Source organism: Herpailurus yagouaroundi, unplaced genomic scaffold (assembly GCF_014898765.1).
Source record: "Herpailurus yagouaroundi ecotype Mexico unplaced genomic scaffold, PumYag 139, whole genome shotgun sequence".
NCBI classification, from domain to species: domain Eukaryota; kingdom Metazoa; phylum Chordata; class Mammalia; order Carnivora; family Felidae; genus Herpailurus; species Herpailurus yagouaroundi.
Window position 1 is genome coordinate 37,216,080 of NW_024412394.1, and position 72,089 is coordinate 37,288,168.

Genomic DNA, 72,089 nt, shown 5'->3' on the forward strand with positions numbered 1-72,089 from the left:
GAGAGAGAGCACAAGCCAGGGAGAGGCAGAGGGAGAGAGAATCCCAAGAGGTTCCACAGTGTCAGCATGGAACTGGACGTGGAGCTCAAACTCACAAATGTGAGGTCGTGGACTGAGTTGAAATCAAGAGTTGCGCTTAACTGACTGAGCCACCCAGGCACCCCTCAGCAGACATTTTTTATTTAAGTCGAATTTTACAAACAGCAGGGTTGACTGGTAAAATAATAAAAGGATTCTTGATAGGTAATAGTTTTTCTTTTAATAGCTTTTAATAGCTGTTAATGGGTGAATTTTCCAGTGGGATGGAGATTGCTCCTTAGAAGAAGGCACTTCCTTGGAAGGTAGGGAAATCAACCACTTGCTCATGGGACGAGGGGCCCAGGTGGATAGAAAGGAGAAGGATAATAAAAAGCAGGACCTAGCTGGCAGACTATTTTCATATTTATATGTAAGGCCAGCTCTGTCTGCTTACAAGGCAAACAGCAAATAATACCCAATTAAGTTTTTTTTTCTTTATGGGGAAGGACTCTGACATAGAGTGTGATTGTGACAAGGCCATTCAACAGAGCAAGTGTTTGTTGTGCAAAATCTGTTTTGATTAGACTAGCGAGGCTGTTTCTATGGGCCATCTGCTGGGACATATAGTTTTGTTAGTCAGAAGCCTTATTTAACTTGCATCTTTGAAAAAGGGGGTTGCTAGGTAAATTAATGGATTAAACAAGGGAAATGTTATGCTGATTGAGAGTGAAGGCCTTCGGCTGAAACATTTGCATTCAGACAATGGATGCACTAATTATAAATAAGTTATCAGTTAAAGTGCTTTCACAGCTCCCCTTCCCATGACAGTGGTTTCATTGCTTTGTCCTGGAATGTTTTGAAATGCAGTTTCTTTAAGAAAAGTTTTCTTCCTCAAAATTTCCAGTAAGTTAAATGACCTTTTTTTTTCTTCCAATTATAATGAACCACAGAGGTTTTACTGTATTCAAAACCTTGAATCCAAATAATAGCAGTTTCAGGGAATCATTATGGTATTTAAAGAGGAGGGAGAAGGCAGGCTAAGGCAGGAGTATGATAGGTGAAAATAGGATTAAGTAGGCAGAGAGGGAAAGATTAGGGCCTGAGGTCCCTGGGTGGGAAAAACACCTATTTTGGAACAATGCCGGGAGTATCTGACCACAGCAAGCCTCCTCAGATGTAAGATTCCTTTTAAGAATATAAGACACCACCTACTTCCCCTCAGGTTTCCTCTCTGGAATTTGACAAAAGACCTAAGTATGGCTATAGGCCACCCCTCACATAATGGGAACAAGCCAGTCAGGAATGGACAGTCCAGCAGCTAGAACTGTCAAGCCAATAAAGGTAGAACCTGAGAAGGAACAAAGGGGGAAGGGGGAGGGCTGACCAGAACCTTATAAAACAAGGACCCTTGCCTATAGTCCTCCGGCATTCACTTTTCAATGTCCCTTCTCTGTAAAGAGAAGTTTCCTTCTATTCTTACTTTCTAATCTTCTACTCTAATAAACGTTTGCCTGCTGCTCATTTGTGTACACCTCTTCATTCTTCAGAGCGGCCAGACAATGAACCCTGAGTATTGTGATAAGAAATCCTGCAACAGGAAGGTATGAAAAACATTGCAAAGGGAGCTCAAAGTGGGGAAGATAGAATGGTGGAGACGAGGGAAAGGAAAATTAGAAAAAAATATGAGAGTGTAATAGAGATTCAAGGAAGAAAGAACTGTGAGATATGAAGAAGAAGGGAGAGGAAGCAAGGGTAGACCTAGAAAAAGGGTTTGTTGAAAATGATTGGCTCTTCATATTTTTTAGCCATATGGAAATTAAGTTGAAATAGAAGTAGCAGTGACCTCGGAAGAAATATCTTTCAAACGAGGATCTCTATTACTATGGTAGGGAGCATCAGAATGGTATTGGAAGACAGATAACTGCATAAGAATCCCTTTGCTCTGTCCTTCCCAGCTAACTGACCATATCTACTAATTGACCATGTCTACTCAGACTGAAGGCCTCAGCACAAATCTGTTAATCAGGCTTCCTGGAGGCAGTGATGTGGGAAACAAAGGCACAAGGAAATGGCAGATAAAATTAAATTTCCTTATACCCTACAGCCCATTGGCAAATACTTGAGGCAGGCAGAGTAAAAGGTTTCTCCAGGAACTCCCTACTGTCTTAATGCTAATGGTTTGCTAGAGGGAAAAACACCCTTGGCTTGACACTAGCTGGGCCTCCAGTATCCTGGGAGTCTTATTTAACACACGAAAATCTCATTGGAAACTTCCCCTGGACTTTACCTCCCCCAACTCCCAAGCATATAACCAGTCTCTCCACAGAGTCCAGGAAAGCTCTTCCTGCCCACATGTCCTGTCCCTGTGCTTTAATAAAATCACCTTTTTGCACCAAACACATCTTCAAGAAATCTTTCTTTGTCCTCGGCTCTGGACCCCATGAATCTCCCACCAGCACCCATAAACCTCATAGGCAAGGTGACTGGTCCTGGCTGATTTAGAACGTGAAGGAAATGATATGACCTTGGGTAAAGATTACACCTTTGGGATCTGTCTCTCCTTACACCATTCCTTCATTCACTCTGCTGCTTTTCTTTCTGTCTCTGACTTTCTCTGTCTCTCTCTCTGTCTCTTACACACACACACACACACACACACACACACACACACACGACCCAGAGAGTAGAAAATTGCCTTAAGAGAGGGATGTGCTTAATGGGAGTATGACATTTTCAGAGTTCTACAGTTGACACATTATGAAAAAATATCTAAGACTCAAACAGGGACATTGCATATTCTTTTGTCTCTTCCATATCTTTGCACTTCTTGCTGGTTGTAACATAAATACCAGACATCATCTTCCTCTTAAGGAACTGTGGTTTGAGAGTCCATAGCAGAATTGATGCTACTTTTTTTCATTTTCTAACCTGGGTCTGTTTGGGGCAATGCCTGCCATTAAATTGAGGACCAGTCCAAAGGTGACTTCTCTTAGGGTGTTGAGATTGATTTCCTGGTTCTAAGTTTTCCAGGGAAATTTCCACTCTTGAAGAGGTCATTTGGAAGCAAGAAATTAATGAAAACCTCTCTTATATTTCCTTGGCAACTCTGAGAGTCCAGACTTTTTGGTGGATTGGGGCTACGTTAGTGGCTCCTTTAAAATCTCCTGTACATTCTGCACTTATCAAGTAGTACCTGGACTCTGGGACCCATTATGCTAATGGATGCTTATTTTCTCGCCTCACTTCCCTGTCAAAGATTTTCCCTGAAGCTGGTTTCATTATAATTTTAAAAATACCATCTGTCTGTCTAAGAGTCTTTCCCCTCTTTTGGACAGATTTGTATCTGATTTCTTTCACACAGTTCTATTGAACTTCTCCAGGTGCAGAGAATAGCCACTATACAGCTTCTGTCCAAAGTCATCTTTTTTCATACTATTGCTGTGCAACTGTTGGGGGAGTTTGTCACTATTAACCTTGGGCTTTGGTAGCAGCGATTAAGCTCCTTTATTGGTTTATCCAGCATGACACCAGCATAATTTACATCACATCCTTGTCTATGCACAGTTCATTGCTTTCACCCCTATATCTGTAAGCATAGGTTATGAGGTTTTTTTCCTCACAGTACCTTGGAGAGATGTCCTTGTGTCCTTTGTATTTTGCACCTGCATGTTTTTCTGCCTGTGGTATTCTTCTTTACTCATGCATTACATGCACTTCAGTGACCTGTGTACTATTGTGTTGGTTCTAGCCAATAGCTCACAAAGGCCCAGATGTATTGTTTAATTGCCTTTTCAGCTATTAACATTTTTGGTAGTGACATCTTGGAAATGAAACATAAGAAAAATGTGGCCGTTTTCTGGGTGACCACTTTTATGTTGGTTTTCTTTGGTTATTTCCTAGGAAGATTTCCTCTTGCCTATAGTCTTTGAAAAATACACCTTACTTCCTTCTAATGATTTCAGTTATTCCCATATCCTTCATTCTCTAATCTTTCCCAAAGTTTTTAATGTGCATATAAAGTGTGTTTTTATGGGGTGTTTTGTTTTATTTTTAAAGATAAAAATCTCATGTATTAGCTTTTGTTTTATCCTCTTACTTTGCCCTTTCATTATTCTGCCTTTAGGACTTAGAATATTTATATCCCAATGACTAGACAAACCCATTTCTTTTCATGCTTTAAACAAGGCGAAGTTAATGCTACTAATATTCACGGGTGGACAACTGTCCAGAGGTCATAACATAGAGTGTGAATCACTGTCATTTACTTACCAAATTATTTTAGAGTACTTTTTATATCCTTACATTTGTTGTAGAGAATAAAAGTCACAAAGTTCCTAAATAAGGCTTCTCTGATTATATGCCTGCGTTGCAGGAAAGAGAGGGCTCACTAACCAGTGGCTGGGGCCCATCATATCCAGTTCCTTAACATGAAAAGATTACAGACTTTTCTTTGGTACATTTGGTAGCCAGTACCACCTCCAAGATTTGCTTTATGGTTAGCAGGAGAGAGGTTGTCTTCATGACCCTTGGGTAGGGAAGATGGTATAACAAGATGCTCATCAAAGATGGACAAAGTGGATCTTGTAGTTCTACCTTGTTTCAAAGTCTCTTTGAAAGCATTTGATGACAACATTGGAAAAAGTTTATAGTATTTGTCTGGTAAAATATTTAGGATCTGTAGAAAGGGTAGTGCATGTGTCAAGGGGAGTAAGACATGAAATCTCCTTGGTTGAGATCTTTTGTTTTAGAAGATATGATAAGAGGTTCTGTTTCTAGCGGGGTCAGGAGCAGGGATTGATTTCTCATCACGTGGTAGTAGAAGCTGATGTATGATGGTGAGCACAACTTATGCTCAGGAGCTTTACGTCATGGACAAAATGTAAAATTATAAAATAAAAGTAAATTGCTGTTGCACCTTTGAAAAGTGATAATACTAATCTTGGACAGCTTTTAAATTGCTTGCTGTCAAATCTAGTGGCCTGTACTTGGTTATCTTTATCTTATTGAATGTAGTAGAAACATCTGCTATCATAGAATGTTTTAGTTTTCCCCTCTCTTGTTTCTCTTGTTTTTCTCATCCTTCTTTTTATACTTGTTTCAATAATTTCCATGGGTGCTGAATGCAAACATTGCCCAGGGCTTTACACTAGCGCCTCTTTCCTCTTTCTATTTTATTCTGGATTCCCCCATTGATTATCACATTTCTGGAGACTATTATTTTTTTTCTTTAAACACATCTTATTTTCTTTCTTTAATTTCAGTGCTTACTGCCGTTGTTGTAGATGATGGCAGCATTGTCCCCGTTGGCCTGTTTTACTTCATGTTTTCCCACACCCGACCAAAAGGCAATAATTTGTCAAACAAGTCTTCATAGAAAACCACCCTTGTTACTTTACTGTCTTGCTCAAGATTATGGCTAGGTTGTCTGTTACCCAGCTATTGAAGTCCTGCTTTCAGGTTCCCCCTGAAGCTGCCTCTTTTGTTCAGTCCCTGTGCAACCACATTCTTGCTGCTGTCCCATTTACACCCTGCACTGTACTTGATCTTAGTACATACTATACCAACTCTGTCTCTCTTGCTTGGAAAAACCTTCTTCATTCTCCACATACACATCGTCTGTATATAAATTCCATACTCACCCATGTAAACAAAGAGGATGTCAAGTCCTAACTCTTCCTTGACATCCTCCTGATTACTCTAGACCTGCTTTTATGGAAACTCTGAGAGTTTCCTTACCAAGAGATTAAAAGCATAAGGTAAGAACAGATTAAAGGATTTATAGTAGAGAAAAATTTTGCCCTGTTTGTGAGACAGATCAGATGGTTGGTTTTTCTCTTTATTTTGAATCTCTTAGGATAATTCAGTGGCTGATGTTGATTTATTTGTATCTTCTATGTGATTTTATTTGAGTTTTGGATTTGGAAGTTTCCTGCCAATTCTGCTGAATTGTGACTCCAGTGACTATGTGGACTATGTGATCATGATCCACTCAGGCAGTACTAGCTACTTAATTTGTGGGGCCCAGTGCAAAATAAAAATGCAGTGCCCGTTGTTCAAAAATTATTAAGAATTTGAAGACAGTGATAGAGCATTAAACCGATTATAAGGCCCTGTGACTACAAGGCCACACACCCATGGAGTTGTCTCTCTCTCCTTAATATATTTGACTAGTATATTCCTTATCAGTAGAATTTATCTTCTCATGGTTAGAGGCTCCAAACCAATGCATTTATTAAATATATTTAATATATTGCCCATAACTTTGAGATACTGAACTGCCTTGTGATATGAAAAGTTTAAATCCCATAGGTGGTTGTGAGAGATCATGAAGTCTTAGAAGGCAGAGGTCAAATTGACTACACCTTTAAAATTCCAGGAGCAAATTCAACATTTCACATAAGGCAAAATAAATCTTCTTGGAGGGGCAATAACCTTGTGCATCTTTCTGGACTTCACACCAGTGTGCTAGGAACTTTGAAAGGAAATTAGCTGTAGATATTGAGTAGCTATTAAAGCCTTTTGACTGAAAGAAGCCATCCCAACTGAGGAATAAGTTCTGGGGAGTCTAGAGTGACAATCAGATATATACTCCAGATGCTGTCCAGTGGGCGGAGCAGTGGCAGTATTTGGACATTATGTTGGGGACGGGGGGGGGGGGGCAAGGAGGAACACCCAAGGCCCAAGCTGGGTAAGCATCTGGGGTGACTGCTGAGAAGTGAAGGGATTCAGGAATGGAGACTGGTAACTCACGTGAGCTATCAGCTCAAGGATTGAATGCTCTTGGAAGAACAAGATGGTTGGTTCTATAACAAGATCACACTGCCATTAGTTTTATTTATGAATGGGGAATGAGAAGTGCAAGTAAAAAGGGCTTAAATAGGATGAGCCCACTTGCCTCAAGGAATATATATTGGAGGGTGTTTTCATTCCTGTGAACCCATCCTAGAATGCCTTGCTGTCACTGGAGACTGATAATCTTGTTTTAACCTTTACAGGTATACTATAAGAAGTGTTTCTCCTACACCAAGGTTCAATAGAGTCACAAAAGCAGCTCAAGTCTCACCAGATTACTGGAAGTCCAGTTCTCCATTAGTACTTTCTATTCCCAAGACGGATCATGAAAGGATACACCCACACTCTCTGGAGGTGATGTGTCTCCTTTGTTTTGCCTGCACCTCTGCTGCTTGGGCCTGGGTGCTGCTGTTGATATTTCCCCTGTGTTCATTACTACAGCTTATGCTGCTTCCACTACATTTCTAATCTTATGGCTGCCACCATTGCCATCCACGTGGTCATCACCACTAAGTCTATGCCTAGGTTCTGGGTCTTTCACCAGCTTGCCTCTGTACTGTGGCAGTTGTGCTTGACATGCTACAGATTGTTTTGTGCTCTCACCTGGGCCTGGGCCGTGGGGATGATGGCTCACTCTGTCCTAACATAGCCAGGACTATTGTTTGCTCTGTTTCACCCTCTCGGGCAGTTGGAGTTTTTAGAATCTGCGAAGCACTAGGTGTGTTCTACCCTGACTTGAAAAATCCATATTATTAAGATTCCTGGTACCTCACTGGCCAGGGAGTGAGGAGGATCCTCTTCTGCCTCCCCATCTCTGGCCCTGCAGCTGGAAGTTCTCCCTGAGCCTCAATGCTCAGCCTGTTATTCCTCAGGGGCTACCTGTCCCAGAATCCCAACATAAAAGTGAGGATGATCACGTAGATAGCAATGGTGGTGGCAATAAAAGTGGAAATTGCAGTGGCTTCTTAGACAGATATAGATACCCCTGTCTTTTGGCTTTTTTTTTTCCCCCACAGGAAATTTAGGAGAGCCACTGGCCAAATTAACTCTGCAGGTGATCTGCAAGACCAACCTCAAAGATGGTTCTGAATGAATTGGAACAATGCTGTTATCTTATTTCCAAGACAATTCAGAACCTCTGTGGGCAATTTGTGCTCCAAAATCCATGGTTGCTGACTGTGGCCAATTACACTGAGTGCCCTGTATCACAGACAAAGAAGGAAATAATTATGGAACTTTACCTAGGGAGGGATCTATAATTCAGTTTCCTAGGACTGGTGCTGGAGAATATCCAGGTAGTTCTGAACGTTCCTTCAACACTTTTTTAAGAAGGTCATAATCATTGGAACCTTTTATTATGTTGACCTACTTCCAGGATAAACTTGAGCAAATTGATTTTCTTCTCTTCAGAGCATAGATTCAAAAATTTCCTCATGTTTTTACATAGTCAGCTCTCTTGCAATTATATAACATTCATACCCATTTATTTTATTATTGTTTTATCTTTCCTGGTACAATAAAAGTTTAATGAAGGCATGGAGTATATTGGTCTTTTTCACCATTGCATCCTTGGTATTTACTAGAGTCTCTGGTAAGCAGGTGCTCAATAATATTTGTTGAATGAATAAATGAATGAGTGATGGTAACCCAGCAGTGCCTTGGTTTCAGACATTCAGATATGTCCATAGGACTGTAGGGACAGGCCTACCTTATTTGCTATAGGGAAAGAAAAACCTCTTTGGAGGGAATTCAGTTGAAAGAAAGGGATCATCAAGACATAAACTATGCTCTGGGTGCCTGGGTGGCTCAGTCGGTTGAGTGTCTGACTTCAGCCCAGGTCATGATCTCTCAGTTCATGAGTTGCAGCCCCGCATTGGGCTCTGTGCTGACAGCTCAAAGCCTGGAGCCTGCTTCGGATTCTGTGTCTCTCTCTTTTAATGCCTCTCCCCCACTCAAGCTGTCTCTCTGTCTCTCTCTCTCTCTTAAAGATAAACATTAAAAAAAATTTTTAACAAAAGACATAAACTATGCTCAAAGGACAGTGGAGTAGTGTCATAACGGAGGAGAGATTTTGGTAATGGCAAATGTTGTCATTCAGGTTGTACCCTGATGTGGCTTCCCGGGCTGAGCTTTAGGGTAAGAGAGCTCCAATTAAATGGAGTGAAAACTAAAGGAACTGTAAATCAGACATCAGTTGCATTGACGCCAGTAGTTTTTACAGTGCCAGCAGAGAGCATTAGAGTCTTGGCTCGGCTGGCAGATGGCACTCCTGTGACACTGCCTGGTTGGCAGGTTCACACTGTCAGCACCTGGGGTGGACAGCATCTGTTTGGGTGTCAAGGGCACTGACAGTTGTGTCACTGCCTTGGTGAGCAGAGCAGCAGTGGTGCCTCCAATAAAATGATTCTGGGACTGGCGGGATGTCTTAGGAGAAGAGAACATGGAGGATGCATGGCCAACTGAGAGGCCCCATTCTCTGCCACGAAATACCTATTTGATACTGCTAGGGTTGCCCAGAAATGTTGGTGGAGAATTTGAGAGGGAGTGAGTACTTGCAGGTGGGCTTTAGGGGAGAGGGGAGGAATTGGAATTTTGGGTGGCTATCTCCCTCCAGGTTATCTCCCTGCCTGTTGCTCTCCCACCCTCCCGTTTTCCCCTGGATTGAAGTGTCCTGGAAAACTTGAATTAACAAAGAGAATCTGACTGGTTATGGCTGGAGTTATCTCCACCTGGAGTTTCAGCACAGGGGGTTTTGTACCCTAGTTGTGGCATCCGTATGCCTTGAGATCCGGGAACCTAATTCACGTCATTTCAGAAAAATGAAGCTTTTATTGAAAAAAGAAACCCTTAGCTTATCACAACTAGTAAAAGAAGTCCTGTGGCAAACCTCCCTTGTTTACCTGGAGAAAAATTGCACAGCATTTTGGGTTAGGCTTGAGATACCATAGAGCAAAGTATATATATGATGTTGGGGCTCCACATTTTAGCAGGAAATCATTTCTACTAATAACCAGCCTTAACTTCTCTTCTGCTTGAATTCATTTGTGCTGTTCATTGGGGTTCTGACATGTTGAGACCCCATTCCCCCTACAACTGAAAATCTCATTTAGTTGACTTCCCTCAAACCTGCCACACTAACCATTTTTTTTAATACCTGAATGTGTTCCCTATGTAAGTTTTCATTTAATATTCCCAGAGCCCAGTGGTTAGCCCCATGCACATCCAATTTCATTCTCATCAACTCTAGTGTGCTCTCAGCCTGCAGAGCTGGCTGACTTCTCCTGGAAACCCTTTTTCTTGGGCATGCTAACTGAAAAAAATCTATAAATTTGCCCACCCCAAGAAATTGGTCAGGTGTGCTGTATTCACCAGGCTTGTCAAACGCTGTCAGAGTTAGCAAATCAGAAACTGTAGACACATTTGACTTTTAAGTTATAAAAGGCAAACAGCTGCATACTCTCTGATCCTGTCATCTCTGAATATTTCCAGAAACAACAACAAAAAAGAATTTTATCTTGAAATTTGGCAGGGCAAAGAAGTAAACAGACTGGCTCTCACCCGAAATCCTTCCCTGCCTCTCTTCCCAGGGGAGTTAACATGCTCTGCCTACAAGTGACCTAAATTTTAAAGAATAAGGTGCCTTCTGTTCAAGGTGTTAGTTTTCTCCATAATTTTTTTTTCCATCAGAAACTGAAGCCAATGACTCAAGGGGATCAGTATTATTAATTATTTGTTATACTGGATCACTGGTTGAAAGTGATTGTTTCTTCTTTAATCCCAATATATTCCCCCTGCCTCAGTATTACCCTCTTTGCATCTGCAGCATGCAGAATTAGAATGGTGTGATAGGGAGGTTCAGGAAGCTCAGAGAGAGAGAAAGAAAACCTTTTGTTCTTGTTAGCCATCATTTTACACTCCAAGGAATAGTCTACAATTTGCTATGGCTGCTTTTTGTGTGATATGTCTTCATTTTTTACCTGCCTCCAAATTATGCACGCCCTCACATCAGAAAGGGGTGTGTGTGTGTGTGTGTGTGTGTGTGTGTGTGTGTGTGTGTGTGAGATCATCAGATTTGGCTCTTGCAATTTTATAATGTGGTTCCTGGTAGAAATTATAGGAATTTCTAATGAAGTTGCTGGCAAGGTAACAGTGTATGTTAGGTAACTAGAAAGGTTGTTCTTCATTGTTAAAGCAGAATCACATGTGTGCTGAGGTGAGGCTGAACCAAAATGTTAAAGTGACTCTGTCACTCTGATTAGACTATCAAGGATGAGCCAAAGTAAAAAGTATAAAATGAACTGAATTTGATAAAGTGTAGAGTTGTCTGTATCAGCTGAAGGCTCTGTGTCCCTGTCATCTAGGGGGAAATGTGTAACAACTCTTCCAGCAGCTTATGCTTTCTAGATGGCAGGGTTATGGTAAATAGCCCAGGGTTGGACTTGCGAGGAGGGATGGGAAGCCTGTGGGTCAGACAGTTCCCAAGGCTGGACTCTGATTTTTCCTCCAATGATATATTCCTCTAGCCATGTGTATGGGTAAGTAATGCTAGCTTCTTAACAAGAAATTTCCAAATATGTAAGCTCAGACATGTTAGATGTTTACGTCTCGCTCCAAAGTGGCTGACCCTGACTGGTAGGTTGTGCTCGCCTTAGCTGTGACTCAGGATGCAGGCACTTTCTAGACATGGGACCCAGGTAATTATAGCTTATGAAGCTCCACAGATGATTCTGGTTTTCAGCCCCAGATAGCTAACAAAACCAGCAACACAGCCAGAGAAGAGCATTTTATCGGACAGCTCTTGAAACTGTTTTCTTACTATGAGTTTGAATTTTTGCAATATCAGTTATTCGAATTCACTTCTCCAATACAATCTCCACAGGGAGAATACAAAGTATAGTCTCAGTCTCTCTTCAAAAATACTGATCACCCACCTCCAACATTACATGTACATCTGCATTCTGGACAGCTTCTCAGTTCTTTGCAGCATTTTTTTCCCGAGGATGGCATTGGTTTTTGTAATTTGTCTTCTTGTCAGAGAAACAGGCAGGATTTAGGCTTTAGTGTTCTGTAATTGATCATTGCTTTAGTGCTCTGCTTTAACTGAATAGCAGTAATTATATTTTATAACTTTTATTGACTTATTGATCTTTGATTACATATACAAACATTATTTATGGATTGAATTATATGATCTCTGTACATATCAAAGATTTTCCAGATTTTACAGAGAGTTTTGATTGTGAAAATAATTCTGGAGTCAAATCAGGCAGGAATAATCTTATGCTAGAGAAAATTCTTATTTTAAATGTAGCAGAACAGGGTTGTATCTTACTTCATCTTTTTAAGCTTGTTCCTGAATAGTTTTAAAATATTTTTTAAAATTTATTTATTTTGAGACAGAGAATGTGGAAGTGGGGTAGGGGCAAAGTGAGACGGGAGAGAGAACCCTAAGCAGGCTCGGCACTGTCAATGCAGAGCCCGATAGGGCTCAAACCCACAAACCTTGAGATCATGACCTGAGTCAAAACCAAGAGTCTGACACTCAACCGACTGAGCCACCCAGGCAACCCCCTGAATAATTTTAGATGAAATAGACATGTGACTTCCTGCAGATAGGATTCCAGGTTTTTCCTGTGCTCATGACAGGGACTACCTTTCACAGTGGGGTGGCATTGTGAAGAATTAACTCAGCTTTATCAGGAAGAACATCTGAATATTAATTAGTTCAGAGCCTCAAATCAATATTTTAGATAAATGCTGGAACATAAAAGTGGATTATATAATATATTATGCAACAAGTAATATTATTTGGCTAACTAAGGGCCCGTCTGTGATTAATATCTTGTTAGACATGAATTCGACACTGTGCCAAGTTGTTTTGTTTGGCAGGTCAAAGTTCCATGGTTGTCAAGGTGGTAATTGCAATTTTCAAAATCTCTGATTCCATTGCCATTTCATTTGTATTCATGGAATGATGTTCAATTACATACACTTGGGACATTTGACCAGCATTGGAGCTTATCTCTGAAAAAAGGCTTGAATCCCATTTGTGGGTACTCCTGTGGCATCTCATATCTGCAGCTATTCAAGGCTTTAAATCAGACCTAGCAATGGCCCTAGGAAAGCAGCATCTTTCTTATATACACTCCACACTGCAGCTGTCCAAACCAAGAGATGTTCTTTCAGTCCATAGTATAGAATACCTACTCTTCAAGAATTGTTCATTTGTATAGTTCTTATCATATCGATTCTTCTCAAAAACCTTGGTGGCATAATTGATCTTTGAGAGGGATAGTAAGGGAGAACTTAAGCAGTCATCCTGTAAGCTTCTTGCAAATTTATTTATGTATCAAGACAAATCATATTGATTTGTCTACATACCTAGAGTGTTTCACCATGCCCTGTCCTTTGTTTGTATTTCATTTAAAAACCAACAACTTTACCTTCCATCCTCAACTTTTACAGAGGTCTAGTACAAGGAATAACCATATGTGGAAGTTTTTTGTAATAGTTTTTGTTGAATGGCTTTTGAGAACGTGTCCATAGTACTGCTCATCGTCTCTTACATAAATATCTTTGTGACAAAGCCTGCTTGAGAGCTGATGGACAACTATTCATTATTCGATGAAATTATATGTCTATTAAACTAATTTTTATAAAATCTTTGCTCTGGCTTTTAGGAAGTTTGGTTTTTAGCCAATTCTTGCACCTTTTCTTAGTCAAGCTTTTCATTGTTGATACTGTTTCTTTCTTTTTGTTTTTCTCCATTCTTTATTCACTATTTTTTGTTTTTATGTTAATTCTTAATTAATTTGAATGTTGGATTTGGTATCATTTCTGTTTTTATGTTATTTATTACTCACGAATTCAACTTTTTTTTTTTTTTGGCTATTTTGTGGTCCTGCTATGTTGCAGGTATAGCACTAGGCTTGTGGGGATAGGGTGGGGTTAAAGAAGACATTCCTTGCATCTTAAACACTTCAAGGGTTTTCAGTCCTTACTTTTATTGTGAACTGCCTCAAAATATTTTGGAACAATTTAAATGTAAATATGTACCCCATCTCTCCCTACTGACGTGACACCAGCTTTCCACTCTCCTGCAAAAAAATCTCTCTGTTTGGATCTCAAAGCCTGCAGACCATGTGTGATTGCTTCTGGGTGTGCGCCTCTTGTCTTCTGTCATTTTCCCTCCTCAGATCTCTGTTTCATGTTGCTCTTCTGAGCCTCTTGGAGGCATCCCTCTGCTGCTGCTGCTTCCTGCTCTTGGCTGCCCCCTCTCCAAACCATCCTGCACCAAAGCCACCTTGAACAAAAATGCGCTGTCAATGTGGGTAGAATCTCTTTCCCTCTCTTCCCCTCCCCTCTACCTCAATCTGTCATGATAAACCAAAAATGTTGCGTTGCTTGCCCAGTGTTGTATAGAGACTTCTATGAGAGAACTACATCTTAAAGATTTTCTTTGCAGCTCACTCTCTGGGACTCTGACTTTTGCCCTTCTGGCTATTCCAATCCCCCAGAGTTCCTAGTCTGTCCTAGCTTTGTATTTTTACAGACATGTTCATTATAATCAACTAAATGTGTTGAATGAGTGTAAGCTGATATGGGATTTCAGAACTTTTCCTCTACTATTGTCAAAAAGTCTATTACCTTTATTCCCATTGGTCAGCACTTCAAATAATTTGGATGATGACATTTTCTATCACAGTTACATAGAGGAAAATTACACCTAATGGTTTAGTGACTCACTGAAAAGAACCCATGACAATCTTTCCAAAGCCCTTATTCTTTTTTTTTTTTTTTTTTGTGCAGATTAGGAAGATAAGCCCTGATTTTTATTGAAGAGTTGGCTTTTCCTAAACCTATGTTATTTTCTTTGGTGATTATCATGACACCACAAGAAAAGGTAGTTAATACTCTCTGACTCTAATACACAGTCAATAGGACAATTAATAACCTGCAAGCAAGTTGAGAAGACTTGTGATGTTAGTATTATAGTAGGAGGAACTCAGCATTACACCAGGGAACAGAGAAAAATTCAATATAAGCAATAAGGGAAATAAACTTTTATTGAAAAATTTTTTTTAATGTTTATTTATTTTTGAGAGAGAGACAGAGTGTGAGCAGGGGAGGGGCAGAGAGAGAGGGAGACACAGAATACTAAGCAGGCTCCAGGCTCTGAGCTGTCAACACAGAGACTGATGCGGGGCTCATACCCATGGACCTCTAGATCATGACCTGAGCTGAAGTCGGACACTCAACCAACGGGCTGAACCACCCAGGTGCCCCAATTTTTTAATAGAAAGATATAATAATAAACCAAATAATATTTTGGTTATCTTTCTGGTTAGCCACTGATACTCCCAGGAGACCTGCCTGAATGAAGCCTTTTGCTGAATTATTTATTAATTTAATGTCAGAGATATAACTAGACTTTGAATTTTGTAGGCAGATCAAAGTACTGTACTATACTGATGACTGGGAGGGGAACAGGCCAAGAGGTGAATAGGTCTTAAACATGTAAGAAATCATCACGAGCCATGCCTAAGAAATGATTTAGTATAGCATGTAGCAGCTCTTCCCAGGATTTTGAAAGATAACTTGTTCTTGAAAATGCCAAAAGAGGGGCGCCTGGGTGGCGCAGTCGGTTAAGCGTCCGACTTCAGCCAGGTCACGATCTCACGGTCCGTGAGTTCGAGCCCCGCGTCGGGCTCTGGGCTGATGGCTCAGAGCCTGGAGCCTGTTTCCGATTCTGTGTCTCCCTCTCTCTCTGCCCCTCCCCCGTTCATGTTCTGTCTCTCTCTGTCCCAAAAATAAATAAACGTTGAAAAAAAAAAATTAAAAAAAAAGAAAATGCCAAAAGAACTCTATGTTTATCAGTCACAATAGTAGGGACACTTTGAGTTTCTGAGAGAAGAGATTTCTTTAGCAGAAACTAGACTGTGCCCAGTTGTTGGAGGCCCTGGGAAGTAAAGATCTGCAAGAGAGGATTGAAGAGTCACTAACCAGTCTGCCTGATAGACTGAACAAATGAGCTTGCAGGGAACAAATGAGCTTGCAGGGAAATCTGCAGAGCAAGCACATCCAGCTGCCCAAGTGGGACTGAAAATGGGCAGTCAGGGAGCGATGCCTGGGAAGTAGCTGCTGTGTCTCATTGTAGCCAAACATTAGGTGGCTGGTGGAATCAATGACTGAGAAGACAGGCTGGATGTAGAGTGGAGGAGAGTTGAGGCCCACTGGGCACTTCTTCACCTGTCCGTAACAGTATCTTACCACAAAGATTTCTGAGAGCAGTTCCTCTGCTTCACCTCTGTTTTCCAGTCTTGTGCAGATTCTTCTTTTTGACCAACTCTAACTCAGGAACATTCAGAGTAGGAAACAATGGGAAACACAATTCATAACTTAATCGGTTGACACAGCAAGATCCAGCAAACTTTTGCACCCATGAAAGATGCCTCAGCTTTGTCCAGAGGATGGAATGTAGTGGGAAAGAATTCCCATGTTCATTTCCACAACACTGTGATTCGCACGGGGCCAAGGCCAGGTGATACCTGGTTCATATACCTGGTTTATACCTTGTTCATTATACCTGGCTTATGATGGCAGCCCTGGCTGCTATCATAGTGCCTGGCTTAGAGGAGTTGCATAAACACACATTGGATAAAAATAACTGATTGTAAGTCAGAAGCTCTGAGTTCAGTTCTGTTTCTGCCACTGTATCAGTTGTCTGAATCTTGGCTCTCAGCTTCCTACTTGTCCTTTTATAGTCTCCTCTGTATTACACATGGCTGGAAGTTGAAAACCCATATTTCCTGGAGACTTTTGACTTAGCCAATGGGACATTGCATCATAAAGTAGAAGAAAGAGAGAAGCTGTATTTTTTCTGCTTCTGGCTTTGACAACTGCAGGAGCAATGGTAAGTGACTATGGAAACTAGCAGTGAAAGCAACCAGTCTGGAAGTTTCAGCAGAACTGTTGGCTTCTGGTTTCTTGTCCAGAGGCACATGGATTCACACAGTTCTGCTCAGCAGTGTCCATTGGCTGTAGATATTATCAGTTTCTTTTCCTCCAGCTCTAGTGATGGTAGTGGTTTCCTGACACTACTGATCATCTCCATTTTTTGTCCTCTAGCTTTCCCAACACTTTGGTAACCAATTCCTTATATTAAATCACTTTTGATAGAAATAATGAGTATGGTTGCTGTTTTTCTAGATAGATAACATGTGATGCCACCTTCTTCTAGCCTTGGAACCTTGAGCATTTGACTCTCAATTACCTCAACTTGAAAATGAGGAAAAAATCTAATGCAATACAGTTTATAAAGGTTCCCTAAATATTATAAACTACTTTTCATATGTAAGTTGTTACTAGATAACATAGTTTTTCTGGAGGGAAAGTAATATAGTGTTTGAATGCATGGGCTATGCATGGGTTCATAGTCACTTCAGTTACTGACTGGCTGTGAGAGGTTGAGTGAATAGTAGTATACTTCTCCAAGTGTGTTTTCCTACATATAAATGAGGTGATAATAGCACTTATCTTACCAGGTAGGAGGTATTAAGTGAGGTACGACATGTAAAGTGACTCAGTGTCTGGCACATCACAAATGCCCAATATTGTTATTATTATTCTGTGTAATTAGTGACGGTAGTGTGTAGTGTATTATGGGAGAGAGTTGTAGGATGGATCCAAGAGAGAACTAGCAATCAATCTGAACAAATGATCAAAAATAGGTTAATGTAAAAACCAATTTAGTTCTGTGAGTTAATACACAAAACAGAGTAAATAAACTTTTATGGTTTTGAGAAAAGAATGATGAAAACCACTTCTCCAAATTCCTAAATATCAAAACACTGATCTGCACTGATTTTGAAAATATTTACAATTTATTCATCCATAGAGACTGTAGGTATTCATTGTAGATAAGTTTAAAAATACATAAGCATAAAAAGAAAAGGATAAAGTATCCTAACTCTAGTACCTGGATACGACTATGTTAATATCTTGTTATAGGCCCTTCTACTCTAGACCTTGCTTTAGTGATAGATAGTCACACATACAAGACAGGTATGTGTATATCAGCAGCTCTTGTTTTGGGTACTGTATGAAATGTTTGTTTCTTTTAAAATAATTTAGCTAACTCAAGAAAAATGGTCTAATTACCCACTGAGGACATGGCTCTGTGTCTAACCTACTATCCTGCCTTCAGATCAGGAATCAGGAAGTCATATTTTTAACTACTTTATTCAACTAGAATTAAAAAAAAATAACATCAGTGTTAAAATTTGAACTCTTGATTCCTACATCTCTTCTGAGTCATGGTGGTTAGCTTTTTTTTTTTTTTTAATTTTTTAATGTTTATTATTTTTGAGAGAGAGAGAGATGGAACACAAGCGGGGGAGGGGCAGAGAGTGAGGGAGACACAGAATCTGAAGCAGAGTCCAAGCTCTGAACTGTCAGCACAGAACCCAATGCGGGGCTTGAACAAACCTTGAGATCATGACCTGAGCTGATGTCAAATGTTCAACTGACTGAGCCACCCAGGCACACCAGCTTTTTTTTTTTTTTTAGTTAGTTTGAGCTTTAATTTTTTTTTAAAGTTTATTTTATTTTTGAGAGAGAGAGTGCAAGCAGGGGAGGGGCAGAGAAAGAGGGGAACAGAGGATGTGAAGCAGGCTCTGCACTGACAACAGTGAGCCCAGTGTGGAGCTCAAACTCACGAACCGCGAGATCATGATCTGAGCCAAAGTTGGATGCTTAACAGACTGAGTGAGCCACCTAGGCGTCCCCATGATGGTTAGCTTTTTAAACAAAGACTCCTGCTTCTGGTTTAGCACCTGCTCAGGCTTGGACTACATTTCTCAATCCCTCTTTTATCTAAGGTAGAACTGACTATATGACTGGTTCTTACCAGCAGAAGATAAGTGGAAATGACACGTGTTGCTTTTGATCTAATGCAATTGAGAAGTGAGTTTGCTTTCTCTGAGTTTTCTGTCTGGATGCTGGGGGATGGTGGAGCCATGGAAGGAAGTCACGTAGGCCCTGAATCATTACGTGGAGGAAAGCTTTTGGCATACCAGTAACACATTAGACTTATATTAGTGAGAAGTAAGTTTCTGCTGGATCAAGCCACTGAAATTAGCATGATCTTAATATACATCTCGAGCCCACATTGAATGTTCTTTCTTTATCCTCTTCCTTCTCCTCAATGTCTCTCTCGTATTATTGATCTTTAAATTTTCCACAGTTCTTGTACATAGCAGACAATGAATGTTAATTACACTTAATTAATGTTAATGTTAATGGTTCCTGGACTAGTATAAATCCTTAAAATGAGCTTGAAACAGTTTTAAGGTAGTCTCGAGAAAAATGCAATGTTCTTACAATGTAGTATAGACTAAATACAAGAAAACTTTTATTATAACTAGAAAGAGACTCATATAAAAATAAGCTCAAGTGGAAGATTTATTATCTATTTCTAGAGGCACTTAAAATAGAAGATTGGAAAAGGTGGCATTTTTTTTCTTTCTTTCTTCCTTTTTCTTTTGTGGCAGGGCAGGTCTTAAAACTGAGATTGCTTTCTCTTCTCTTTTCATTATCTTTCTTTACTGACCCCTTTCTTTCTTGCATTTTTCTAAACTTTTTATGCCTTTTTAAATAGGAGAACACCAGAAAGCTCTCTTCAATTAACCCAAGTGCACTTGACAACCATCTTCCCAAGGGCCTGTTCCTGAATTTGATAGGTAAACGAGTGGTGAGTATTTCAGACCTGGGGGAAGGCACTGTCATGCCTGGCCTGTGTGGAGATTTTTCAGCTGACGGGCCTGCTGCCATCTCTCACATCACTCTGAGGAGGCATCTCCCCTCTGAATATGCAGATATTCTACTCCCAGACATAAAAGATCCCATCTAAATCAATCACGCTTCAAATCTCTGAGTGGAGCTTCTGTCAGAATTAATCATAATTTTGAACCTGACCCTCAACAAGAGGAGAAACTGTGTGTTCTAGTTTACTTTCTTTCAATAGCTGTTAGTTCTAATATTTTGTATTTAATTTATTAATGACTTCAAATAAAATGTATTTATTTTTTGTTATGTGAAAAAAATCCAAAGAGTTGCTGGATCGGACTGGTGGCATGAAGAGCATTGTTAGAAAACACAGTCAACTTCTGTGATTTCATACAGTATTTCTTTGTACAATAATCTAAATGGCACTTTAAAAAATTTAGACCTAGGCTCATCTCAGAGCCTTTACCTGCCCAGTCAACTTCCACAGATTCAAAGAAGCTTGGAAATAATGATCACTAGTTATGTATTCTGTAAGAACCACAAGTTTGTGTATATTTGCCTAATAGTTTTGCTAAGGTGAAGAAAAGTTCAGTGTATTACTACCAGATGTACAGCTAAATGCCTAAGACAGGAAGACAAAGCCTGGCTCCTGTGGGCAGAGAGCTCTGAGCAATTGCATAGAACCAGAAAGACAATATTTCAAGTTTTTCTAAGTTTATTTATTTATTTTTTGAAAGGTGGGGGTGGGAGAGAGAGAGAGAGAGAAAGAGAGAGAATCCCAAGCAGGCTCTTCACCAGCAGTGTGGAGCCCCATGTGGGGCTCCAGCCCATGAATGGTGAGATCATGACCTTAGCGGAAACCGAGAGCTGGATGCTTAAACTGAGCCATCCAGGTTCCCCAGGAAGACAATATTTCAAATAAGGGGTCTAATAGCTGTATGATAATTGACTTTCTAGAGGCATGCCCCCATGTGTATACTTATTTTTCAGCATGTGAATTATGCCTTCTTTAATTTTCTGTCTCCAGTGTTTAGTAGCAACACTGGAAAATAGTAAGGGATCTCTGTAAATGTCTGTTAAGTGAAGTACTTAGATTCAGAAATCCTGGATTTAGGTTTCTTTGTACTGCTTATCACTTGTGTGCATTCTTTCATTTATTCATCCTTTTATTTTTCTTTTCATTCTACCACCATTTATGGAGCACCTATCCCATGTCAGATGTTGTGCAAAATGCTGGGACTATAGAGATGAATGAGAGTCATTGGTGCTCTCTCCTTATCTAAATGGAGAGGTAGGGGGGCAGACCAAGCCTAATGTCATGTGATAAAATTTGTGAAGGAGTGAGCACACCCTATCTCTGGAGGAGGTAGGGAAGGAACAATCAAAGCTAGTTTCTCTTAGGAGAAGTGATGCTTGGACTGAGTCTTAATAAATGAGTTGGAGTCTGCCAGGTGGACAGGAGTTAAACTAGAGGGGAGGTGTCTTATGAAGAAGCCACCGATGCAAGGGAAGGGAGTTAGTGTATTGGAGGGAAGGGATGTGACATGGTGAGGGGTATGTATGGGACCATCACAGGAGTTACCCTTGGAAATTAAGGGGTAAGATCATCACACACTTTTTATCCCATGCTAAAGACGAAAGATGAAATAATTTAAAGTGTGTGTGAGTGACATGGTTGAATTTATAAGTTACTTCACCTGGTAAGGCTTCTTTTTTTCAGCCATATAATGTAGAAAGACTAGTTATCTCTGAAGGTTGCTGTGAAGATTGGGTGAGACGATAAGCTTGAGAATATTCTAGAACATGTGAGAGAAATGTTAACCAGTGTTATGAATGCTAACAGCTCATATTTATTACGGACTTATTTCTCTAAGTATTCTATGTGGAGTAAGTCATTTATGTATTTATTTTTTTTAATTTTTTTTAACGTTTGTTTATTTTTGAGACAGAGAGAGAGAGAGCATGAACGGGGGAGGGTCAGAGAGAGAGGAGACACAGAATCTGAAACAGGCTCCAGGCTCTGAGCTGTCAGCACAGAGCCTGACGCGGGGCTTGAACTCACAAACCATGAGATCATGACCTGAGCCGAAGTCGGAAGCTTACCTGACTGAGCCACCTAGGTGCCCCTGGAGTAAGTCATTTATTTAAAAAAAAAATTTTTTTTTTAACGTTTATTTATTTTTGAGACAGAGAGAGACAGAGCATGAACGGGAGAGGGTCAGAGAGAGGGAGACACAGAATCCGAAACAGGCTCCAGGCTCCGAGCTGTCAGCACAGAGCCCGATGGGGGGCTTGAACTCACTGACCGTGAGATCATGACCTGAGCCGAAGTCGGCCGCTCAACCGACTGAGCCACCCAGGCGCCCCTGGAGTAAGTCATTTAATTCCCACAACAATACAATGAACTCTTTTTTTTTTTTTTTTTAATTTTTTTTTTTCCCAAAGTTTATTTTTGGGACAGAGAGAGACAGAGCATGAATGGGGGAGGGGCAGAGAGAGAGGGAGACACAGAATCGGAAACAGGCTCCAGGCTCTGAGCCATCAGCCCAGAGCCCGGCGCGGGGCTCGAACTCACAGACCGTGAGATTGTGACCTGGCTGAAGTCGGACGCTTAACCGACTGCGCCACCCAGGCGCCCCAATACAATGAACTCTTAATGTGTGAGTGGGATCCTTGCTTTGTATTGTCTTCCCACTAGTAATGCTGGACTTGGTTTGTTCTCATTTAAAAATTTTATTGCTCTTGACAATTGTTCTAGAAGGCCTTTAAAATGATCAGAGTAACTGAAGAAGGACAAAGTGGTTTATCTTACTTTCCTCCCAAATCACCCATAGGTAGCTATCAAAATGAGCTCTCTACCATTTTTTTTTTTTTTTTTTACAAAGGTGGAGTAAAAACCAAATTATTGGAGAGGACAAATAAATAAGTAGTATCAATCAATGTCTTTCTCTTCTCATCCTTTCCTGTCTCAAAATAAGATATCCTTACAGTTTAAGGCTGCTTTCTAGAGATGGATGTGGCTCCTCTTGAATCATGACTGAGTTGTGAGAGGTCTCTGCCCAGGCCCTGACCATCAGTGGTTTCCAGGGTTGGGTCAGGTCTCAGGCCATTATCTGAATAGACAGGATATGTCAAATAAGACCAATCTTATTTCTGGGATCTGTGATAGCGTTTTCTGCCTATTCATCAGAAACAGATATCCTCCTCAATCTTTTCTCTCCCCTAAGATTGATTTATTAGAAGTAGTTGATTATTTATCATCGGTTTATTAATCTTTCACTAGTTCAGAGACATGAACTCTTTTTTTTTTTTTTTTTTTTTTTTTAGAGAGAGGGCACAAGTGAGCAAGGGGCAGAAGAGAGAGGGAGAGAGAAGTGGGGCTCACCAGGAGCAGGGCTCATGCTCACCTGGAGTGGGGCTCCAGCTCACCCTATGTGGGACTCGATCTCATGAACCAGTGAGATCATGACCTGGGCCGAAATCAGATGCTTAACTGACTGAGCCACCCAGGCACAACCAGAGAAGTGAAGTCTAAATATTATAGGCTTAACGGCTTTACTGTGTGAAGGGAGACAAAATTTAGTAGATTAGAATCTAAAAGTAAAACATTCAAATTCAGGATATTTATTAAGACTCTCATTTTCCCTTTTATCCCAAGCTGAGATAATTATAACTGTATTCCTAGAATTTTTAGAAATTCTGCAAAGAGCAATAGCATTTTCTAAGTAACTGCTTTTGTTAGGTACTTTGTGCATCAGGGTGTTTACTCAGGGTGTATCTGTTAACTTAGGGTGATGCTTATTAACACTTATGGGAATCAAACTTTTAATGTTAGCTCCAATATATAGCACAAAACAAAAACAGTAACATGAAGGACTTCTAAATCTTCAGTTAATAAGTCAGTTAATTGGTTAAGAAAGAGAAAGAGTATTGAAGACAAATTCTCTTTTATCACAGAAAATCTGCTCAGAGTTCTGGGTCCTCAGATAAGGAGGAACATACTACCTAACTTAAGTCTTAAAAAAATTATGGTCAGTTAACTTGTGTTGCATTCTGAATGATGATGGTTATTTGTTGGCATCCATAGTCTGTATACAGTCTATGAAAGGACATACAGATTTTAAAGCAGAGTCATAATTTCAGTTGCATTTGGCATACTTTGGGTCTTTGATAAAAATTTTTTAATGATAAAATTACATTTTTAATAAAAACGTATTGGTGGTAGTTTTCTATAAAGGAAATTAGGAAGTAGCATTTTGCTGCTATTTTTCTAGGTAGCTACTAAATTGCTCATGGTCACTTAAAAATTGCTGGACTTCATTGGTTCACTTGTAAATGCAGACATCTATCATGCTTTTACATTTCCGGCAGTATAAAGAGGTTTAATTACATTTCTTTTTCAATATCTTTTGAAATTTTTACAATGTCAAAGTAATAGGATTAATTTAACAATACCGTCTTTGCTACTTTTCTGCGGTCGAAAGCAGATACCCACTATGCATGCTTTGAAATTTCTCACCCAAGGTTTTGAAATAGAAGCTGCTTAATGGAGGTTATAAATTTCCATATAACAGTATAAAATAAACTTTTGATGAAGAGAAATGGATCGCACATGAAAGTCTAGTAAAGGACTGGCTTCATTGCTTCATCTACAAAACCTCACTGAATAAGAGTATTCTTCAGTCCATGAATAATCATGTAGACCATTTATCTTAGCAATGCCACAGGGAAACAAAAAGTAAAGCAACAAAGCCTTTTGAAGTCTGGACAATCTGATAGGAGACACTAATCTGTTTATGACATATAGCTTCAGTGCAAATATATGTCCAACAAAGTTTCAGCATTTTACTGCAGCTAATTTGCAACAAAAATACAAACTTGCTGACTGTATTAATAGGTGAGTTTTTTGAAGGTGAACAAGCAAAATGATACTTGGTATTTATACTTGCTATATGTAGTTATTTGAAGTTTTTCTTTTCACTCTGAGTATTATAGACAGTAAGGTCTCATCTCGGATTAACCTCTCCCCGAAAATGCAACACACTTCTGGAACTTCTCCTAACACTCTTTTTTTAAGTTAATGCAAGCATATTTGAGTCCAAGTGAGGCAATTCAGAAAAGTCTTCAGAAGTGGGGTTACCTGGATGGCTTAGTCGGTTAAGTGTCTGACTTTGGCTCAGGTCATGATCTCACGGTTCATAGGTTCGAGCCCCATGTCAGGCTCTGTGCTGACAGCTCTGAGCCCGGAGCCTGCTTAGGATTCTGTGTCTCCTTCTCTCTCTGCCCCTCCCCCGCTCACACTCTGTCTCTCAAAGGTGAATAAATGTTAAAAAAAATTAAAAAAAACATCAACCGTATGTGGTCATTCACACCTTTGCATTGCTTCATTGAAATAGATAATCAAAAGTTTACTATAATCATGGCTATCATTCTGAAACAAGGAAGATGGAATTGTATGTCATTGGCTAAGCCTAAGTGCATGTGAAATGATCCAGGGGATTTCAGAGAAAAAAAAAAAAAAAACAACTACAAATTTCCCTACAGAGTGTTTAGGAGATTTTAGGAATATTAAGTCCTACTTTATCAATTTCTTTAACTTTAATTAATTAATTTATTCATCCATCATTTTCTGAGTCTCTACCATGTGGGGTTAGGTGCTATTTAGTCTATGCAAAAAGAAAAATAATCTTTTATGCAAGAAACTTCCAGTTCATTATTAGTTTTACAGGTTTAGATTGTATACCTTAGAAAGAGGTTTTGTTAAAGAAAAATGGTAATAAAAAACGGTATAAAATTGTTTTTGAGCTGGGCTGTTTTAGAAATATGAACTTAAATACTGAGGATGTAGTGATAAAATAAAAAAAGAAATAAGCACTTTTATCAGTGAGATACAAAGAGCCTGATCAATACCAGATAAAACTTCTGTCTCTAGGTTACCATAAAAATAAAATATTGAAAAAGCAGCTAATTAATATTTTATTGTCATGAAGCTAAATCACCAGTTGTTCTGATTTTTCTTGTTGCATTTACTAATCATATGGAAATCTGTCTGACCCCCTCCTGACTAGGAAGCTCAGAATGACACAGTTGTTTTGGCTTCATGTAGACACAGAAACCACTGCAAAATAGGAAGATAAGAAAATAGTGTGATTTTTAAATAGGTTGAAAGTATAGAACACGGCTAAAAAAAATTCTTGTCTACAAAGAGGGTAGCAGAAGTAGTTTTTCTAATTTATATGAAAATCTAAGGTGTCTTATTGTCCTTATCTGTGAGAATTCAAATCGCTTCTGCAAGGTGATAACCCATTCATTTAAGTTATGATCAGAAGCATCATAAAGGCAGACTGATAATAATTTTTTTGTGAACTGCATAAAGTTCTATAAAACTTCAAAAATTCACTTTTGGATGCATGGATGATTCAGAGTGGCATCTGAAAAGATGGTGATAAAACAGACAGCATGTTACTTATTTTTCTGACTTTCTGTGGTGGATGGCTTGAATTTTCTGAGCTGTGAAGGGTAGGTAAGCAAATTTGCTTGTGTTTTAGTGCATGTGTAACTGGTGTAGCATACCTACGCAGAAATATGTCTGTATAGGCAGAGTTTCTATAATGGGCTCAGTGCCTGGTTTGCCTACTCTGATGGCTTATCTGGGTTTTGGCTGCAAAAGTCAAGAAGGATCTCTTCATTTAACTTCTCCATCTGTGCCTATATTTGGAGGGATGTTTGTAACTGGGAAGTTTATGGGGCCAATAGAAAAGCCTAGTGGAGAATGCTTGACTCTTCAGGATAGGATGAGAACAGAGCTTTTCCCCTGCCCTGTGAATCCAAGCCTCCTTTCCTAAGGGACTGTTAACACCCAACACCCCCAGCTTTTAGACAGTTTATTCAAGTCTGTTTCTGAAATTTTTTTTTTTTTGCACTGCCATAATGTTCTGAAATTTTCCTGTGTTTCATGATGTTTTTGACACATATACTTCTTTTTTTAAATTAAAAAAAATGTTTATTTATTTTTGAGACAGAGAGAGACAGAACATGAACGGGGGAGGGGCAGAGAGAGAGGGAGACACAGAATCTGAAGCAGTCTCCAGGCTCCGAGCTGTTAGCTCAGAGCCCTATGTGGGGCTCGAACTCAGGAACTGTGTGATCATGACCTGAGCTGAACTCGGATGCTTAACCACCTGAGCCACCGAGGCGCCCCGACACGTATAATTCTGATTCAAGTTGTCACTTCCTTATATTACAGACCTTTTGTGGAAGTTGTGAAAAATGATGGGTTCTTGATATGTAATTGCTCACATGTTCTTCTCTCCCTCCCTCCCTTCCTTCCTTTCTTCCTTCTTTCCGCCTTTGCTCCTTCCCTTCTTTCTTTCTGTTTAAAATCTTTTAATTCATATTTCACAAAAAGTTTATAAGACTCAAGTAAATGTCAATAATATGATAACGTTGGATGGTAACAGATGGTAACTATACTTATCATGGTGAGCACCATAATGTATAGAATAGTCAAATTACTATGTTGTGTACCTGAAAGTAATGGAACACTATATGTCAACTATACTTCAATAATAGAAATTTTAAGAAAAGACTCAGGGAGATAGCTTTCAGTCACAAGTGAATGAGACAGTAGTAATTCAAACTCTACTGTGGGAGCATATTTAATACACACTCTGTTATGAGTTATTTATACAATGTTATATACAAATAATTTAAAATGTGCAGGCAAAGTTCATTTTTTTTAATTAGATCTGCATGTGAAAGACGCTTGTGATCAAATTTAAGATTAGTAAAGCCAATTTCAAGCTATTCGTATTTTGACTATAGATTCACCAGTACAAGTAGGTTAACGAACAAAATAGTAATCCTCAAAGATTCTCTCTTTGTCCCATGCTCACACATTTGTAGTATGAGTCTATTAGATAATTTCCCTTCTTGTAGTTATTTTCCAAATCACAGCAGTTATGCATTGAGTTCCCTATGCATTTCCCCTATTTTCTTTATTTCAGTCTTCCCATACCTTGCCATTCTCTTCTTTCTGGAAAAGAACAGTGCAATGATTTCTATTGCCACAACTGCAGGAACAGCAATAATGCCAACTCTTAGACCTGGCAATGAAAACTCAGGTGTTTTTTCATTATCAGAGTAAATTAGAGTTTGACCAGGATCCAGATTTCTTCCTGTTTACTTTAAAGATCTCATCTGTATCCATGATGTTTGTAAGGAAGCATTTTATAAAATTTTCTGTTGATTAGTAGTGGCCTTTGTTCTTTCTTTGTTTGTTGGAATAGTATTTTTTAAACATTTAAAATTGTGATTCATACTAAGAAACATATTCTACATTGTGATCCATTATACAAATATATGTATGTATATTAATGAAACAGAAGTGAGTTCATGAGATAGTGTTTTCATAATTTGATATACAATGCACTCACTTATTTTTCTATTCTAGTCTTATCTATTTTTTTTTTTCAACGTTTATTTATTTTTGGGACAGAGAGAGACAGAGCATGAACAGGGGAGGGGCAGAGAGAGAGGGAGACACAGAATCGGAAACAGGCTCCAGGCTCTGAGCCATCAGCCCAGAGCCTGACTCGGGGCTCGAACTCACGGACCGCGAGATCGTGACCTGGCTGAAGTCGGACACTTAACCGACTGCGCCACCCAGGCGCCCCTAGTCTTACCTATTTTACTAAACAACATGGTTTGGAACCACAAAATTGATTTTCTTACCTGCTACTAGATCAGAAACCTCAACTGATAAGCAATTGCTTAGAAACACATCTTTGCCTTCTCTCTGACTGCTCTCTGCCTTTGAGCTCTCTGCTCCCTTACCTGTTTCTATGCCAACACCATGCTGTTTTGGGTTCATTCTTTTTGGCAGGAGGGTGACTTCCAGAGCTGGATCTGTGTTGAACATTTTACACTCATGGTTGGAACCACAGCCACCAAAACACCTGCTGTAACATTTGTCAAGTATCCCTCCTGGGAAATACTATAGTATTCTTAGCAGCTCAAAGTTCACTTTGAAACATTTCATCCCATTCATTGTTGTATGGGCTCTATGTGGACTGTGTGACATATTTTCCCATTCTCTGACAGTGGTCCTGCTATACTCATGTTGAGTCAGGGATGTACATGGGGCAAAGTGGGCTAATACACTTCACATTTCATTCTGACTTTGTAATCTATAAGCCATGACATGCATTTTTTTCTCTTGGGCTTATTGAGATATTATTGACATACAATATATGTAAGTGATATGTTATACAATGATATAATTACTTTATATATATGTATATATGTATATATATTTAGTGAAATGATTACAACAGTAAGATTAATTAACACCACCAGCACCTCACATAATTACCTTTTTTTTTGTGGTGATAACATTTAAGATTTACTCTTTTAACAACTTTTATGTGTACATTGCAGTATTGTTAATTGTAGTTATCATGCTCTACTTTATTTTATTATTTTTTTTTCAGTATATGAAGTTTATTTCCATACAACACCCAGTGCTCATCCCAAAAGATGCCCTCCTCAATACCCATCACCCACCCTCCCCTCCCTCCCACCCCCCATCAACCCTCAGTTTGTTCTCAGTTTTTAAGAGTCTCTTATGCTTTGGCTCTTTCCCACTCTAACCTTTTTATCATGCTCTACTTTAGATCCTAAGAACTTACTGATCTTATAGCTGGAAGTTTGTACTCTTTGACCAACATCTCCCCATTTCCCCCACCTCCAGCCCCTCTACTCTCTATTTCCATGAGTTTGGCCTTTTTACATTCTATATGTAAGTGAAATCACATAGTATTTATTTTTGTCTGTCTGAGTAATGCTACAATGAACAAGGGGATGCAGATATTTCTTTGAGAAAGCGATTTCATTTCTTTCAGATATATACCAGGATGGGATTGCTAGATCATATGATAGTTTATATTTAATTTTTTTTTATGAACCTCCATATTGCTTTCTACACTGGCTATGCAAGTTTACATTCCCACCAAAATGCACAAGGGTTCCTTTTCATCCTTGACGACGCTTGTCATCTCTTTTCTGTTGATAATAGCCATTATAACAGGTGTGAGTTGATACCTTGCTGTGGTTTTGATTTGCATTTCCCTGATAATGGGTGCTGTTGAGTAACTTTCCAAGTACCTATTGGCCATTTGTATATCTTCCTTGGAAAAATGTCTGTTCAAGTCCTTTACCCATTTTTAAATTGGATTGTTTTTTGCAGTTGAGTTGTATGAATGTCATATATTTTGAATATTAGCCCCTGGTCAGATATACTGTTCACAAACATTTTCTCCCATGCTATAGGTTGCCTTTTCATTTTGTTGATTATTTCTTTTTCTGTGCAGAAACTTTTTAGTTTAATAGTCACACTTAATAATTTTTTTTCAACGTTTATTTATTTTTGGGACAGAGAGAGACAGAGCATGAATGGGGGAGGGGCAGAGAGAGAGGGAGACACAGAATCGGAAACAGGCTCCAGGCTCTGAGCCATCAGCCCAGAGCCTGACGCGGGGCTCGAACTCACGGACCGCGAGATCGTGACCTGGCTGAAGTCGGACGCTTAACCGACTGCGCCACCCAGGAGCCCCAGTAATTTTTGCTTTTGTTTCTTGTCCTTTTGATGCCATATACAAAAAAAAAAATCATTGTCAAGACCAATGTCAAGGAGCTTTTTCTTTGTATTTTTTTTCTAGTAGTTTCACAGTTTGGGGTCTTACATTGAAGTCTTTAATCCATTTTTTTTTTCTCCTTTTCTTTTTTTTTTTTTCTGGAAAGGTTTATTAATGCTTAAGGTGGGGTAATTGTCCCAAAATAAGACAATATTTAGATTTAATACAATAACTGTGACTAAGACAACTAAAGTGGCTGTTTAATCTGTAATATAAAAGCTGAGCCTCATTTTGTCATGAAGATGGTTAAATTTATATTTAACAGACTAGAGTCAGACAGAAGAAGAAAAAAAAATTATTTGAAAAAAGGTGAAGTCAATTAGAGACGGGAGCAGCAATATTTTAATAAAAAGATGAGTCCAAGAATACATACATAGCTTTTCAAAAATTAAAGCTTCACTTGATACTCTGATAGGCTAGGTGTGACTCTTCCTAAATGATGGTAAGATATCCAAATACTTTTTTTATCTGCTCTGTGGTATTGGTGTTTGTAATATGAATAGAATAAAAATCATATAAAACTAAGTATATAATACACACATGCATTTGCCAGGATGATTGATTACTGTTAAATGGTTTTTGAGATGGAGTTATCTGCTCGGATGCTTATTCTCACTTTCAAAATAGGAAGAAAGAGATTTAATTTCCTTAGTGGAGGGAAGACTTTCCAGAAAAAAAATCACCCAAGTTTAATGACTGGCTGAACTGGTGGGTCTTTGTACTTTCCACTGCCCAAACTTTAGTGATTTTTTGTTTTTTATTAATGGAAATAATTGAGTGGAACAATTCATGACATATCTTTCTTGGCATTGAAGCCATTCTATCAAATATTATAAAAATTACATTTCACCTGATAGTGGACATTAAAAAATAATTTTCTTGAGGAACAAAAGCTCAGAGCCCAATATTATCACATCTCTCTGCTTAGCTTATCGCTCTACAAGAAATTGTATCTTTGAAAAATGCCAGCAGCTATTTTTAGAAAGAAAAACATATCCACTGTAGTCAAAAGAAAAATGAATAAATGAAACTGCTATAGAGAATAAAACAGACCTCTTAAAATTTTATTTAATTAGTTTACTTCTGGTGTCCCATACTCATTTTCAATTCTGATGAAAAAATTTTAGACTTTTTTCACATTTAACTTTGAAAACAGAATAGTGAGAACTTCTTTGATAACATTCATGCTAAAATTATTTTTTCTTGGTTTCTTTTTATCTATGTCTGAACTTTAAATGTATTTCTTGGCATAATGTCTACTTAGTAGTCAAAGTACAACCAAAGTTGGTGATACCAGGAAATTGTCTATGTCATACAGAGTACACTTTTTAATCTTTCACTGTTGAACTTAAATTTAATGGGGGGAGTAAGTCAACAGTGATTGTAACCCTAGAGAATAAGTGATCATTGCTAGGTGGAAGCCAGTGTGGAAGCTGAGAGGTGGCACTAAGGAGGAAGCAGCGGCTAGATTATGACAGACTGTCCATGCCACACACTAAGACATTAGAACTTTGCCTTGAAAGATTTGGGTGGATGGATGAAATGACTAAATTTTGTACTTTAGAAAGATGCATTTCTGTACTGCAGGAATCATGATGATCCTCATTATAACAGGGATTCTTTTAGTGAGTACTTGCTATGACCCAGACATTGTTATTTTATATAACTCTTAAGCAACATTACTCATTTTACAACCTAGAAAATAGGCTCTGAATGGTTAAACTACTCGCCTAGAGGTATATAAATTGGAAGTGGCCAAGCTTGGATGTAGACCCAGATATAGCCAACTATAATTTAATCTCCCTATGCACTATGCAGCCTGTCTTCTACACATCCTAAATTTAAACAGATCCAAAAAAACATGAACTTTCATAAACTCTCAAACATATTGATTTTCAGAAGTTGTCTTATTTTCCATCATTTTGCATTAGACTTGGCCAATTACATGCATTTATTGTTTTTCTGAAAAAACAAAAAACAAAAAATCCAGAATGTCATGGAAAATCCAGTTTATTGACAAGCTTAAAGTCATTTATTTAAAAAAAAATCATTTATTTTTATTTTTGAGAGGGTGGGGAGAGAGAGAGAGAGAGAGAGTGAGAGAGAGTGATCAGGGGAGGGCAGAGAGAAAGAGAGCGGGAGATATAGAATCCAAAGTAGGCTACAGGCTCTGAGCTGTCTGCACAAAACCTGATGCAGCATTTGAACCCATGAATCATGAGATCATGACCTGAGTGGAAGTCGGACTCTTAACCAAATGAGCCACCCAGGTGCTTCAGAAGCCAGTTAAAAAAAATGTTTATTTATTTTGAGAGAGAGAGAGAGAGAGAGAGAGAGAGAGAGAGAGAGAGAAAGTGAGTGGGGGAGGGGTAGAGGGAGCAAGAGAGAATCCCAGGCAGGCTCTATGCTCAGGGTGTAGCCTGATGATGTGGGGCTTGATCCCACGACCTTAAGATTGTGACCTGAGCTGAAATCAAGAGTCAGATGCTTAACTGACTGAGCCACCCAGGCACCCCAAAAGCCAGTTTGATGACACATTGTCAGCTTGCAGGAGGAAGAGAAGCCTAGTGCTTGGGGACAGAGAGACCTATGGTGGACCCAAAACCAACTCAATTTTTGCATGAGAACTTGAGGGGTGGGAAGAACTTAAGCTTTTTGATCCTCCATTTTATGATTGGAGACATAGGAATAATATCAGCTGCCTTTTAGGGTTGTTATATAGATTAAAAGAGGTAATGTATATAAAACCCCTAGTTTAGTGCTTGAATAGATAATTATTCCCTCTGATTCATGAATTTTAACTTGAAAATATGGGACACTTTGGAAAAAGTGCCTTAAGTATATTTGGGTAACATACAGCTGCTATAACAGTTGAGTCTATTTAACAACAATGATAATTTTGTTGAAAACTTCAGAAGGCATGATACTTACACATGAATGGTACAAAGATCATTGACACTAGAATTATTTTTTTATTGTGGTAAGTCTATAAGGATTAAGATATTTATTTATCATTTTGAAGCATAGAAAAAAATCCCACAAGAGAGGTTACTTATTGAAGAGTAGAAGAATAAAATAAAAGGATGCCATATAAAGTAGTTATAATTATAAAGCTGGTAGAACCAAGAGGAAGAGAATAGCAAGCTGTGGAGTTATGAGAGTTTAAATATGGGTTAACAGTGTGATAGCAGAAATAATGGAAAAAGCTCAAGACAAGAACATGGCTGTAATAGTCTATGGTAGTGAATGTGAAATTCCTGTATTGATGCAATACTTTAATTTTATTTTAAGGAATATTATTTAATGTGATCTGGGAACTCGGGCTAGAAAAGGGTTTTACAAGGCTTGCAATTTCTTTGGGTTAGTATTTCTTGTAGGGACATTTGGTCATATTGCTTTAACTAAAATCATAGATTAGAGATTAGAATTGGTATATTTAGATCAATCAATGCTTTTTTGCAAGCACTAGGCTGTAATTGCTTTATGGGGAACCAAAGGAAGCCAGATGGAAAAAGGAAGTAGGCAGATGAATTATCACATGAACAGAATGTGAGCATGGCTGAAGGTCCTATGTGACCAAGAAGATGGGCTCTAGTTGAAGGCTCCCAACCCAGACTGCCTCTGGGGGGTAATCATTCAGTCTGGGAGAGAATGCTCATTACCTATGAGCACAAATATTAAACTGCAAACAGTTACTAGTCTTTTGGGGAGAAACTAGAAATTAGAATCATATTTGTAGGTTTTAAAGAAAACATTGAGTATGATTTTTGGTTATCAAAATAACAAACAAATCAGTTTTCCTTTATATGCTAATTCTTATGAATGAATCACTTCATCCCTCTACTCTCACTCTCTGAACACAATTGTTATCTAATTCAACCACGTGGAAATTAATCATTTACTTCATTGTAATCCATCATGTATTATGTTTTTAACTCATTTTTGGTTTAGATTAATATTCAAGAAACATTGATTGGTTGTAATGTTTGCTTTCCTTGTTTTGCTAAATTTATCATAAGCTCTTCCAGACAAGTACTAGGTCTTATTGCACCTTGAGACTCCAAATTTCCTAGCCCTGTCCCCTGCAGTGATTATTACTTTTGGATTAATTGAAAATTGTCCTGACAACTGCAACTCAAATACAAGCAAGCAAAAAATTTCAAATAAGTTGGGGTGCCTAGGTGGCTCAGTCAGTTAAACATCCGACCTTGGATAGTCAGTTAAGCATCTGACTTTTGATTTCAACTCAGGTCATGATCTCATGGTTGGTGGGATTGAGCCCCATGTCCAGCTGTGTACCAACAGCATGGAGCTTGCTTGGGATTCTCTCTCTCTCTCTCTCTCTCTCTCTCTCTCTCTCTCTCTTTCTCTCTCTCTCTCTCCCTCTCTCTGCCTCTACTCTGCCTTCTCTCTCTTGTTCTCAAAATAAATAAATAAACTTAAAATTTTTTCAAATAAGCCAAATTCTAAATGATTAAAAACTTGATAAAATAGCATATACATTCTCAGAAGCATTTTTTGAATAGATAATGATATTTTAATTGAATAGTAATTCCACTGAATAAACACAGTGCATAATAAAATAGAACAGAAACTGGACTTGTGTGTGTACTGTTTCTGTGTGGCTCTGGCTTATTAGGAAATCTTTTGAGTATTTTTTTATAGCCTTTTTTCTTTAGGGCAATTTAGGTTCACAGCAAAATTGATGTGAGGAACAGAGATTTTCCTTTATATCCCCTGTCCTCACACATACAGAGCATCCCCATTATCAACAATCTCCACAAAAGTGGTACAATATTTAAAATTGATGAACATACATTGACATTATCATCAGAGGTGTTATATATTCTATGGGTTTGGACAAACTTATAATGACAAATATCCATCATTATAGTATTATATAGTGTAGTTTCACTGCCCTGAAAATCCTGTGCTTTACCTATTCATCCCTTCCTTCTTCCAACCCCTGGCAACCACTGGTCTTTTTACTGTCTCCATAGTGTTGCCTTTTCCAGAATGTCATATAGTTGGAATCATGCAGTATGTAACCTTTTTAGAGTGGCTTCTTCGCTTAGTAATATGTGTTTAAGTTTCCTCCATGTCTTTTCATGGCTCGATAGCCATTTCCCTTTTTCACTGAATAACTCCATTGTCTGTGTATACTACAGTTTATATTTATCCATTCATCTACTGAAGGACATTTTGATTGCTTCCAAGTTGGCAACTGTGAATAAAGCTGTTATAAACATCCATGTGCAGGTTTTGTGTGGACATAAGTTTTCAACTCATTTGGGCTCACCAAGGAGTGAGGTTACTAGTCCATATGTTGAGTAGGTTTAGTTTTGGAAGAAACTTCAAATCTGCCTTTCACGGTGGCTGTACCATTTTGCCTTCCCATCAGCAGTGAATGAAGAGTCCCTGTTGCTCCATATTCTCACCAGCATTTAGTGTTGCCAGTGTTCTGGAGTTTGACCGTTCTAATGAGGTGTGTAGAATGGTGTCTCATTATTGTTTTAATTTGCGTTTCTCTGATGACATGTGATGGGGGGCATCTTTTCATATGCTTGTTTTCCACCTGTATATCTTCTTTGGTGAGGTGTCTGTTAAGGTTTTTGCTTCATCTTTTAATCTGGTTGTTTGTTTTCTCACTGTTGAGTTTGAAGAGTTCTTTGTATATTTTGGATAACAGTCCTTTATCTGGTTTGTCTTTTGCAATTTTTTCCCCCAGTTTGTGGCTTGTCTTCTAATTCTCTTTATATTGTCTTTCACGGAGCAGAAGTTTTTTAATATTAATGAAGTCTAATTTATTGATTCTTTCTTTTATAGATTGTGTCTTTTGTATTGTATCCAAAAAGCCATCACCATACCCAAGGTCATCTATATTTTCTCTTATGTTATCTTCAGGAGTTTTATATTTTTGCATTTCATGTTTAGACATGTGATCCATTTTGAATTAATTTTTGTGAAGGGTAAGGTCCGGGTCGAGATTCATTTTTTTAACGTGGCTGTCCAGTTGTTCCAGCATCATTTGTTAAAAAGACTCTTTTCTCATTGTATTGCATTGTTCCTTTGTCAAAGGTCAGTTGACTGTATTTATATGGGTCAGTTGCACTTCTTAAAGAGTGAGATATGAGAATTCTGAATTAGCTGTTACAGTTTATATTCATTTATCAGTGTCTTAACCACAAATATTATGTGTAAGGCACTACAATGAGACTTCAAACTGTTCCAAAACAGGATTCCTTTTCTCATGCAGTATAAGGCTGATTACGAAAATTCTTACTGGGTATCTCTTTTTCAGTCAGTCCTTATTGAATTGTCTCCAGTGATTAAATACGTTCTTGATCTTTTGATTGAAAGAATTTAACTAAAACAACACATCTTATTTGATTCCATGTACTAGAGTGGTGTTCTAGGGAAGGAGGTATTAGAGATGGAGAGAGTAACATTTGCTTACCTTGAACTGTGGAAACTCAGTATCATAGAGTGACATCTTAAAGGTAATGTCAAATACTATCTCTAGGGGGAAATGAATTCCGTAGGAGAAAAACATCTTGCCTTGCCTCTCTTTGTAACAAGAGTCCATTTCTGCGTTTCTGTATGGCTCACAGTTTGGACTAGAGGAACATGAAACATCAGTAGCTTCTAACTATTGTTACTGATTGGAGGAGAGCAATGACACATGATCAAAGTAGTATCTTGGTCCATCAACACTTCCTGGTCTTTTACAGCAGACTCTTAGTTGGTCTTCCTGCCTTTCTTCTGACAATGCTCAAATACATTTTCTACGTGTCAGCTAGAATACTCTTCCTAAGGAGACAAACAATGCTTAATTGTTTTACTTTTCTGCCTACAACACTTAAGTAGCAGCCCCCTAGCACAACATCTGAAGCCCTGGCTATTTCCTTGGGCTCATCGCTTGCTATGCTCAATGCCCCTTTAGGCTCCAGGGATTCTAAACTACTTGCGGCAACCTGTTATATGCTACGGTGTTTTTGAATACTCTTCTCTCTTTGGATGCTATGCCATTTCCACATTCTTTTCCAGTTGAATTTATTTCAAGACAATCCTTTATATAGGTTAAATGTCAATAAAAATTTTATTTAAATAAAAACTGCTCAGGTGCTATTTCTTTTTAGAAACCTTCCTGAGCTCCACAGGGAGATGTAATCATTCCTGGATCTCTACCTCTGTTGTTGTTGTTGTTGTTGTTGTTGAATATGCTGTACCCTGCTTTTAAAAATCATTCACAATGTAATATTGTATTTCAATCATTTATTTATATGTTCTATTTCAGACTATGGGAAATCTGAGGGCAGAAATCACTTTAGCCTCTGGTAATGGTGGTGTTATCCCATTGGTCTCTGGTAGTGGTGGGGTTATCCCATAGGACTCTATAGAAGCTAATTAGGTTGAATTGTGTATCAAAGAATCATGTAGAATCTAGTAGAATATATTCTACTAGAATAGAACAGACTTGAGTTGGAGCAATGAGAAAACTGGCCCCAGTCAGCTGAGGGCCAGCTACAAGTTTCCTTCTGGCACTAGATTATCTTCCTCATCATTTGTGATTCTTCTTAAATTTACCATGACTTTCTTGTTGGCACTAAATAATGGTATAAGGAAATGACCCAAACACATGCCAGTATATATGACTGACTGACTGTTTGATAATTTGATCCAGCAAAAATGACTGAGTGGATAATCAAAGGTTCTTAATTAAAATATGACTATGGATCACTGAGAAAGATTTCCCTTAACATATATTTGTGCAATTCCTACTGGGTGCCAGTAGTAGGCATATTGGGAGATGCTGGGGACAGAAAAGACAAGTTTGACATCATCCCTGACTTCCCAAAGCCCATTGGCCAGGGGGGAGTCTAGACAGTAAACAAAACCTAGGCTACTAGGATATTTACTAGGAATATGATCAGTGTAGTAAATAGGATACACTGAGAAAGGAGCTGGGATACGGGAGGTGCAGGTTTTTATATGATGGAAACATGTATGGGGATGCCTAATACCCATGCAGAGTAGGCTTTTCTGAGGGAGTAAAGAAAGCTAAAGATGATCTCAAGCAAGACTTAGGGGTGTGGCATAGGAAGAGTGATGGGAGGACATTTATTGTTCATCACACTGCATCATACACATTTGTTTAAATTTCTAGCTGGTATATATTCTAATTATATTCTAATGGAGGAATTATTTAAAAAAAAGTTTTTAATGTTTATTTATTTTTGAGAGAGACAGAGACAGAATGTGAGTGGGTTAGGGGCAGAGAGAGAGGGAGACACAGAATCCGAAGCAGGCTCCAGGCTCCAAGCTGTCAGCACAGAGTCCGATGTGGGGCTCAAACTCACAGAGCTGTGAGATCATCACCTGAGCCGAAGTCAGACGCTCAACTGACTGAGCCACCCAGGTGCCCCAATGGAGGAATTATTTTAAAGTTCACTATATATTTGGTGTTTTACTCTATGTAAATATCATTTGTAGTACATAGATGCACAGAAGGGTAGTAATAGACTTGTATCATTTGTATATTGGACATCTCATTGAAAATAATTTTCAAAGCATGATTTTCCTTCATAAATAGTTTAATAAATCATAAATCATGATTTAAGTGATAAAAATACTAATTAATTTTTTCCTTCCTCTGTCATAAGACATTAAAGATAGCCTAGAGGAAGAGGGTTAGTTGTTGTCATGGTCATTAACTATGTGAAATTGAAATTAGAAAGATTCATTGTAGAACACTCAGGATCAAGTTTTTGTCTCCTAGTTAGTTCCTTATCCCTTATACATATGGAACTCATAGATTGACATTAATTTTATTTATTTATTTATTTATTTATTTATTTATTTATTTATTTATTTTAAAGTTTGTTTTATTTGTTTGAGAGAAATAGAGACAGCGTGAGTGGAAGAGGGACAGAGAGAGAGGGAGAGAGAGAGAATCCCAAGCAAGCTCCCCGCTAACAGTGCAGAGCCCAACGTGGGGCTTGAACTCATGAAACCATGAGATCATGACCCGAGCCACAACCAAGGGTTGGAAGCTTAACCGACTGAGCCGTCCAGCACCCCAACATTAATTTCAATATTATAGTCATGTTTCAGCTATAAAACATATATTATTTTATATTATTCTATTAATAAATGATTCCATTAAGATTTGTGAAGAAAAAAAAAGTAAAGTTGGATAAAGAGTGGTTATGCCAGCTTCAGAATGGGCCTGGGGAGGCACAATCTGTACACATCTATCTTTCTGTAGGCTGTTCCTCTCCTGCTCCAGTTAGCTAAGCTTTCTCTTTACTCAGGCACGGTATTATAACAGAAAAGTTGTGTTTGGTCTATTTGGGCTATTGTAGTTAGATTATGTTTGTAGCTGCTAATTGCCAAATTTATAGTAATACAAATTACCTTTTTAAACTAACCTAGCCTTGGTGTGTGCTCTTACCTTAATGTTTATTTTTGAGAGAGAGAGATACAGTGCGAGCAGAGGACAGGCAGAGAGAGCAGAAGACATAGCATCCAAAGCAGGCTCCAAGCTCTGCACTGTCAGCACAGAGCCCAACCTGGGACTCGAACTCACGAACCATGAGATCTTTACTGAGCCAAAGTCCATGCTTAACCGACTTAGCCGCCCAGGCACCCCAGCTGCGTACTCTGATCTTCAAGGATTTAAAAGGATCTGTTAACAGTTTTCCTTACAGCTACCTGTTGACATTCAAATACACCTTGCAACCTGATTTCTAGGTCTACTTTGCAATGAGGTTGCCATCCCAGGTCTCTAATTTAGGATGTAAAATGGCACCTCAAACTGTGTACACGTCGATGAAGGGAGAAAAAGAGAGGAGAAAGTCCTAGCTTGCTAATCAATCGCATGCGCTTGTTTAGGACTTGTCATATTTTCTGCTTCTTCAGCACTTTGAAGTGTCATTACTCTGCAGGATTGGGGCCTTTTATGACAGGAACATTTTAACCCTCTGAATTTTTTCTGTCCCAAAGATTGCTAGTATTTTAAAAAGTTATTTTATGAAGCATGACTCACCTGGGAAATTCGTTGATGGCAAGAATGTATTGCTATTTGGCTTTTCTCCAAATGCCGGTTTCCTCAATCTTCTTTTCAGAAATTTAACAAAGAGCAAACATCACTTCCCTTAGTATTTCTCTAGAAGCTCTTGTTGGTGGTATGAGTGTACTTGTAAATTGTTCCAGAGAATAATCTCTCAGTATGAGTGCTGAGGAACAGCAAAACATCTCACTGGATACCTTTAGGTAGTAAGTGAGGATTATCTCTTATTTCTCAAAACTATACCAATTACAGGGCGAAGAAAAATCAAGGGCCTAGAATAAAATGAAAGAGATATTTTTTTCCAGTAGTCACCTAATTCTCATAAAAATCTAATTTTGCCAGTTCCCTGGTGTCAGCTTTGACCTCTTTTTTTGTGGGCGTGGTTCTGTGAGAATGGAGGGACTTCCTGTCCTGAGGATATAGATAATCCCTGTTACTCCTCCGGTTCTTCCTAACACCTGTGAGGCCCAGAGCAAGAGTGCAGATGGACAGTCACATATCATATGCCTAATCAAAATTATGTAAAATAAAGCTGGTTTTTAAATTAATTTTAAAAATCCATTAAATTTTACTTAGTGTTTTATAAGACTGTTTGTAATTCTAATTAATCAATGTTCAGTTAGTGGGCAATGGGAAAAATTAGTGTATCGTTTTATGAAGGCCAGACCAAGTAATCTCAGAAATGGCTATGCAGATTGATGACATCATGTCCATCATGGCAAAGGATGAACAAATACTAAAAAAAATATTTCATGCTAGGAAAGGTAAAGTAGTACTGTTGTATATGTTTATCAAATCTTGAAAGCTCATGTCTGACTGTAGGAAGTTAATCACATTATTGCAAAGTTTAGCTCAAACTGTCTTGAATCTAGTAACATCATTCTCTAATACTACAATTGTAATTATAGACCTTATGGAGATCACACGGAGCTTTTCATTCACACAAATCATCTCATGATTATAACTTAAATTTTAATTCAAACATAGTTAAGACTATCAAAGAGGGGATTCAACTTTTCTGCATTTGACATGACAATGGAAAACGAAAATCAGGAAATATTGACATAAAGATCATATCTTCAGGTTGGACCCTGAAAAAAGAATTTGAATGTAGGTAGTTTTATTTGGGAGGTGATCCCAGGGAACATTGCCAGGAAAGAAAGCAAGCTAATAAATGCATTAATAAGCAGATCGCCACTGTGGGTAACTGGACCTCAATGCCAGTGTAGACCTTTTGCATACTGTGTAGAACATATCTGGGTGTCCTACCAGAAAGATAAGCAAACCTGGGTTATTTACCTACTAACTTCTGTCCATCACAGGTTAAGGCTGCTCCTGAAGGTATCAGCTTTCCAGCATTTCTGGCCTTCCAATTGAAACATGCTTCTTCAATCTAAGATATTCCTCAGGTGGCATTATAGGTACTTGGAATAAAAACTCTTGGTCTGAATGAGAATGACAACAGCTGAAGAATATGGTGGATAACATGTCTAGTACAGAGGTAATCTTATATATGAGGAGAATTTCCAGAATGCAGAGAGAATATGGGAAAAAAGATCATGAAAACTGGAAAAAAACCCAGAGGACTTTTTCAAATTTGACTGAAGATTTCTATCTTCTTGCTACTTAGATTAATCCCACATAATGAGAGATCAAAATGTTGATATTTAAGATAGTGGGAAACTGATGAGAAAGAAAGACCACTTGATACCATGGATTTAGTGCTTCCACACTGGGTCTAACCCATGTAACATTATTATAATAAAATATATGAATCCATTTATAGGTGAATTTTTTATGAATTTCACTATATTCTAAATTTGTAATAAGTATGATGAGTTTAATGGAGGAACACGTTAGCTACAAAAGAGTTATAAACATTTAAATTGGGATAGATAATGCCATCCAAGAAAAGGGGATATTAACACCTTTTTCCTGAGCACTGGTATGGCATTGGCAATTTAATACATAAATAAGTTAATTTCATGAGGTAAAGAGAAACTAATAAGTGGCTTTAGAATGCCAAAGTGAGTTTTTTTTTTCAGATTAGTTTACCTGGATTAACTATTGTGATGTTATAATTCACCATCAGACATTATCTGTTGTTCAACATAAACGATTGTAAAAAGAGAGGTAGGGGAGTGTACTTGTAGAAAGAGACAGAAAAGCATTTTGAAAAGTAATTGCTTTATTTTAAGGGGTTAACTTCATTAGTATTTATTTAAGTGTGGATTGTGTTTGATAGTCTGATTATTGATGATGTATTAAAATAGGTCAAATTGTCTATTTTGAATACTATATTCTTGGTTTTGGAAAAGTTATAGTGATGTTTCAATTTGAATGGTATTATTTTGGAGAAAGATTCTATTTCAGTGACAATACAATTCCTGCTACTTAGGGCAAAATTTTGGCATTTTTTTCAACAGTAAAATTCTGAGTATAGCTTAAGGAAAGGGCAAATCTGCATGATGAAATTTAGCAGTGCCATTAAAATGCTGCAAGTATGCTAAATAGTTTGTTCTTTTTCACTGTTAAGACTTTCTAATAAAAGAGGTTCAAAGAAAATCATAAAGATGATTAAAAACTTAGAAAAAATGACCCATGAGGGAAAAGGTAAAAGAACCAGATATTATTTGGCCTCAAGATTGAAGGTCATTTTCATAACTGTCTTCAAGTACTGGTCTAACATTTACCTAAAGTGTGGTACTCTACACATATATCTTCACTAAGAAAAATCAAAGGGAAGGTGAGCTGAAATTGTAGTATAATGAATTTAATTAGATTGTAAGGAAAGATTTTGAGAGGAACAGTAAAGGAACTTAAAAGTTATAATGGTCAACTGATGGAAGCTTTGGGTCTTCTGTTGAGGGATTTAAAATATAGGAGATAACTTCGTTTGATACTGTTTTAGGAAAGAGGAATTAATGAAATGACTTCTTATAGCTCTATCCACTTTAGTAACTGTTAGCATTTATCTGGCCATTTTCAATTTGAACAGTCATTTCAGTATTCACATTGCATACTTTCTGGGCAGCTTTTCCTGTTTATTTCTAGTCATTTTGTTTTATCATGAAAAAGTAACTTTTGGGGCAGCTCAGTTGGTTAAGTGTCCAACTTAAGGCTCAGGTCATGATCTCATGGTTCACGAGACCCAGCCCCATGTTGGGCTCTGTGCCGATATCACAAAGCCTGTTTGTGATTCTCTCTCTCCTTGTCTCTCTGCCCCTCCCCCACTCACACACACTCACAAAATAAACAAATAACTTTTTTAAAAAGTAATTTTTATTTATATTTTTTAGACTTTAGGTTATTTTAGACTAATTTTAGATTTCCAGAAAAGTTGCAAAGAGAGTACAGTGAGTTCCCATATATGCCATACCCAGTCTCCCCTATTGGAAAACATACTGGTATGTATATTACATTAATATGGCATATTTGTTTCAACTAATGAACCAATATTGATACCTTATCATTGACTAAAATCCATATTTAATGCAGCTTTTCTTCTTCTAATTTTTTTTTTTTTTTTTTTACCGACTGTCCTTTTTCTCTTCTAGGAACCTAAACAGTACACTGCATTACATTTAGACATTCTGTCTCCTTAGATGCCCCCTAGTTGTCACAGTTTCTCAGACTTTCCTTGTTTTTGGTGACCTTACCAATTTTAAGGAGTACTGGTCAGGTATTTTGTAGAAAATGATTGAAAACATGACCCATCGGGGAAAAGGTAAAAAACCAGACATTATTTGGCCTCAAGACTTAAAAATCGTTTAGTTCTTTAGTGTCTCATTAGGGATTTGCCTGATAGTTTTCTTCTGATTAGGCTGTGGTTATGGGTTTTTTGAGAGGAAGACCACAGAGGGAAGTATCATTCTCATTACATCATACAAAGGGTACATGCTATCAAGATGACTTTATTGTCGATGGTGTAGTTTCTGTTGTGCTTTCCCATTGTGTAGTTACTCCTTTTCCCTCCTTCTTTTCATTCTGTACTCTTTGGAAGTAAGTCACAATGCACAGCCACACTTAAGGATTTGGGAGTTATGTTCTACTATGTTCTATTCCCTGAGGGTTGAGTATTACATAAATTACTCAATTTATGCACGGAATATTTGACTCTTGTAATCAATCAGTCAACTAATTAATTCAGTCATTTATTTGTGGAAGGTGAAAATTTGGTATTCATTTTACTGCATGGATTACTGTGGCCTTCTCCCCTTACTTGTCTGTAACCTCCCTCTCTGACAGTGAGAAATGTGACTCTACAATCCACCATCATTTACTTAAATATTAATTCAAGTTTAAATATTCCTTCCTTTTCAAAATTCAGCTCAGATCACTTTACAAGGGAGTTTGGATCAAATTTCCATGGCATAGTTGATCTCTATTTTATTTTATAGAAATTATTTCAGGAAATAGTAAAGATCAAAAGCTTCCCAACTTCTATATGTTGTTAGCATAATCTTGATAGCAAAACCAGATATTAGCAATACAAGAAAAAAAATTAACCTATGAATGTAGTTGCAAAAACTTAAATAAAATATTAGGTAACCAAATCCAGTAGTCTATGAAAAAAAGTAGTGTAACAATATTATGTAAGGTTTATTCCATAAAAGCAAGGATTGCTCAACATACGTAATCTATTGAGAATAACTATTGATAACATATTGATAATAATTTATAATTATTAAACTAAGGAATAAAATAATAGGATTATCTTAATTAGTGCTAAAGAATCATTTGTTAAGGTTCAAAACCTATTTATTGTAAAAACTCTTTAGCAGATGAGGACTAGAAAGGAACATTTTTACTTGGAAAAGATTTGATACTAAATATATTTAATGGAGAAAGTTTACATTCATTTATTTTAGTACTAAAGTCTTGAATGTTATCTTAGAAAATAAAGGACACATAAGCATTGGAAAGGAAGATATAATATGCAGATTATATAATTATCTGCTTAGAAAAACAAAATCAACACACTCTTAGAATTAATAAAAGAGATCAGAAATGTTGCAGGAGAAAAAAATCAATCTACAAAAATCAGTGGCATTTTTCTTATCAGCAATAATCATTTTATTATTTTCCTTTTTAATTTTAGAGAGAGTGGGAGTGTGGGAGAGGGGCAGAAGGAGAGAGAGAATCTTAAGCAGGCTCCATGTTCAGCGTGATCAAGCCCGACCTGGGGCTTGATCCCATGGCTCGGGGATCATGACCTGAGCTGAAATCAAGAGTTGGACACTCAACTAACTAAGCCAAATTGAAACCAGGCACCCCAACCATTTTCAATAACAGAAATTATTAAGTCTTGGGGTTAATCTAACCAAGATTTCCATGGAGAAACTATTAAAATGCTTGGATGTAGGGCAATGAAGGAGCTCTGAGTGTCAAGAAACAAACAAGGTAAACCCTAAAATTGCCTCAACTTACTACCTTGAGAGACTTTTAACAGTGGAAATAAGTTAGGAATCAATAACTGAAAGATCTCTTGAAACTTTCCAGCATATTAGGAAGTGAAAATATGCACACCTAAATAATCTATGGGTCAAATAATAGAATTAATTTTGGGGGGCACCTGGGTGGCTCAGTTGGTTAAGGGTTCAACTTTGGCTCAGGTCATGATCTCACAGTCTGTGAGTTCAAGCCCCGCATCGGGCTCTGTGTGATGGCTCAGAGCCTGGAGCCTGCTTCAGATTCTGTGTCTCCCTCTCTCTCTGCTGGTCCCTGACTCATGCGCTGTCTCTCTCTTTCTCTCAAAAATAAACATTAAAATTTTTTTTAATAAAAAAAGAAAAATTAATTTTTTGGAGTATGTAAAAATGATCACACATAATCAAATTTTGTGATGCAGCTAATGCAGTATTGGGAAGAAAATTATCACTATCAACTGTATTGCTAGAGAAGAAAGGTCATAAATCAATGACCTCAGCTCCTACCCAAGAATCTAGAAAAAGAAGAGAAAATGAACCAGAACCTGAGAACAAGGAAGGAAATGATCAGGAAATAATGAAGTTTAGAATGGAAATCAATGAAATAGAAAACAAAATTAATAGATAAAATCAATACAGAAAATAAAAAGCTAATTCTTTGTGAAGGTTAATAAAATTGATAAATCTCTAGCCAGAGTGATCAGGAAGAAAAGACAGAAGACAAAATTGCTAATGTCAGGAATGAAGAAAAGGACTTTACTAAGGATTCTATAGCTATTACAAGGATAACAAGAAATATTATGAACAACTTTATTGAATTAAATGAAATGAACACATTTCTTGAAAGATGCAAACTGTCAAAGCTCACTTTAGAAAAAAATAGATGATCTTAAAAGCCCCTATGTCTATTAAAGAAATTGAATTTATAATTAAAATCTTTCACACACATACACACTACAGTGACAATAATGGCTCCACTGGTGAATTCTAACAAGTATTTCATAAAGAACATTAATTCTATAAGCTGCTTTTGGAAAGTTGAAAAGGAGGGAATAATTTCAGCTCATGTTTTTAGGCAGTATTACTCTGATACCCAAACTAGACTGAGACATTATAAGAACAGAAAACTATAGACCAATATGTCTCATGAACATAGACTATTTTTTATTTTTAGTAAATAGAATACAACATTATATAAAAAAGGATACTACATCATGATCAAGCAGGGTTTATCCTGAAAATGCAAAATTAGTTCAATGTTTTAAGTTAGAGGTAATCCCCTTTTTAAAATTTATAATAAAAAAATAAAAATCATATAGTTATCTGTATACATGACAAGAAGGCATTTGATAAAACCCAACATTCATTCCTAATAAAAATTTTTAGCGAAGTTTAAATAGAAGAGAACTTACTCAACCTGATAAAGGGTATTAATGAAAAACCTACAACTAATATCACACTAAATGGTGACAGGCCAAAAACTTCCCCCCTATAGAGTAGGAATAAGGCAAGAATATCTGCTTTCACCACTTCCATTCAACAGTGCTGAAGGTTTTAGCTAGGGAAGTAAAATAAATAAACCAAAGGCATACATACTCGAAAGGAAGATGTAAAATTGTCTTCGTGCATAGGCAACAGGATAACCTGAGTAGAAAACCCTAAGATATCTACAAACAAATCTATCAGAAATAATATGTGAATTTAGCAAGTTTGCAGAATACATGATCCACATGTAAAAATCAATTTTATTTGTAAATACTAACAATAAAACAATTGGAACTTGAAATGAAAAATGTAATCTACAATAATATAAAATATAACATACATAGGAATAAATCTAAGGAATTTGTACAATATTTGTAGGCAGCAACTGCAGAAATTATTGAATGAAATTGAAGAACTAAATAAATAGATATACTGAGCAGAAGATTCAATATTTGGAAGATATCAAGTCTCTCTAAATTGCTCTCTAGATGCAATGCAATTCTTACAAAAATCTTGGCAGGGTTTCTTCTCTCCACCCTTGTGGCAATTGATAAATTGACTTTAAAATTCATGTGCAAATTAAAGGCATCTAGAATTGATAAATCAACTTTCAAAGAGAGGAACAAAGTTGGATAAATTATGCTACCTGTTTTAGACTTATATAGCTATAACAATCAAGACACTGTGGTATTGGTATCAGGATAAATAAGTCAATGAAATAAAATGGAGAGCCTAGAAAGAGACCCCTACATAAACAGACAATTGATTTTTGACAAGAATTTAAAGCTAATTCAGTAGAGAAAGGATAGATAGTCTTTTGAACAAATGTTACTGGAATTATTATATATCTATATGCCAAAAAAGGACCTTGGCCCATGCGTCTCCTATAAAATCAATTCAAAATGGATGATAGGTCCAGTTGTAAAGCTTAGAACCGTAACATTTCTAGAAGAAAACATAAGCGAAGAATCTTTGTGCCTTAGATTGAGCAAAAAATATTTTTAGATACACAACCAAAAACACAGTCTATGAAAGAAAAAATTGCTAAGTTGGACTGCATCAAAATTAAGACCTTTGCTCCTTCAGAGACATTGAGAGGATGAAAAGACAAGTCACAGACTAAGGGAAAATATTTGCATATCACCTTTCTGATAAACACTTGTATCCTGTATATATTATGAACTTCCTAAACTCCATAATAAAAAAACAAACATCCGAATAAAAAACATAGAATGAACAGACACCTTATCAAAAAAGGTAAACATAACCAAAATCATTATTTTTTTTTCCTGGACCATTTGAGAACGAATTGAAGATATGATGCCCTATCATCCCCAAATTATTTGGTATGTTTTCCCTCCAAAGAGGGATATCCTTCTACATAGACTTCGGTGTAACCTTTCAAACCAAGAAATCACCATTGACATATGAGCAGCATCCAGTCCACAGGCCTCATTCAGATTTTGGCAGCCGTTCTAACAATGTCGTTTTTCCTTTCTGATCCAAGGTCCAAATAGGGTGCCTTCTCATACCTCCTTGGCCCCTTGGCTGATTCCCAAGGGAAGGAAAGAAAAGCCTTTTAAGAAATACTGAATGAGAAGTACATTTTTTTAATTAAAACATTTTTTAATGTTTATTTATTTTTGAAGGAGAGAGAGAGAGAGAGAGACAGTGTGAATGGGGGAGGGGCAAAGAGAAAGGGAGACACAGAATCCAAAGCAGGCTTCAGGCTCTGAGGTGTCAGCACAGAGCCGGACACAGGGCTCCAACTCACAAGCTGTGAGGTCATGACCTGAGCGGAAGTCGGATGTTTAACTGACTGAACCATACAGGCGCCCCTAAATAAAAAAAAAAAAATTAATTGTGGTTATATATAACGGAAATTTACCATTGTGTAACCATTTTTAAATGAAAAGGGCATTAGTGTTAAGTACATTCATATGCAATCAATCATCAGGATGTTTTTCATTTTGTAAAACTAAAATTATATCCACTAAACAATTCCCCATCCCCCCTCACTCCAACCACTGGAAACTACCCTGCCACTTTCTGTCCTAAATTCAACTACTCTAGGTATCTCATATACATGGAATCATAATGTATTGTCTTTTTGTGCTTATTTCATTTAGCATAACATCCTCAAGGTTCACCTATGTTGTAGCATGTGTCAGAATTTCCTTCCTTTTGAAAGCTGAGCAATATTCCACTGTTTGTATATACCACATCTGCTCATCGATTGGTGGATATTTGAGTTGCTTCCATATAGATATTGCCAACTTTCTCTTGGGGGTAGAAACATTGCCACCAGTTGAGTACTACTGCTTTAGGGTAGTACTATTTCTTGGGGAAGCCCCCATAACTCCTCAATCCTCTTAGGCTAGTCAGATTTCCAGGAAAGAGCATCCTTCGAATCACTTGTCTGGAGGGTAAAGATGTGGCTTTCAGACTTCTGAGAGCCCATTGGGAGAAGCCTATTTGGAATCTCTGCATTCATATTGTATTCCTGCTCCATTATTTCCCTTTGTATAGATGTGATAACTAAGTCTTCAACTGTTCCATATCTCCCAAACCAGAGACCCTTTGTTCTCTCTCTTTCCAAAAATAAACTTTCTGTCAAGATTGCAGGGGTAGGGGAAAAGGTAGGAAATTTAGGAATAGAAACACCTTTTTTTAAAATGGAATCTTCCTTATTTTAGCCCTCCACTTCTACAAGCCCCTCTACCAGAAGTGCTTGGTGCTACCTGTTCCTGAACCTTTTGGAAATGGTATGCTATAAATTGGGTTGATTTTTAATTTTCCCTGTTACTGGCTTGGGATCTACCTTTCTTGATTCTAAGGCTTTTTAACTTCTAAAATTCTGTTGCTGTGCTCTTTAGTGTATTTATGGGTGTTGTCTTAGTCAGTTCAGGCTGCTATAACAAAGTACCACATAGACTAGGTGGCTTATAAACAACAGAAATTTACTGCTCACATTTTTGGAGGCTGGAAATCTGAGATCAGGTGTATTTATTTGTTAAAAAAATGTCTTTTACTCTGGTTTTTAGCAGTGTTTCAGAAGGGAGGAAATTTAGAAATGTATTTTAATATTTTAACCAAAAAGATTTTACTTTGTTTTTAAAGATTTTTGAAATGTGTAAAACAGTTTGATCTATTTAAAAAATGTCTGACTTAGGGGCGCCTGGGTGGCACAGTCGGTTAAGCGTCCGACTTCAGCCAGGTCACGATCTCACGGTCCGTGAGTTCGAGCCCCGCGTCAGGCTCTGGGCTGATGGCTCAGAGCCTGGAGCCTGTTTCCGATTCTGTGTCTCCCTCTGTCTCTGCCCCTCCCCCGTTCATGCTCTGTCTCTCTCTGTCCCAAAAATAAATAAACGTTGAAAAAAAAATTAAAAAAAAATGTCTGACTTAGACTTACAAGAATAAAGTTCTCAGAAAATTTTATTTGTTTCATTTGTCAGTCTGCTTTTTTGTGTATAACATATTTGAAAGAGTCAAATATACTGGGTCAAGTATACTGGGTAGGTAATTGTGATTTGAATTGTCTGAGGGAATTTGATTAGTTATATATGAAAGTGGTATTAAATGTTTTAAAAGGACTAATCTGTTAAACTTATGAGTTATTATACATTAGTCAAAGAACAAGTGAAATTGAGGTTTCTATTTTTAGCCAAAATTTCAGAAATAAAATAAGATCTTTCCATTTTTCTTACTATGTTAAGTAAAGCTATTTTTAAAATGTATAAATTTAATAAATATTCATCAAAATCTAGAAAATAACAGAGAATTTCTTTTCATGCATGAAAGCCTGCCCCTCCATCTCCAGATGTTACTTACCTATCACTTCAAAATAAGAGAAGATAGTATAAACATTGAAAAGTGAAAAGCGAATCATACTGTTTGAGAACAATATGCCTATGTAGAAATGTAAGATAATACAAAGAAAAGCTAGATGACCAGAGACCATATAATTAGGATACAATATTTAGGGCAAGGCAGACTAGTTCTGAGGTTTTGCAGAAGAGTGTGAGATGAGTTTGGAATGGACCAGAATGTGGGCAGAAGTGTATGGAGAAATGTTTTTGAGAACAGTCAGCCCTTGGTTACAGGCAAGATATGGAACATAGGGAAAAGGAACTTTCATGGATGGCTCCATGAGTCCTGGCATAAGCAAATTTGGGGATGGGGTTTACTGAGATGAGGAAGAGTGGACTATGAGTGGGATCTGGCCATTAAGAGTTCAGCTGTAAAAATATTTGTTGAGATACCTGTTGGGTATTTCAATGAAAATATTGACTGATAACATACAAAGCTTGGAAAAATGATCTGGGCTGGCAATAGATGTTATTTCAAATCTGATGGGGAGGGGAGTTTGTTAGCTCACTCAGGAAGAAAGACAAGTATAGTGAGAAGAAAGGGAAGCCTATTTATAGTTTGTGACACATAATGGTAAATTAGTGGGCTGCAAAACCTATAAAAGTGTTACATCTTATATGATGGATTTAAACTGCATTCTGAACTTAATTTATTAGACAACACAGATTATTTTGATGTGTAAGAAACATTTTTCTTTATTTAGAGAGTATTTATTAAGCTACTTATGAGAATGGCACTATGCTATTAATGTGCTGTATAAATTAATTTAAACAAGCACAGTCTGTACCTTCTGTCAGGTTTAAAATACTCTCCCTCCTCCGCTTCACACATGGAATTACAAAGCCAGAAGGGACCTCAAGTCCATATAGTCTGAGCCCTAGTCTCTTATCTGGATCTCTTGTGTAGTATTTTGACAAGTGGTGGTTGACCTTTTGCTTGAACACCTGCAGTGATAAGGAATACTCACATTCATTCAACTTTATATTCTTTTAATTATTTCCTATAATTGTTTCTTAAAAATTTCCTCACACTGAACTGAAACATTCTTCTCTGCATCTTCCAATCCTGATTCTTATTTTGCTTTAAGGGGCCATCTAGAATATAAATCTTGCAAATATTTAATGATTATTAGTGAGTTCTCTCATATATTGTCACAACTTCAACATGCAACGTGGCAGATTTCTGAGTCCTGTCTAGTTCTCTGATCCCTTTCTGCTATCATTTCTCTAAAATGTGACTCCCTGAGTGAACCCCAGTACTGTGGATGTGAACTGACCAGTGCAAATTTGGTCCTACTATGGTCCATCTTGTTTGGACACTGAATTTCTATTAATGTAGCTCAAGATAACTTTGTATTTTTTTTTTTTTTTTGAGCACAACTACATTACAGTGTTATCTCATACTGGAGCTTCAAATCTATTAAAACCCTTTTATGTGCCAGCTGCTAACCATACCTGCTCCCTCTAGAACTGGTACATTTGATTTTTTTAAACTTAATTATAGGGCCTGGCTGTTATCCTGTGAAATTTCATCTTTTTAATTAGGCCAACCCTTTCAGCTTGTCAAGAATTTTTTACAGCCTGGTTTTGTCTTTTAGTACATTTGTTGGTATTAACCTGAAATTTTGTAAGCAAAGCTGACATTCTTGTTCAAGTAATTTTCGTATACGTTCTTTATCTTGTGCTTACAACACCAGGTGCAGTGTTTATGAAAGATCTTTCCAGTCCCTGGAGGCAGGGTAGCACCTGATAGGAAAGTGGGATGTGAGTTCCAGTTCAACCACACTAGCTGTGCAGTTTGGGCAAGTTCTGTCACTCTCTTTGCCTTTTTTTCCTTATCTATAAAACAGGAAGAGTAATAAGTGCCTTGTGGATTTTGTTCTGAGAGGAAAGAATAATTCCCATAAACCACTTAGCACAGCTCATGAATAAGATGGGTCTTGAGTATTAGGTTTTGGTTTTAGTAATTCCTTTCCAGTTGGGGGTCTGAGGTCTGGCAGGTTTAACTCATTTGTCCAAGGTGACAAACCAGTCAGAGAATGAATCAGGACTTAGTCTGCAGGTGCTAAAGCCAGAAATCATTGGATTCTAACTTTGCCATTTGCTAATTACGGAACTTTGGATTAGTTACTTAAATCTGCTTACCTTCAGTTTTCTCATGCACAAAGTGGAGAATTTAGTATATCAATCTTATCATTAGAAGAATTCAATGTATAACATGAATAAAACCCATAATGTCTTCCTACACAAAAGATAATCCCCTTTCCTATCTTTCTTAATGTATTTCTAACTGAAACCCATGGGAGTTAAATTGGATAAGATACGAGAAGCATTTAGGGTATGGTATGGCACATAGAATGCATTCAACAAATAAGAGCTAATTTGACAACGTGTTATATCTATGGGATTTGAGGAAATAAGAGACAATTTCTGGGTGATTCTCCTATTGTTTAATTAACATAAAATATAGTTTCACAGTGATTTAATTAAAAAAAATTTTTTTTTCCCAACATTTATTTATTTTGGGGACAGAGAGAGACAGAGCATGAACGGGGGAGGGGCAGAGAGAGAGGGAGACACAGAATCGGAAACAGGCTCCAGGCTCTGAGCCATCAGCCCAGAGCCTGACGCGGGGCTCAAACTCACGGACCGCGAGATCGTGACCTGGCTGAAGTCGGACGCTTAACCGACTGCGCCACCCAGGCGCCCCTAATTTTTATATTTTAAAACTTAAGTGTTTTAAATTAAAAAATATACCATTTGAGGTAAAAGAATCAAGTGATATTTACATTGTTGAGGTCCTGTAGAAGTTGAGAAGAGTGAAATGGCAAAGTTGACTGTTGAACTCAGAAAAGATTTATGACAGAAGGTCCACTTAGGATGGGCTGTCTTTTTACAAATGGATATTGTTTGAAATATTTTATCAAAGGAACTACCCACTGGGGCACCGGTGTGGCTCGGTTCGTAAAGCATCAGACTCTTGATTTTGGCTCAGGTTATGATCTCACGTTTCATGTGTTCGGGCCCCCCATTGGACTCTGCACTGAAAACACGGAGCCTGCTTGGGATTCTCTATTTCCCTCTCTGTCTCCCTCTCCCCAGCTTGTGTGCACACATGTGCTCTCTCTCTCTCTCTCTCTCTGTCTCTCTCTCTCTCTCATAATAAAAATCATTTATTTAAAAAGTACCCATAAAGATTTAAAGAGAACTACTTTGCCTTTAACATGTAGAGGCAATTGCCAAATTATCAATGGGTTGGTGGGGAGGAACAGACCTGAAAGAGAATTTAAACTTTTATTAATTAAATAGGTACCTGGTAAACATTGATTTAAATGGATTTTAACAAAAAATGAAGTTACATTTCTGTACACATGGACTTACATATGAACTTTACTAGGGTAAAGATGTTCAAGCAAATATCTCCGGTTTCTTTCTCAGGCATTAAGCTCATGTGGAGACAGGTATGGAATTAGTAGTAGCATCTATACTGTATTTAATGAGTGTTTACTATGTACCAAGCACCATCCTTTATGTGCATTTAATTTTTTTTAATGTTTCTTTAATTTTGAGAGAGAGACGGAGCACGAGGTGGGGAGGGGAAGAGAGAGGGAGACACAGAATCCGAAGCAGGCTCTAGGCTCTGAGCTGTCAGCACAGAGCCCAATGCCGGGCTCAAACTCACAAACCACGAGATCGTGACCTGAGCCAAAGTTGGATGCTTAACCGACTGAGCTACCCAGGTGCCCCTATCCTTTATGTACATTTAATCCTCACAAGAAACCTGTGGGAAGATACAGTTATTATTTTCATTTCACATGGGAGGAAATGAGGCTCAGAAAGATTAAATACTGTTTTGGAGGCCACATAATGAGTCAGTGATGGAGCTGACATTGACTGAGAGAGTCAGATTTAAGAAATTGCTCTTAGTCATGTGAATATGGGAAAGACTCCTACCCAGCCAGAGAGGAGAGGTCATGGAGAGTGTTATGCCCAGAATTCGTGATCCCCAAAGAACACCAGGGAGCCGAGTCTGATGCAAAAGCAAAGAGCCTTTATTCGAGCTAGCTCGAGCTCAATCCCCTACCTGCACCGACGCAGCAGTGAGATACCAGGGAAAGAGAGCGAGTTTCAAAAGGACAAAGGTTTTTTTGGGGCCTGGGGGCAGTTGGTGAGGTAATGGCTATGGCCTCAGCCGATTGGCTGGGGAAGGGTCCTGGGGAAGGGTCCGAGTCCTGTTAGGCAGGTGAGGGGGGGTTTACTCAAGGGGAGGAGGAGTGGTCAAGGTGAAGGACACGGAACAGGATGGAGTCGGCCAGCATAGGCCTGCCCTTTCATTCCCCCTTGTCATGTAGCTTAGGGACCCAATCATGGGACCGGCTGCATTTATGGTGACAAGGGAAACAGAGTTTGGAGGTTTACACAAAGTTCTGGGAAGCAAGTGTCCCTGGGGTGGCTCTGGGAGGTCTGATTAAGTATTGTCCCTGAGCTGGTGTCTATGATCTGCCAGGTGATGTTTGTGGGGGCGTGGGGACTCCCGGCAGCATGAGCAATGACAAGCAGAGTTAACAGAGTTACCAATATTAGGTAGGTCAAATGCGCTGTAGCTTGAGCTTGAGCGGGTTGTGTTGGTCCCGACTGATGGCCCATCGCGTGACAACGTCCTTCTGGATAGAGGAGGGGTCCGCTGGCTGAGCGTGGGTGTGATGGACCCAGGTCGCGATGCCGTCTACCTTGAGAGCGGTGGGGGTTGTCAACACCACGATGTAGGGTCCCTTCCAGCGCGGCTCGAGAGTCTTGGTGGTGCCTCTTGAGGTAGACCCAGTCTCCCGGCCTGTATTGATGAGGTGTCGGGATCGGGCCAGCCTCGTAGATGGCACGGAGGCGCGGCCAAATGTCCTCGTGCGCCCTCTGGAGCCCGCTCAAGGAAAGAAAAAGTTCTTGATCTTTAAACTCAGCAATAAGTTCAGCTCGAAGGCTGGGAATAACAGGGGGTGGCCTGCCAAACATGATCTTAGGGAGTAAAACCCAGAGTGTAAGGAGAGTTTCTAACCCGGTAAAGGGCGTACGGTAGGAGTCACCCAGTCCCCACCAGTCTCCATGGTTAATTTGGTAAGGGTCTCTTTTAGGGTTCTATTCATTCTTTCTACCTGTCCTGAGCTCTGGGGCCTATAAGCACAATGTAATTTCCAGTTTGCCCCCACCGCCTCGGCTACTGCCTGTGTTACCTGCGAGATAAAAGCTAGTCCATTGTCTGATCCTACCATGGCAGGAAAACCATACCTGGGTAAGATGTCTTTTAGCAGCTTCTTAGCCACCGTCTGAGCCGTTTCATGCTTGGTTGGGTATGCCTCCACCCAGCCAGAGAAGGTGTCTGTAAATACTAAAAGATATTTAAAACCATACTTTCCTGGTTTGACTTCAGTGAAGTCGACTTCCCATTGGGCTCCCGGTCTGGTGCCTCTGAGCCTGGTTCCTTTTTTACTTGATGTGGCCCTCGCGTTGGTGAGTTGGCAGGTCTTGCAGGCAGATACAGCTTGCTCTATTTTGGTGTCCTGTTGGTGAATCTTAATTCCGGCATGTCGGATTAAGTCTTTTAATTTTCGGGCCCCCATGTGAATAGACCAATGCATGTGCTCTAATATTGAGACTCTGAGTTGGTCTGGCAACACGAGCTCCTTGTTAGGTGTATACCACCATCCCTTTATCTCCTGGGCCATAGGGAGTTTCTTGATCCACTGTAACTCCTCCTGGGAGTATTTGGGCTGGTCTGGTAAAACTGGGTCTCCCGGGTCTGGTAGTTGTATGGTCATGGTGGGGACTGGAGTAAGGGCTACTGCCTTGGCTGCCTGGTCAGCCTTTCGATTACCTCTAGCTACTGGGTTATCAGCTTTTTGGTGCCCTTGGCAGTGGATAATGGCTAGCTTGGCAGGAAGCCATAAGGCTGCAAGCAGGTTAAGTATCTCCTGCTTATTTTTTATAGTCTGTCCTTCTGCTGTCAGTAACCCCCTCTCCTGATAAATTGTCCCATGAATATGAGCTGTGGAAAATGCATAACGGCTGTCTGTGTAGATGTTAAGCTGTTTTCCAGCTCCCAGCATCAGTGCCTTGGTGAGGGCTATGAGCTCTGCTCGCTGGGCTGACGTTCCAGAGGTTCGAGCCTCCGCCCATACGGTGTCCGTTTAGGTGACCACCGCTGCACCCGCATACCTGTGTCCGTCTTGCACAAAGCTGCTGCCACCAGTGAACCAAGTAGCCTCAGCATCGGGGAGGGGCCGGTCGGTCAGGTCCATCCGGAATCCATGTACTTGTTCCAGGATTCCCGCACAGTCATGTAATGGAGCACCTAGGTCAGGGTCGGGCAGCAGGGTTGCAGGATTGAGGGCTGCACTGTGGTGGAACCGCACTCGTGGAGGGTTGAGTAGGAGGCTCTGGTAATGAGTCATACGTGTATTGCTCATCCATCTATCCGTAGGCTGTTTCAGGACCCCTTCAATGGCGTGTGGGGTCGTGATCCAGATCTCCTGTCCTAGTGTCAGTTTGTCTGCATCCTTGACTAGGAGTGCTGTCGCTGCAATAATTCTTAGGCATGGCGGCCAGCCGGCAGCCACTGGGTCTAGTTTCTTAGACAGGTAAGCCACTGGACGGTTCCAGGGGCCTAAGGCTTGAGTTAGAACCCCTTTTGCTATTCCCTTATGTTCGTCTACAAAGAGGTGGAAGGGCTTTGTAATGTCTGGTAGGCCCAGGGCTGGGGCACTTAGGAGGGACTTTTTTAACTGATTAAAGGCAGTTTCTTCTTTTTCAGCCCATTTAAATGTTTTCCCCTCTTTGGTAGCTTCATATAGGGGCCTGGCGATCTCAGCAAAACCTGGAACCCAGAGGCGGCAGTAGCCGGCTGATCCTAGGAATTCCCTCACTTCTCTTCGGGAGGTGGGAGTAGGGATCTTTAGGACAGTTTCTTTTCTGGCTTCTGATAACCGCCGCTGTCCGCCCTCCAGGATATATCCCAGGTAACTTACCCTCTCCCTACATATCTGAGCCTTCTTCGCGGATGCCCGGTATCCTAAGGCCCCCAGGGTAGCCAGCAGGTCCTGGGTCCCTCGCTCACAGTCTTTGGCTGTGTCGGCAGCAATCAGGATGTCATCTACATACTGTAGAAGGGTGAGGCCAGGGTGCTCCCTTCTGTACTCACCCAGGTCCTCGTGTAGTGCCTCGTCGAAGATGGTGGGTGAATTGTTGAATCCCTGAGGTAGCCGAGTCCAGGTGAGTTGCCCACTGTAGCCCTCCTCCGGATCATGCCACTCGAAGGCTAACAAGGGTTGGCTCTGGGGTGCCAGCGGCAGACTGAAGAAGGTGTCCTTTAAATCTAGTACAGTATACCAGACCCTGGAGGGCGCTAAGGAGCTCAAGAGAGTATATGGGTTGGGAACAGTTGGGTGTATGTCCACGACCCTCTTATTTACTTCCCGGAGATCTTGTACCGGTCGGTAGTCATTTGTGTGAGGCTTTTTGACCGGCAGTAAGGGGGTGTTCCAGGCAGACTGGCAAGGAACTAGTACCCCTAGGCTTCATAGTCTCCGGATGTGTGGCTGGATCCCCTTCCAGGCCTCCTGAGACATGGGGTATTGTTTGATCCTTACCGGACTCTCTCCTGGCTTGAGCTCTACCAGGACTGGGGTCCTGTGAGCGGCTAGTCCCATCCCCCCCGTCTCTGCCCAAACCGAGGGAAATTCTTGTAGCCATCTGTCTATATTATCCTCTCTCGGGAGCGCCTCCTGGTGGAGGAGGTATTCATCCTCCAGTTTCATGGTCAGGACCTGGATGGGGTGGCCCTTGCCATCGGTGACCTGAGGCCCCCCTTGTCTGAAAGTTATCTGAGCTCCAATCTTGGTCAGTAAGTCCTGTCCTAACAGCGGGTAGGGGCATTCTGGTATTACCATAAAGGAGTGGGATACCCGGCCAGTTCCCAAATCTACTGTTCTTCGGGTAGTCCATGAATACTGGCTCATACCAGTTGCCCCTTGTACCCAGGACTTCTTGCTAGCTAGTTTTCCTTGTGGGGTGCAGAGGACCGAATGTTGTGCTCCGGTGTCGACAAGGAAGTCAATAGGGGTCCCCTCCACTTTAAGAGTTACCCTGGGTTTGGGGAGAGGGTCCGAACCCTGACTCCCCTAATCACTTAGTTCATCCAGCTCTAGGACTTTTACTCGATCAGTCTTGCTTCCCTTCCCGCCAGCTCTTTTTGGACAATCTCGGGCCCAATGCCCTATCTCCTTGCAGTATGCACACTGATCCTTCTGCAGCCTCTGCTTCCCCCCCTTGGTGGTGCTTTTACCTTTTCTTGTGTTGTCTGCCAGCTGCTGGAGACGGCGGTCTCGTTCCTCGGGGAAGTCAGCAGTGGTAGCTAGTAGTATTCTGGCCAGGTCTCGAGTCTGCTTACTGTTGGCAGCTGCCATGGTGCGAGCCTGCTTGTCCTCAGGAGGCTCCCAGTTATTATATACCTTTTCGGCTACCACCAGTAAGTCCTGCAGACTTTTTTCTCCTAGTCTATCTATTTTCTGTAATTTTCTCCTAATGTCTATGGCCGATTGGTTTACAAAGGCCATGATAACAGCTGCCTTGCTTTCCGGAGCCTCTGGATCCATGGGGGTATAGGTACGGAATGCCTCCATGATCCGTTCTAAAAAGGCAGCCGGAGATTCATCTTTTCCCTGTTGTACATTTCCTACCTTGGCCAAATTGGTTGGCTTTCTAGCAGCCATTCGGAGACCCCCCATTAGAGTCTGGCGGTAGACCCGGAGCCTCTCCTTACCTTCTGCCATGTTGAAATCCCACTGGGGTTGAGTTAAGGGGAAGGAGGCATCTATCTGAGCCTGGTTGGTGGTGGGATTCCCGTCTGCGCCTGGAACTAGTTTTTGGGCCCCACTGAGGATTCTTTCTCTTTCTTCAGTCGTGAACAGGACCTGCAAAAGCTGCTGGCAATCATCCCACGTGGGCTGATGGGTAAAAAGAACAGAGTCTAATAAATCAATAAGCCCTGCCGGTTTCTCGGAAAACTTAGGATTCTGAGCTTTCCAATTGTAGAGGTCACTAGTGGCGAAAGGCCAATAGTGATGGGGCTGATTCCCCTCCGCATCTGGGGGTCCGGTGGCTCGCAGGGGCAGAATAGTGGAGTCCGCGGTGGAGGCGGATTGCCCCCTCTGAGCCCTTTGTCTGGTAAAGGGCAGGCTTCCCCCTGGAGCGTTTCCGCCTCCCACTCTCGGAACAGCGTCTGCCTCCCCCGGAGGGGGAGGATGGTGTTCTTCCGGCATCCTAGAGGGGTTATACGGGGGAGGAAAAATTAATTCTTCTTCAGTACCCCCCTGTAGGATAGGGTAGAGGGGTGCTGAAGGCTGGGTAAGACTTTTCCTCTTCTCTGTTTCCTGCAAAGCAAGAATGGGTTTTGGCTCCGGAGGGAGCAGGGTTAGGAAGGGCTTAAGCCAAGAGGGTGGGTCTTCTACAAGGTCCTGCCAAGTGATAATGTAAGGGAGCTGATCAAGATGGCCCGTCGTAGGCTGAGAGATGATACTCCTGATTCGGTGGATGGTAGGGAGGTCGATCCCCTCTGGTGGCCATCCGACATTGAAAGTTGGCCACTCGCTAGAACAAAAAAACTGCAACCGACCCTTTCGGACTTCCACACTGAGGTTGTTAGCTCTTCCCCTCACATCCTTAAAGTGATCAATCATAATACTTAGAGGAGTAGTCTGAGTCTGTCCCATAACGTCCGTCCAGTAAGTCCACAGAACAAAACAGAGAAGCACAAAAACAGACAAACAGAGGGCCCCTAGAAAGTCTTCCAACTCCATGGAAGCAAAACTGCAAGCTAGCTTAGACCTTTGAGGGGATTCCATGTCCCTCCAAAACCGATGAGGGGATTCCACATCCCTCCAAAGACGACGGCCTCATGCCGACCAGCGGGAGCGACCCGCCTCGTCTCAGACCTTTGAGGGGATTCCACGTCCCTGCAGAAGGGAGAATCGGAACGTCTTCCGAAACTCCCGGCCCATGGTCCTCCAGTGCGTCCACTTAGACCGCGTCGGGCACTACCAGAAATCCAGAAATGAGCTCACACAGAAAAGACAGAACAAACAGACACTAAACGTGGCCAGTCAGGCTCTCTGGGTCGGGGGTCCCTCGGGGGTCTTGGGGATCCTGGACGAGCCCCCAAATGTTATGCCCAGAATTCGTGATCCCCAAAGACCACCAGGGAGCCGAGTCCAATGCAAAAGCAAAGAGCCTTTATTCGAGCTAGCTCGAGCTCAATCCCCCACCTGCACCGATGCAGCAGTGAGATACCAGGGAAAGAGAGCGAGTTTCAAAAGGACAAAGGTTTTATTGGGGCCTGGGGGCAGTTGATGAGGTAATAGCTATGGCCTCAGCCGATTGGCTGGGGAAGGGTCCTGGGGAAGGGTCCGAGTCCTGTTAGGCAGGTGAGGGGGGGTTTACTCAAGGGGAGGAGGAGTGGTCAAGGTGAAGGACACGGAACAGGATGGAGTCGGCCGGCGTAGGCCCGCCCTTTCAGAGAGAAGACAGGTTTGAGAGACTGCTGGATTGACCAAAGGTCAGTCTTTGACCAAGTCTGAATTTTGGTCTGATGTGATGGTATATAATTCTTTCAACATAAATACTGAGCAGCCTTAGGGAGTTTGGGCAACTATAATCTACTTCCTGTGTCTGTTTCTGTACATGAGTTCAGGCAGGAGAGAGAACAAGACATTTACAGGTTATAGTTGTGCTGCATTTTTGTGCATGATTCTCAAAGCTCTTCTGTTTGTGGCTTAATTCCCTCTAAAATGTAATTCAATCCTCCCCCCCTTTTTTTTTTTTTTTGGCATTTCTTGCGATTTTTTGTTTCTGTGTAAATGTCCTTGCCTTCTCTTCCTGCCCTGCTGAGTCTCAGGCAGCATGGCGAGCATCTGAGTTAACACTGCACTAGTCAACCAGATTGCTCATGGACAACCTGTCATTAGGGTGTCTTGAAAAACAGCCCCTTAGGGCTGAGTCTATTTGGGTATACATTGTGTTGCCTGGTACATATCTGCCATCAGAGTTTAGGAAAAAATAGTTAAAGGAAAGACAAAACTTTTTCCTTGAACCAGTTTCACTGCTTAATAAACACCACACAGCACCCATCTTCAGGTGAAGGCAGTGGGAGTACAGACTGGCTTCAACTTTATACCATGAGATATAAAGTGAAAATCAACTAAAGCAGAACACACACACACACACACACACACACACACACACACACACACCAAAAAACAAAAGCATGGAAAGAAACAAAAACCTGTTTCTTCTGCATACTGTACTGAAGAGACAGTGTGAACAAAGGTAACATTTTTACCTACAAATTGGACAAAGTTGGCATATTATGAATTTTATTGGCCCATGGAAATCTGGAACAATTAATGAGTTCAGAGTGAATTTACTCATTTACAACAGCTTAAATTTTTTACAAAGAGCTGGATTATTAATGATCATATAGTAAGATAAGTAGTATCTTACTATATAACTATATAACTAAATAACTATATGGTTATTAGTATTGGTTTCTTCCTGATGCTGAATTACTTTAAAAAAGTATTAGTTTTACAAACTAGTGTCACTGATAAGTAAGGTAATGACTAAAGCTGTGAAGAAATGTTTATATACTTTTCTTAGCTGAGATGCTCATTATCTGCTGGGGCAAGATTTTGATGAAATAGCTGGTATTTAAGCTATAATTTGCCTGAAAAATAATCTATCTACGTTTGATAAAAAGGTCTTACATATAATTCTTATAAAAATTCATAGTTTTTGCATAGTCAGAATATAAAGAACAGAAATAGCATGTAAATAGTACACATATTAATAACATGCAGTGACAGTAAAATGTATATATGACAATATTGTATAATAATTGAAGAAATTTTGAAAAAAAGAGCAAGAGGGGCACCTGCATGGCTCAGATGGTTGAGCATCTGACTTCGGCTCAGGTCATGAGCTTACGGTTCATGGGTTCAAGCCCTAGGTTGGGCTTTGTGCTGACGGCTCAGAGACTGGAGCCTGTTTCAGATTCTGTGTTTCCTCTTTCTGCCCCTCCCCTGCTTACGCTGTCTCTCTCGGTCTCTCAAAAATAAATAATAAAAAGTGGTTAAAAAAAGGCAAAAAAAAGCAAGGGAATCTAAGGAAAATAAAAATCACCAATAATCCTACCACTCAGAAATAAGCTTTTTTGGTGACTTGTAAATAATCTTTTCATAGTATATTTTTTAATTGTTAAATTTTTCACTTTTATTTTTTCTCTAGCTGTATGAAATATAATTGACAAGAATGGTATATATTTAAAATGTCAGTGTGATGATTTCATGTACATATACATTGTGAAATGATTACCACAATAAAGGTACTTTCATCTAATAAGTTAAAGTTAGTACAGTTTGATCAATATCTGCCTATTTCTCCCACCGTCCAGCCCTGGCAACACCTTTCTACTCTGTTTCCATGAGTTTGACTTTTTCTTAAATTCCACGTGTAAGTGAAATTATACAGTTTTGTTTTTCTCTGAATGACTTATTTCACTTAGCATAATGCCCTCATGTTTCGTCAACGTTGTCACAAATGGCAGGATTTCTTATTTTTTTTTTATGGCTGAATAATATTGCATTGTGGATATATACCACATTTTGTATATCTATTCAAATTTTGATGGACACTTAGGTTCTTCCCATATTTTGGCTATTATAAATAATGCTGCAGTGAACATGGGAGTACATATATCTATTTGAAATTCTAATTTCATTTCCTTTGGATATATGTCTAGAAGTGAAATTGTTGGATCATGTGGTAGTTCTATTTTTAATTTTTGGGAAACCTCCAGAATATTTTCCATATGACTATGCCAGTTCACATTCGCATGAATAGTGTACAATAGTTCCTTTTCTCTAGACCCTCACCAACATTTGTTATTTCTTGTCTTTTTGTTAATAGCCATTCTAACAGGAATGAGGTGATGTCTAATTACGGTTTTGATTTGCATTTCCCTGATGACTAGTGATGTTGAGCACGTTTTCAATAATCTGTTTGCCATTTGTATTTATTTGGGAAAATCTCTATTCTAGTACTTTGCCCATTATTCAATTGGATTATTTGTTGTTGGTTTTTTGTTTTGTTTGTTGTTTGTTTTTGGCTATTGAGGTGGATAAATGCCTTATATATTTTGAAAATTAACTCCATATCAGATATATGATTTGCAAATATTTTCTCTCATTGCATAGTCTACCTGTTCCCTCTATTGTTTCCTTTGCTGTGCAGAGCTTTTTAGTTTGATGTAGTCCCAGTTGTTGTTTGATGTGGTCTCTTTGTGCTTTCATTGTCTATGCTTTGGATGTCAAATCCAAAAATCATTGCCAAGACCAATATCAGGAAGACTTTCCCCTGTTTTCTTCTAGGAATTTTATGGTTTCAGGTCTTGCATTCAAGTCATTAATCCATTTAACTATAAGGGAACTTTGAGGAACAAGATTTATCATTTACGAGTCCTGGAGGGCATAGGACACACCTGAGGACTGCACAGGGATGTGCTGGGGAAAGAGAACCTGGGGTTCTGCCTTTATTAGGGTCTGGACTTGGGGTGTCGAGAGCTACATGGCTTCATTTTATATTGGGTAATTTAAAGTGTAAGAATGGGAATTATGGTACAGGAAAGGAGAAATGGAGTCACTCAAGTAGTTTGAAGAGGGACCTTCTTCTAGTTCTTTATCTGGTTGTTTTGCTAGTAGCTGCGTCATATAGCTGGTGATATGGTTATTCAAGATGGATGTCTTTTGACAAGGGTGCTTTGACAATCAAAAGCTGATTGTCAGGCACTTATACTACAATCAAAAGCTTAATGTCAGGCACTTACACTACTGTGCAGCAGTTCTCTTTTACTCTCATGTTGTATACTGTAGTATGAAAATACCACACAATTTTAATTTTAATCATTCTACTGTTGATGGACATTTGCATTGTTTTTAGCTTATGGTTATTAGGAATAGAACTGCTATGAACATTCTTCTATGTGTCTTTTGGCTAATATATGAATTTACTCCCCTAGAGAATATTCCTAGAAGGAGAATTGTTGTTTCATAGAGTAGGTAGGTCTGTGTTTAGCTTTTTAGTAAATACTGCCAAACAGTTTCCAAAGTGACTGTACAAATTTACACTTGCACCAACAGTGTTGAAAATTCCAGTTGTCCCTTATCCCCTTCAACCCCTGGAATTACCAGTCTTTTAATTTAAACCATTCTGATGAGGCTTTGGTCTCAATTTTCTTTTTGCTGATGAATAATGATTTTGAGAATTTTTAAATTAGCTTATTGGCAATTTGGATGTACTTTTTCTGAAGTGCCTGTTAAGACTTTCACTCTTTTTTTATTATTTAAATGTAAGTTAGATAACATACAGTGTAGTCTTGGCTTCAGGAGTAGAACCCAGTGATTTATCTCTTACATATGACACCCAGTGCTCATCCCAAAAAGTGCCCTCCTTAATGCCCCTCATGCCATTCACTCATTTAAAAACTGGATTGTCTCTTTGTAGAACTTCTTACATTTTGGATATCACTTTTTTGGCAGCTATATTTATTATGAATATCTCCCAGTCTGTGGCTGGCCTTTTCACTCTCTTAATGATATCTTTTGAGAATATTATGGTTCTTTAATGACTAGATGGTAGCCCAATATAAAAATACAGCATAGTTTTTAAAGTAAAGTAACTGCCACTATTTGTATATGGGCTATGATTCTATAAAGTAAAACAATACAACATTTTTTTTTTCTGGGACTTGCTACTATTTTCAAGTTAGGAGTCTTTGAAAGTCTCTCTGAGAGCATTGTTGTTTCTGGACAGAATTGTTAAATAAGGAGTTTTAGTTTTTGCATATTTCCTACTCTTTTTTGAAACCTCCAACACATCTGTCTTTTAAATCCTTTCTTCATTTACTTAGGTCTTAACTCTGAGGTAATATGTTCACGGGTAAGCACTGAATACTCCAAGAGTGATTCTAAAGGCAAATCTACTGCATCAGCAAATAGAAAAAACTGCTTTCAGAAAGTTTTAAATTGCTAATTAGTAACTGATTTCTTTGAATCGGTATTGAGTTATAGTGGATTTTATCTCTGCAATGAGGCTGTAAGCCCCTATGTCATAATGCTTCTTTGGAATCAGACAGAGCTGAACCCTGTGCAGTCCCCCTTCATCTCCCACAATAAAGCTAGTTACTTCTTTTGAACTGTCAATGTACTTTGTGTTCAACTTTATTCAACTAATTTCACAATATTATAATGATTTATTTACATGTCTGTGTCCTCCTTTCTCTTCTTTCCAATCCATGCCCTGCCCCCAACCACCTCAATAAGATTCTATGAAAGGAAAGACTTGGTTTATTCTTGTTTGAATCTTCAGTCCCTGCCTGGCAGTGTCTAGCACAGTCTACCAGTGTTTGGGGAATAAACAAAAAATAATTTTTCAGTAAATATTTGTTGAATTGTTAACATAATTTTTTGATCACTGAATATCTGAAAATGAAAGCTTATTGATCTTTTTTACTGAACATAGTAGATTTCTTGGCTTTTAACACAGAAGAAAAGTCTTTCATTTTATTGTAAATCTCTTACTCCACAGTGGAGTTGTTTTTGGGAGAGGGAGGTGTAGCTAGAGCTATCTGCTTTTGCAGCCTGCCTGTGGCTAGCCATATGCTTTTACTTTCATAGTATCCTTTTCGACAAAAGTATGCAAAAAGTACACAAAAAGATGCTTTTAAAAAGCAAGTTTATTTTAAATATATGATTGTATTTGCATTTGTACATCTTCTTTCCCTTTGTTTATTAGAAAACAAGAAGGTGTTTAAAACTAGTCTCTGAGAAAAGGAGTTTATACTTCTAGTTTCATTTTTTAATTCAGTGTAATTAGTAGCATTATATTCAGGTGTAAAATATAGTGATTCAACAATTCTGTACATTACTCCGTGCTCATCCTGCTAAGTGTACTTATTCCTCTTCACCTATTTCACCCATCCCTCCACCCACTTCCCCTTTGGTAACCACCAGTTTGTTAAGAATATGTTTTTGTTTGTCTCTTTTTTTTTTGGTTCATTTTGTTTTGTTTCTTAAATTCCACATATAAATGAAATCATATGATATTTGTCTTTCTCTGAGTTCCATCTGTATTGATGCAAATGTCAAAATTTCATTATTTTTTATGGCTGAGTAATATCCCGGTGTGTGTGTGTGTGTGTGTGTGTGTGTGTGTGTGTATGTGTGTGTGTGTGTACCACACCTTCTTTATCCATTCATCTATCGATGGATACTTGGGTTGCTTCCATATCTTGGCTATTGTAAATAATGCTGCAGTAAACGAGGGGATGCATGTATCTTTTCAAATTAGTGTTTTGATTTTCTTTGGGTAAGTATCCAGTAGTGGAATTAGTGGATCATATGGTAATCCTATTTTTCATTTTTTGACGAACTTCCATACTGTTTTCCACAATGGCTGGACCAGTTTCCATTCCCACCAATAATGCACAAGAGTTCTTACTCTCCACATCCTTGCCAAAAGTTGTTTCTTATGTTTTTGATTTTAGCTGTTCTGACTAGTGTGAAGTGATATCTCATTGTAGTTTGATTTGCATTTCTTTGATGATGAGTGATGTTGAGCATCTTTTCATGTATCTGTTGGCCATCTGTATGTCTTCTTTGGAGAAATGTCTGTTCATGACTTCAGCACATTTTTAAACTGGATTATTTGTTTTCTGGTCTTGGGTTGTATAAAATCTTTATATATGTTGAATATTAATCCCTTATCAGATTTGTTATTTGCAAATATCTTCTCCCATTCTGTGGATTGTCATTTAGTTTGCTGACTAGGTTATTTGCAGAAAGAATGCTTTTTATTGTGAAGTTTTCATTGTGATGTAGTCTTAATAGTTTAATTTTGCTTTTGTTTACCTTGCCAAAGGAGACATATCTAGAAAAATATTTCTTTTTTTTATTAAAAAAAATTTTTTTAATGTTTTTATTTTTGAGACAGAGAGAGACAGAGCATGAGCAGGGGAGGGGCAGAGAGAGAGGGAGACACAGAATCTGAAGCAGGCTCCAGTCTCCGAGCTGTCAGCACAGAGCCCAGCGTGGGGCTCAAACTCACAGACTGTGAGATCATGACCTGAGCTGAAGTTGGACGCTTAACTGACTGAGCCACCCCGGTGCCCCCAGAAAAATATTTCTACAGCTGATGTCAGAGATTATTGCCTATATTTTCTTCTAGGAATTTTATTGTTTCAGGTCTCACAATTAGGTCTTTCATCCATTTTGAATTTATCTTTGTATATGGTGTAAGGAAGTGGTCCAGTTTCATTCTTTTGCATGTAGCCATCCAGTTTTCCCAGCACTGTTTGTTGAAGAGACTTTTTCACATTGCATATTCTTGCCTACTGTGTTGTAAGTGTTATAAATTAATTAACCATATAATCATGGGTTTATTTCTTGGATCTCTATTCTGTTCCATTAATCTATGTGTCAGTTTTTATGCCAGTACCATGCTGTTTTGATTACTGCAGATTTGTAGTGTATCTTGAAATCTGGGATTGTGATACCTCCAGTTTTGTTCTTTTTCAGGTTGCTTTGGCTATTTAGGGTTTTTACGGTTCCATACAAATTTTAGGATTATTTGTTCTAGTTCTATGAAAAAATGCTATTGGTAGTTTGATAGGATTGCATTAAATCTGTATATTGCTTTGGGTAGTTTGGACATTTAAAAAATATTGGTTCTCTCAGTCCATGAGCTTGGACTATCTTTCTGTTTGTTTGTGTCATCTTCAATTTATTTCATCAATGTTTTATAGTTTTCAAAGTACTAGTCTTTTACGTTCTCGGTTAAGTTTATTGCTAGGGTATTTTATTCTTTTGGTGCAATTGTAAATGAGGTTGTTTTCTTAATTTGTCTTTCTGCTACTTCATTATTAGTGTATAAAAATGCAACAGATTTCTGTATATTGATTTTGTACCCTGTGGCTTTACTGAATTAATTTATCAGTTGTAGCAGTTTTCTGGTGAAGTCTTTTGGGTTTTCTATCTGTAGTGTCATGTCATTGTGGAAATTTTACTTCTTCCTTACCAAACTGGATGCCTTTTATTCCTTTTTGTTGTCTGATTGTTGTGGCTAAGACTTCCAGTACTATGTTGGATAATAGTGGTAAGAGTGTCCATCCTTGTCTTGTTCCTAATCTTAGAGGAAAAGCTCTCAGTTTTTCACCTTTGAGTATGATGTTAGCTGTGGCCTTTTCATATATGACCTTTATTATGTTCAGGCACGTTCCTCTAAACCTATTCAGTTGAGAGTTTGTGTCATGAATGGATGTTGTACTTAGTCAAAAGCCTTTTTATGTCTGTTGAAATAATCATATTGTTCTTATCCTTTCTCATATTGATGTGATGTATCACATTGATTGATTTGCAGGTAGTGAAATACCCTTGCATCCTAAGAATAAATTCCACTTGATTATGGAGAATGATTTTTTTCAGTTTGCTAATATTTTCTGGAGGATTTTAAGTTTATGCTCATCAGAGATATTGACCCATAATTTCCCTTTTTTTTTTTTTTTTTTTTTGGTAGTGTCTTTATCTGGTTTTGGTATCAGGGTAATATGGACTTCATAGAATGAATTTGGAAGCTTTCCTTCCTCTTATTTTTTTGGAATAGTTTGAGAAGAATAGGTATTAACTCTTCTTTAAATCTTTGATAGAATTTATTAGTGAAGCCATCTTGGTATGGACTTTTTTTGTTAGGTATTTTTGATTACTGTTTCAATTTCATGCCTAGTAATGAAATTTCATGCCTGGTAATGGTCTGTTCAAATTTTCTATTTCTTCCTGATTTAGTTTTATGATTTCATATGTTTCTAGAAATTTATCCATTTATTCTCTAGGTTGTCCACTTTCTTGGCATGTAATTTTTCATAAGATTTTCTTATAATCCTTTATATTTCTGTGGTATTGGTTGTTATTTCTTTTCTTTTCTTTTTGATTTTATTTAGTTGAGTTCTCTCTCTCTCTCTCTTTGATGAGTTTAGCTAAAAGTTTATAAATTTTATTGATCCTTTCAAAGAATGAGCTCCTGGTCTCATTGATCTATTCTATTGTTTGTTTTTGTCTCTATTTCATTTATGTCTGCTCTAATCTTATTTCCTTCTTTCTCATTTTAAGCTTTGTTCTTTTTCTAGCTTCTTTAGGTGTAAAGTTAGGTTGTTTATTTGAGATTTTTTTCTTACTTCTTGATGCAGGCCTGTATTGCTGTAATCTTCTCTCTTAGAACGGCTTTTGTTGCATCACAAAGATTTTGGACTATTGTGTTTTCATTTTCACTTGTCTAAAAAAGGAGTTTATACTTTTTGAAAAGAGATTAAATTGTTCCTTGTGAAATTATTATTGATTGTCTTTAGAAGGAAAGGAGTGGTCCAAATGGCAGATAAATATTCCTCTGTTTAATTTAAGCCACAAACTTCTCTTATAGTGGACAATCACCATGTATTAATAAGCATTTTGGGGGGTTAGCTTTTTGAGGTATAACCTTAGAGCTATAACTGGGGCTCTGAAGAGGACACAAAGGAGAAAAGACAAAGCCTCTTGCTCTAAGACTCCCTTAGAAGTAAGTTGTACTGTCTTGCTTTTTGAGGTTTGATATAATTCTAAGGGTGTGTAATGTAACATGAACTGTTCTCAAAGAACAAGTTATTTTGGAAAGTGAATTGTATGGTGAGTTTCTTTTCTTAATTATTTTATCTTATCTATTGGTAGCACTTCTGGTGTTTTCTAGGGCTACTTGTATATGTCCATACTTTACATGTTTTCTAAGAGTCAGGAGAGTATTAGTAGCATTGATCAGACCATTTCCCCCAAATATGGACAAATGTGGACCAAGCATACATATGTTCTTAAGAGTAGAAGGATATATTGAATGGTTCCATGACAACAGTTATGTGAAAAGTGCACATGATAAAGAATAATGTTGGAGAATAAGACTATTTGATATCAAGACTTATTATAAAGCTACAGTAATCCAGACCATATTGAGTTGATATTATGAAAAACATCAATAGATCACTGGAACAGAAAAGCTCAGAAATAGACCCATACTTATGTTGTGTTTACACCATCCATTCTACTTCTAGAAAACTAATTTTCTACAAAGGTGCAAAAGCAGTGTAGTGAAGAAAGAATAATGTTTTCAACAAATGGTATTGGAACAATTGGATAGCAGTGTGCAAAAAAGGGGGTGTTGAATTCATATTTGAACAATTTACATAAATTAATGCAAGGTGAATAATAAAAGTAAATGTGAAACCTCAGACTATGAAACTTCTAGAAGAAAACATAGGTTAAAACTTTTGTGACCTTGAGCTAGGCAAACATGTCCTAGATGCAGTATTGAAAACATGAGTTATAAAAGTACTGATTGATAAGTCGGACTTTATCAAAATTAAAAAACTTTTGCTCTTCAAAAGACATTGTTAATAGAATCCCACAAGCCACATGCTGGGATAAGTATTTGCACCTCTTATATTTGATAAAGAATTTGTATCCAGAATATATAATGAACTCTCAAAACTCAATAATAAGAAACAAGAAAATTAAAAAAAGGAAACAGATTTAAAAAGGTACTTCTCCAAAGAAGATAACAGCTAGGAAAAGAAGCACACAAAAAGATTCTCAAGATCATTATTTATTAGGGAAATACAAATTAAAGCCATAATGAGATATCACCTATACCTATTAGAAGAGGTATAATTAAAAAGGTTAATCATACCAAGTGTTGGGAAGAATTACTACTGCTGGTGGAAAGGTAAAATGGTACAACTACTTTCAAAAGCTGGCAGTTTCTTAAAAAGTTA

General features: G+C 38.6%; 1 protein-coding gene across 1 annotated transcript; it reads right to left on the reverse strand.

The window, feature by feature from the left end:
• Window positions 1-14,015: 14,015 nt before the first annotated feature.
• LOC121030051 (uncharacterized) lies at window positions 14,016-59,598 on the reverse strand. The gene is given in 8 exon segments (XM_040474609.1): window positions 14,016-14,113; window positions 55,782-55,939; window positions 55,941-56,159; window positions 56,161-56,217; window positions 56,219-56,850; window positions 56,923-57,573; window positions 58,162-58,286; window positions 59,583-59,598. Coding segments are annotated over 8 exon segments (1,956 nt in total).
• Between the last annotated feature and the right edge of the window lie 12,491 nt (window positions 59,599-72,089).